Source organism: Acomys russatus, chromosome 13 (genome assembly GCF_903995435.1).
Source record: "Acomys russatus chromosome 13, mAcoRus1.1, whole genome shotgun sequence".
NCBI classification, from domain to species: Eukaryota; Metazoa; Chordata; class Mammalia; order Rodentia; family Muridae; genus Acomys; species Acomys russatus.
Genome location: NC_067149.1, coordinates 71,935,084 through 71,990,387, shown reverse-complemented (window position 1 = coordinate 71,990,387; position 55,304 = coordinate 71,935,084). Strand labels below are relative to the sequence as shown.

At 37.9% G+C, this 55,304-nt stretch overlaps 1 pseudogene; it reads left to right on the top strand.

Annotated features, from left to right (window-relative positions):
• Window positions 1-1,056: 1,056 nt before the first annotated feature.
• On the top strand, window positions 1,057-45,606 carry LOC127197759 (vomeronasal type-2 receptor 116-like; annotated as a pseudogene).
• Window positions 45,607-55,304: the final 9,698 nt, after the last annotated feature.

Here is a 55,304-nt window from a genome sequence, read left to right as displayed (position 1 = left end):
ACAGAACTTTTCACCCAAACACAAAAGAACATACTTTCTTCTTAAGACAACACAGAACTTTCTTCAAAACTAACTGCATAGTCACTCACAAAACAAATCTCTACAGATATAAGAAGATGGAAATAACTCCTTCTTTCTTGTCACACTACCATGGATTCAAGCTAGAACTCAACTACAACAACAACAACAACAGAAAGTCTACAAATTCATGTAAACTGTACAACTCCCTTTTCAGTAACCATTGAGTCAAGGATGAAATTTTAAAAAGTAAAGACTTTCTAGAATTCAAGGAAAACAAAGATGCAACATTCTGAAGCTTATGTGACACAATGAAAGCAGTACTAAGAGGAAATTTCATAGCACTAAGCAACTTCATGAAGAAATAGGAGAGATCCCATAATAAAAACTTAACCATACACGTGAAAGACCTAGAACAAAACGAAGCACATACGCAACAGAGGAGTAGATTACGGGGTTTCTTTACACTAAAGGGCTGAAATCAATAACTTAAAAACAGAGAGAACAATACAAAAAATCAATAAAAGCAAGAGCTGGTTCTCTGAGAAAATCAACATGATAGACAAACCCTTAGCCAAACTAACTAAAAGAAAGAAAGAGAGAGAGACACAGAGACAGAGACAGAGAGAGACAGAGACAGAGAGAGACAGAGAGAGACAGAGACAGAGAGATAGTAACCTCTGATGCTGTTTTCATCAGCTAAAGTTGTTGTTACATGAAAAGTTTCCTGCTTCAAATTTCTCCAAAAACAGCCTAATAGGGTAATTGATGCCTGAGCTATGCTGTTTGTCTTCTTGGCTGAAGTCATGATGCCTGTGGCTAGGGAAGAAAATTGAAAATATAGCTTCCAACTTATTATTAAGCAGAAAACATGGACTCAGATGAAGAGAGAGCCTAAGGGAAAAAAGTTTCAGAACTCTCAATGGCAGTGGTGGAAGTGTCAGAAAAAAACTGCATGCTGATTAGTGTGACAGCTGCACCCATCAACCAAGTGAGAAGCGCACATGTTCACAAACACCTGAGATCAATATATACCTGATGGACATCATTGGATATGTAACTATCAGTCTTGTGCCTGGGCAGATGTACATGTTAATAGGATGTTCTGGATTTTTATCTTTGGGCTTCTGTATATTCCCAATTTTGTGTGTGATTCATCTGACAGTCACTGCTATGCAAAAACTGATGAATATCTTTTCCCGTGAAGGAGATATGCAGATTTTTGCATTTATTCCTCTTGCTGACATCCATGAAGAAAAATACATTAAATATGAATATGTGCCAAACCACTTGGAGAACCTTAATGTGTGGTAAGTACAATTATTTATTCTCAGATTTGAAGATTCCCTGAAACTAAAAGAATGTATGGATTAAAACTTTCTTGAATTTTTCGCAATATCTCTTTTTCTATTCTCAAACCGCTTCAAACATATTTCCATGTGTACTTCTTTTCCTCTTTCAAGGAAAAGTGACAATTTTGAAGCCTGGAGTGCCTGGAAAGTCTTGACTGTGTTACATGCAGCTGATTTCAGACCAGGACTGTCACTATTGACATTAGGGAGCACTTTGTTTCTCTACACTTATCTTTGTGTATATCCTTTTTAATATTTCAATGTTTCTTTGTTAAATGTGTTTATTCTCAAACCCGTTTTATGTATTTTTATTAATTTTTTACATATATTTATATTATTACATGTATACAGTAAATTAGCTATATCAAGAAGAACCATGACACAGTCAGGAATTATATAAATGTTACATTCTTAGTGTTTTGGTTATTTGTATTTGGCACCCATATAACTCAATTATACTACAAGGTTTACTTCCAATACTTTGAAATTTCTATCGCAGGCTGTTTAAAATAAATGAGTTATACATATTTTAATGTATACCTGTTTGCCATCGGTTTCCAGTGCTTTTCCTCATTTATATGGATGTGATCACCAAGAAGATACTCTTGATGTGAGGATGGCCACATACGGCTTTTATTTTAGCTTTTAATAAATATGCAAAAAATTTATTTTTTTATTCTTGTTACATCTCAATGGTTATCCCATCCATTGTATCATCCGATTCCTCCCTCCATCCCATTTTCCCCTTATTCCCCTCCCCTATGACTGTGACTGAGGGGGATTTCCTCCCCCTGTATATGCTCATAGGGTATAAAGTCTCTTCTTGGTAGCCTGCTGTCCTTCCTCTGAGTGCCACCAGGTCTCCCCCTCCAGGGGACGTTTTCAAATATGAGGCACCAGAGTACATGTGAAAGTCATACCCCACTCTCCACTCAACTGTGGAGCATGTCCTGTCCAATGGCTAGACCTGTAGGTAGGGGTTTGAAATTTATGGCCTATATTGTCCTTGGCTGGTGCCATAGTTTTAGCAGCACTCATGGGCCCAAATCTGCCTATCATTATGTTCTTCTTGTAGGTTTCTAGGACCCTCTGGACCCTTATACTTTGCTATTCTCCAATGCTTCTCTCATCTAGGATCTCAGTAGGATGTACTCCCCTCTGTCCCAGTTTCCTGGTAAGTGAAAGCTTTCATGGGACATGCCTCTTGGGCTAGTATGCAGATATAAGTAAGTATATATCATTTGAGTCTTTCTGCTTCTGGGTTAACTCACTCATTATGATCATTTCTAGCTCAATCCATTTGTCCACAAATTTCAGGAATTCCTTGTTTTTAATAGCTTAGTAGTATTCCATACCGTAAATGAACCACAATTTCTTTATCCATTCATCTACTGAGGGACACTTAGGTTATTTTCATGTCCTGGCTATTATGAATAAGGCTGCTATGAACATGGTTGAGCAAATTTTCTTGTTGTGTGCTGGAGCATCTTCTGCGTATATTCCAAGGAGTGGAATAGCTGGGTCTTGAGGAAGCCCTATTCCCAGTTTTCTGAGATAGCACCAGATATATTTGCAAAGTGACTGTACTAGTTTGCATTCCCACCAGCAATGAAGGAGTGTTCCTCCCTCTCCACATCCTTGCCAGCATGTGATGTCACGTGAATTTTTGATCTTAGCCATCTTGATGGGTGTAATATGGAGTCTCAGAGTTGTTTTGATTTGCATTTCCCTGATGACTAAGGAGGTTGAGCATTTCTTTAGGTGTTTCTCAGCCATTTGACATTCCTCTGTTGAGAATTTTTAAGTTCCAAGCCCCATTATTCAATTAGATTATTTGGTTTTGTGGTGGTTGATTTCTGGAGTTCTTTATATACTTTGAATATTAGACCTTTGTCAGATGTAGGGTTGGTGAAGATCTTTTCCCAGTCTGTAGGCTGTCGTTTTGGTCCCTTGATGGTGTCTCCTGCCTTACAAAAGCTTCTCAGCCTCATGAGGTCCCATTTACTAATTGTTGACATTAAGGCCTAAGGAATGGTGTCAAGAGAATGTCTGATTTCTTTTAACTAATAATGAAAAATATTCAAGTGTGTCTCTTTATAAGGGAAACATATTGTGGCTATCTTATATAGACATCCAGAATCTCAATGGATAAATATAAAAAACATGAAATACAGCAATTGAGCTTGTAAAGATCGTTGAACACATAAGAAAATTGTTACAAGCACAAAGGGCAGAAATTTACAAGAAAAATATCCTTCTTGACATAAATTGTGCTCAGTGTGACAGTACAGTGTAATTCTTAACAAGATGGTGGGGTGTCAAGTAAAACTACAAGAATGATAGAGGAAGAAATATGTTCATATATAAAATTCATGGGATGTTTGGTGGTCTTGACACATTTCATTGGAAACTAACATAACAAACCTGGTCACAGGACTAAAAAATTCTATGCAGATGAAATAATTTATATCTCAATGCAGTGATTAAAGTTAGACCCAAATTCTTAAGGATCATATCTCAAATAGGATCACAGATTTGTCTGATAAACTTAGCAGACTGAGGACTTTGGATGCTGGTTGGAGCCGCTTCTACTACATCAGAACTAATGCCTCTTGTCACTCTCTTTTTCCTCTGCTCTCTCTGTTTTCAGTAGCTCAGGCACAAATGTACATCTGTATGAGTTTTTCTTTATGTCACCCTGCAACAAGCCTATATATGAAAAGAATATACTTTCAGTTATGTGAGCCATGAGTGTCTCGCTTGTCCATGATTGGTGTAGAATTGTTTCCCCAAAACATCACCTTTTTATTTTAAAGCGTTTTTTCTTATTTATGAGGTCTTTGAAATTTTCATAGATTATGCTTTGATCCTATTCATCCCCATCTCCCATCTCCTCCCAGATTCTTCCCCCTTCCTTGACCACCAAATTGTGTATCATTATTTTCTGTTCTGTTTTGTTTTTAAATGCATCTGTTGAGTCCAGTTAATACCTCCATAAAACACTCTCAATGTGTGGTCTTCCACTGAAGTGTGGTAGAACTGTCAAGGATCACACCCTTAAGGGAAACTGATTCTGTCCTTCCCATCAGTTATTATGGTCAATAGATCCTCAGCTATGTTTGGAACGTCACTACAGACCACCTGCCAACTTTCCTTCTCCTTCATGGAATTCTGTCAGGCTTGATCTTGTTCAGGTCACAACAGGTTCATATGACCAACTGCTCAGTTGTTTCTGGAAAATATTCTCTCCTTTTAGTCATTCTGCCTTCTGCTTCTTACAGCCTTTCTGATTCATCTTTTGCAATCATTCTAAGCACTGGCATGGGGGGGATATGATCCAGCAGCCCCATTTAGGGCTGAACACTCTGCAGCCATTTATTTCCCATACCTTGACCAGTCCTAGTTATTCCAGAGGCTGAGACAGGAAGATAGCTTGAGTCCAGGAGTTCAGGGATGTCTTTTCTCTCTTCTCTCTCTACACTTTTTGGATCAGGTGTACACACTAAGTTTGGCATGAATATGGTGACCTCTCAGAAGCGGAGGACCACTAGGTTGCCTAAGGGGGGTGAACAATTCCAGGTCATAAAAATCTAACTTTTTATATCATCAGAAATATATTCAAAGTAGATCATGAAAAGAAAATAGTATTTTTGTTATAAAAGATTAAGAATCTTGTCTCATAGAATGCAATTCCCAAACATATATTCTGCATACACTTAAATAAAGTTCTATTACATTTTTCCCAGAATAAAAAAAAAAAAAGATTGAATGGAGCAACTACAAGTTTTCTAGGAAAATTGCTCCAGTGTCTAAATATCATCCTGGATTGATTTCTCCATTTTTATCCTTCTGTGTACCAGCAGTGAAAATGGTTCCACTCCTAACTGCATCTTGATCCTGAGCACACTCTCCCCTCTTGCCTTGGCTTTATACTTTAGGTCTCAATTTCCATGAATTGCAGCCCTGTGGTCATTTCTTTGAGTACAGTCAGAATGGCTATTGAGTGTCCTCTAAATATTTAGTGGAGGGCTATCATGTATCTGGCCTGTAATAATTTCCTTCACTAGTACGACTTTGATGTCTGGTTTTTGTTGTTGTTGTTACTGTTGCTGTTGGTTTTTGTTTGCTTGTTTTCTTTTTGTTGTTGTTGTTGTTATTTTATTTTGTTTTCTTTTTGTTTTTGTATCAATTGATCTTCCTTCATCTCCAGGTTGTTCTTTAAGTGGAATTCTCATTGTGGTTTTTAGTTCCCCTTCTCTCAAGTCAATAACAAAGAGGAAGTAATGTGTAGAGGTGTTTTTTCAGCACAGCCAGAAACAAAAACACAAGCAGCCCATCACCTGTACACCAACCTCTCTGATGTAAAGGATTTTTGTCAGGGTCTGGCTGAGGAACGAGCAGATGGCAGTCATTGTCGGCACTGTGTGATTTGTTCTACTATTTATCAAAACACATTGAAAGTAATAGTCACGCACTCAAGCCTTTATATATTAATTTTCTGTTAAATTATTTCAATGAAAAGTATTTATTTTATGGTGTTCCAACTTTATCTACTCTAATTGAAGAAGTACATAAGTCATAAAATATTTTCTGATTTTTCAATGTAAGTTATCTGATGCTGTAACATTTAGAAGTAATACAAAAATTGTCATATTTCTGGCCCTTCCTACTAATTTGTCTGCATGTTGTTACTATCATTATCCTAATGAGAATATTGTAAATAACCATATAAGATTATTTTTAAAGAAATCATTATTTTTACTTTAAATTAGTATTATCAATTCTTAACATTTTTGTATTGTCTAAAACCTTTGAGTTTTGGTCTAATATTTCTTTCTGTGCTGAACAGTTTTATCTTAACTTGACACAAACTAGAGTCAGTGGAGAGAAGGAAAATTCAGTTGAGTAAATGTCTCAATAAGAGCAGGATATAGACAGTCCTTTGTAGTATTTACTTAATCCTTGATTTAGTGGAAAGGCCTAGCCCATTGTGGGTGGTGCCACCTATGAGCAGGTAGTCCTGGGTTCCATTTAAAAAATGAGGCTGAGGAGGCCACAGTGAGCTAGCCAATAAATGGCTTCTGGGTCAGAGCTCTTGCCTACAAGTCTTGTCCAGCATGAGTTCCTATTCTAACTTCCTCCAACAAAGGACAGTGATGATGTGTATGCCAAATGCACTGCACAGATGCATATCTACTTGAGACTTGCTAAAGCTACCTGAGAGAAAGGAATATCACTCAAGAAAGTTCTCCTATATGATTGGGTTAGAGCCAAGCCTATGGGGCATTTTCTCAATTACTGATTGATGGGGGGGGGGTGGTCCAAAATATTGTGGGTGGGGCCACTCCTTTGCTAGTAGTTTTCAGTTCTATAGGGGAGCAGGCTAAGAAATCCATTACAAACAAACCAGTAACTATAAACATTCCATGGTCTATAGATCATCTCCTGCTTCTACAATTTCACATTGTTTGAGTCCCTGACCTGATGTCTTTCAGTGATAAACTAAAATGTGGAATAAAAGCTTTCCTCTCCATCTTGCATTTGGATGTGGCGTTTCATCACAGCAATAGTTAACATAATTAAAATGCCAAATAAGTCATTTCCTCCCCCAATTTGCTTTGGGTATGGTGTTTCTTCTAACTAAAGTAACTAAAACACTCTGTGTGTGTGTGTGTGTATGTTATGTACTTCTACACTTCTTTTATTTATATTTTTCTGAAACAGGGGCTTTCTATGTCAGATAGACTGGCAGTCCTAGAATTTACTATGTTGATTAGGCTGGTCTAGAACACACAGAGATCTGCTTCCCTCTGCCTTCTGAGTTCTGGAACTAAAGGCATGCATTACCATACTCAGCTAAACACTTTTCTCTCTTCTCTCTCTTGCTTTCCTTCTCCTTCTATCTCTCCTCTGTATCTCTCCCATTTCTCTTTTTCTTCCATTCTCTTTCTACTTCCTTGCTTTCTTCCTTCATTTCTTTCTTTTCTTGAAACAGGGCTTCCCCATGTACCCTTGACTATCTTAACATCTTTATGTCCAACAAGCTGTGCAGGAGTTTTAGAATTTGCCTAAGGGAAGAGAGAGAGAGAGAGAGAGAGAGAGAGAGAGAGAGAAACATGAATCTGGATACATGGAAAGATGGATACAAAGCAAAAAAGAAGAGAAAAATCCTGTCATTATAAAGGAAAAATATTACACGTGTTCACAAATACGTAGATATTTCAAATTTATTAATCAAGACAAAGGTTTCACCAATCTATGGATTGCAGACTTCAAACTCACTGTAAGAAAAGAATGAGAAAGTATCAAATAAAGTGATGTTGAATTTTAAACAAATTTTGAATTATCATATATGAATTGTACATGTTTATTACACACAATGTGTTGTCAAACATGAATCTAAAAAAGGAAAGAGATCTTCTTTATAAAGATTCCATTTTCTTGTTGTTGCTTTGAGTTTGGATGCTTGTAGCCTCCCTTCTGCTTTATCTAGAAATATGTTGTAGAGATTGCACTTTATACTGTGGTTATAAGTCTTTGCTTACATGCATGAAATTGTCAAGACAATACATATTATTATTATTTGATATATATATATACATGTTAAAATATACCATCCATTATCAAAAACTATGCTTTTTGTTTGTTTGTTTGTTTCTCACTATTCTGAAAAATGCCCCTCCACTAGACATAATTGTATTTTATTTGGGCCTTTAATAGTATTTATTAATTCTTAATCATTTCAAACAAATTCTCTGTTTAACTCTGACCTCCATTTAAAATTGGATTATTTGGTTTGGTGGTGTTTAATTTCTTGAGTTCTTTATATATTTTGGATATTAGCTCTTTGTCAGATGTGGAGTTGGTGAAGATCTTTCCCCAGTCAGTAGTCTTTCATTGTGTTCTGCTGACATTTGCCTTTGCCTTATAGAAGCTTTTCAGTTTCAAGAGGTCTCATTTATTAATTGTTGATCTTAGACCCTGAGTTGGTGATGCTTTGTTCAAGAAGTTTTCTCCTATGCCAATGAGTTCAAGGCTCTTCCCCACATTCACTTCTAACAGTTTTGGTGTATCTGGTTTTATATTGTGGTCTTTAATCCACTTGGACTTTAGTTTTCACTGGGTGATAAATATGGATTTATTAGACTTTTTCTATAGGTAAGCAGTTAGATCAACACCATTTGTTAAAGATGCTATCTTTTTTTTTTCATTGCATGTTTTTGGCTTCTTTTTGAAAATCAAGTGTACATAGGTGCGATTGTTTAATTCTGAGGCTTCTACTTGATTCCCCTGATCTATATCTATACAAGAATACCATGCTGATATTTTTATTACTACTGCTATGTAATACAGCTTAAGACCAAGGATGGCGATACCTCCAGAAGATCTTTTACTGTACAAGATTGTTTTAGTTATTCTGTTTTTTTCATACAAAGTTGAGAATTAATTTTTCAATGTCTGTAAAAATGTATTTTGATAAAGTTTGCATTGAGTCTGTAGATTGCTTTTGGCAAGATGGCCATTTTTATTTTGTTGTTCCTCACGGTTCAGAAGCATGGGAAAATTGTCTATCTTCTGTTATCTTCTTGAAATTCTTTCTTCAGAGACTTGAAAGTATTTTTTCAAACAAGTCTTTAAATTGCTTGTTTAGAGTTACACCAAGATATTTTATGCTATTTGTGGCAATCGTGAAGGATGTACTTTCCCTAATTTCTTTCTCAGCCCTTTTCTCATTTTTTTTATACAGGAGAGCTACTCATTTTTTATTAATAATCTGGTTTCCAGACACTTTGCTGAAGATGTTTTTCAGATGTAGGAATTCTGTAGTGGAATTTTAGTGATCATTTATGTATCTTATCATGTCATCTGTGAAGAGCTATACTTTGACCTCTTCTTTTCCAATGTGGATCACCTTGATCTCCTTTTGTTATCTTATTGCTCTGTCCTGAAATTCAAGTAGTATATTGATGAGATATGGAGGGAGTGGGAATTCTTGCCTAGTTTCTGATTTTACTGGAACTTGTTTGCAATTGTCTCCATTTAATTTGATGTCGGCTATCTGGTTGCAGTGTATAACCTTTATTATGTTTAGGTATGTGCCTTGATCTCTCTGAAACATGAATGGGTGTTGGATTTTGTCCAACGCTTTCTTATTATATAAGGAGATGATCATATGGTTTCTTTTCTTTCTGTTTGTTTACGTGGAGGATTACATTGATGGACTTCTGTATATTGAATAATCCCAGCATGCCTGATATGAAGATTACTTGGTCATGGTGGATGTTATTTTTAATGTGTTCTTGGATTAAGTTGTGAATATTTTATTAAATATACTTGCATTAACTTTCATAACAAAAATTGGTCTAGAATTCTCTTTCTTTGTTGGTCCTTTGTATAGTTTAGGTATCAAGTTGACTGTGGCATCATACAATGAGTTTGGTACTGTTCCTTCCATTTCTATTTTTTGAAATAGTTTGAAGGGAATTTGTATTTGTTCTTCTTTGCAGGTATGGAAGAATTCTGTGCTGAAGCCATCTGACTCTGTTAGTTTTATGGATTGGAGGCATTGGATGATTGTTTTATTTCAACAGAAGATACAGGACTATTTAATTTGTTCACATGATCTTGGTTCAACTTCAGGAAGTGGACTCTATCAAGATTGTCCCTTTCATTTACGTTTTCAAATTTTGTGTCATTGAGGCTTTAGTTACTTTCACTAAGAGTTTGTCTATCTTGTCGATTTTCTCAAAGACCAGCTCTTGGTTCCATTAATTCTTTGAATCATTCACTTTGTTTCTAATTTTTAGATGGCTGCCCTGAATTTGATTTTTTTCCAGCTTTCTATTCCTCTTGGGTATTTATGCTTCTTTTTCTAGGTCTTCCAAATGTACCAATGTGTCATTAAGTTTCTTGTATGAGATGTTTCTCTTTATAAAGGCAATAAATGCGAGGGACTCTCCTATTAACACTGCTTTCCTTGTGTCCTCATAAGGTGTTTATGTTTTATACTCATTTTCATCGAATTTTAGGAAGTCCCTAATTTCTTGCTTTATTTCTTCCCTGGTCCTGTTGTCATTGAGTGAACAGTTGTTCAGTTTCCATCTATGTGTAGGCTTTTTTGTTATTTCTGTTGTTATTGAGGTCCAGCTTTAGGCTATGGTGGCCCAATAGGATCTAAGGTATTGTGTAAATCTTCTTGTATCTGTTGAGGCTTGTCTTATGACCTACAATATGCTCAATATTGGAGAAGGGTCTGTGAAATACTGAGAAAAATTATAATCTTTTGTGTTTGTGTAAAAAGTTCTGTAGTTTGGTCCATTTGATTAATGACATCTATTAATGTCATTTTTTTTCAGTTTATCTTCTGTTTTGTTGACCTATCCTTGTTGAGAGGGGGTAGTTGAAGTCTTCCATTATTAATGTGTAGAAATCAATGTGTGGTTTAAATTTTATTACTTTTTCTTTAACAAATGTGTGTGTGCTTGTATTTGGGGCATAGATGTTCAGAATTGTGATGTCACCTAGGTTGAGTTATCCTTAGATGAGTATGTCCTTTCTCATCTCTTTTGATTAAGTTTGGTTAAAAGTCTACTTATTAGATATCAAATTGGTTCCTCTGCTTACTTTTGTCAGATATGGTGGAAGACGTTCTTCCAGCCCATGACTCTCAGGTAATGTCTATCTTCGTGGCTGAGGTGTTTTTCTTGTATGAACCAAAATATTGGGTCCTCTTTATGCATCCATTCTGTTATTCTCTGCCTTTATTGGAGAGTAGAGACAATTGATGTTGAAAAAGATTAATGACCAGTGACTGCTAGGTTCTTTTATTTTGATAATGGTTGTGGTAGTGTATATACATGCTTATCTAATTTCTGTTAGGCTAAAGTGAAGTTATCTATGTCGAGTGTTTTTCCAGTTGTAGTTATCCTCCTTAGGCTGGAGTTTCCCTCATAGTATCTCCTGTAAGACTGACTCTGTGGATAGGTACTGTTTAAATTTGTTTTTGTTGTGGAATATATTGTTTTATACATCTATGGTTATTGAAATTTTGCTTCATATATGAGTCTGGACTCTCATATGTGTTCTCTTAGAGTTTATAAGGCATCAGGGCAGGGCCTTCTCATTTTACAGTTTCTGCTGAAAAATGTTTAACCTTCTTAATGTGACTCAGAATGTTTACTTCTAATTATATAGAATTCACCAAGACTACAGACTTCCAGTCTGGTTTTTAAGTACTTTGCATTTTTATTTTGAGTGTTATTATAATAGGTTTTAATGAAAATATTTTAATTTTGTGGTTTTCATTTCATGTTGGTAAACACAATTGAATCCTTTTGGGTTTTTGTTTGTTTTGAGACAGTGTTTCTCTGGGTAACCTTGGATGTCCTAGGCTCACTATGTAGATCAGACTAGCCTTGAACTCACAGTGATCCACCTGCCTCTACATCCCAAGTGCTGGGATTGAAGGCATGGGACACCGTGCCTGGCTACAGTTGAATCCTTAATTATTGATTTTTAATTATGATATATACTAAGTGTTTTGTTGCATTTCATTTTGTGTGAAACTTCTAGAGAAATCCATTAATTTCAAAAGAAACATACCTCATTGCATGCAATCTGTAAATCTCAGCTGCATCCTTGAAAAGGACTATAGGGAAGGGAATAAAACATATAATTTTCTTTGAGCCAGCATGTGTGTCAGATATGTAGCAGACCAGTAACAATCAAAGAGGAAGAATGGTTGAAAAACAAGAAGGGAAACCCAAGAATCAGAGATGCAATAATTTGTTGAAGCAAGCAAGCAAACAAACAAAGAACACACACTAAAAACAAGAACAATGCAAAAACCAAATGAAATAAAAACATATATATGTGACTAAATGGACAGATTTCTGCAGAAAAAAATTATATCTAGAGATGCTCTGTCTCTTTCCTTTTCAAGTATGTTTAATGAAGGTTTAACATCTTTTTCTATATATCTTTCCAAAATATAAAGATAATATTGCCTTTCTATGAAACCCTACAATATTTTAACATTCAGTATTTCTATATCCAACTGAGGAACAATGTACTAAATATAACCTTAAAGACACTATTTTGTGAACAGTACATTTTGACAGTAAAATGAATTGTCATTCCTTTGTGTGTGGGGTTTTGGCATCCTAAAATGTATAAGGTTTTTTCCTCACCATGATAGTTTTAAACAGATCAAAACTTGAGTAACAATATAAAATGCTCTAGGTGCATGTGTGAGGACCTGGGTTTATATCTCCCAGAGAGCATCCATGTACTCTTGCAATCTAATTATTATATGGAGTAGGGAGACAGGGAGAAATGACTCCCTACAAGTTTGCTGGCCAGAGTGACAGGCTTATCCACTGAAAAGAATAAAGAAAATGTGGTGTCAGTTGATGTGCTATTCTCTCGTTTTCATAGCACTGAAGAAGGGGTGGCAGAAATAATCTTAGTAATTTCAAGTCCAGATTGGTTACAGAGTGTTGACTACATGGTCAAACTCTGTCTAAACCAATCAAATGAGTCAGTCCATCAGTCAGTCTGTCGATATTTAATTTAACTGGTCAAGAGAAACTTTGTGAAATAACGTGGACAGTTTGGACTGACACTAACTGTCCTTCTCTGTCTTGCACTCTTAGTTATTGATGTTCATGGACTTGTTTATGTACATAGTCACAGAATAAATTCACACAGCTCACAAATATACACAAAGGAAAATAAATTTGGATTGAGGTTCACCTGAATTAATTAAACCAAAGAAGAATCAGAGGCAGGAATATCTCCATGAATTCAAGACCAGAACTCTCTACATATTATATTCTAGGACACAGCATAAAAAACAAATCATAGAGATGAAAACTATGCACATTTATTATTTGAGTTTACTTTGTGCTATTTTTAAATAGGAGATTGACACAGAAAACATGTGATTGGAGGATGAAAAGCTCATTATTTTTATAATTGTAGAGGCTGAAGGTCAGAGATCCAGACATCAAAGTTCTGCTGTTTTGTCATACTCTAATTTCTTATTCATGGACAGGTGGTTTTTGCCCACAAAAGATAAAGAAAGCAATTTAATAACAAATTAAAGTCCCAGAGCTCATAATTAATGAGTGCTAATACTGTAGAATCTTACTTAATCATGTTTAATTACATGTCCTTCTAATTCTAGCTATTCATGGAAAGATATTAAAAACTGGATTTTTTAAAAATATTGGCATTTTAATTATAAAAGATATTGCATTAAATAGGAAGGTTCTGTGGTCTATGACTTTATACTGTGTAATTTTGTAATTTTATGGAATTTGTGCAGGTATAATTTTAAGAACTATCAGGTGTTTCTGGCCCTGATATTTGCCATTGAGGAGGTCAACAGGAACCCCTATCTTCTACCCAACACAACTCTGGGCTTTGATCTTTATTCTATTTTACATAATGAAAGGGAGAGTTTTGATTTTGTCATGAGCTGGTTAACACAGGCCATCAATCCTATTGTTAATTACATCTGTGGAGAGAAGAAATCATCACTTGCTGCATTCACAGGAACACCAATGGCAACAGCTTCCTATATTGTTACACTGCTACAACTCTACAACATACCTCAGGTGGGTGAGATGCCAATGTCTGTCTTTGCTCTGGCAAGTCAAGGGTTGGATTTCTGGTACTGGATGCAGAATCTCCATTGACTTTATCTCAGGCAACTAATGAGGATTTAAAGAAGAATGATGGAAAATGGGAATAGGGCTTCCTCAAGACCCAGCTATTCCACTCCTTGGAATATACCCAGAAGATGCTCCAGCACACAACAAGAATATTTGCTCAACCATGTTCAGAGCAGCCTTATTCATAATAGCCAGAACATGGAAACAGCCTAAGTGTCCCTCAGTAGAAGAGTGGATAAAGAAACTGTGGTACATATACACTATGGAATACTACTCAGCTATTAAAAACAAGGAATTCCTGAAATTTGTGGATAAATGGATTGAGGTAGAAATGATCATAATGAGTGGGTTAACCCAGAAGCAGAAAGAATCAAATGGTATATACTCACTTATATCTGCATACTAGCCCAAGGGGCATGTCCCAAAAAGCCTTCACTTACCAGGAAACTGGGAGAGAGGGGAAGGCATCCTATTGGGACTCTAAATGAGAGACGCATGGGAGAACAGCAAAATAAAAGGATCCAGAGGGTCCTAGAAATCTACAAGTAGAACAATATGATAGGCAGATTTGGGCCCAGGGGTCCCGCTCAAACTAAGGCACCAGCCAAGGACAATACAGGAGGTAAACTTTAAACCCCTACCCAGATCTAGCCAATGGTCAGAATATTCTCCACAGTTGAGTGGAGAGTGTGATACGACTTTCTCACGTACTCTGGTGCCTCACATTTGACCATGTCCCCTGGAGGGGGAGACCTGGTGGCACTCAGAGGAAGGACAGCAAGTAGCCAAGAAGAGACTTGATACCCTATGAGAATATACAGGGGGACGTAATCCCCCTCAGGAACAGTCATAGGGGAGGGGAATAATGGGAAAATGGGGGGGAGGAATGGGAGGATACAAGGGATGGGATAAACATTGAGATGTAACAAGAATAAATTAATAAAAAAAATAAAAATAAAAAAAATAAAAAAGAATGATGGTAGGGAGCCCGGAGTTCCTTCTCTAGGGACTGGCTGTACTGCAGCTAAGGAGGAGAACCCAAACTGACCACAAGTTTCCTACATCTGGGGCTGTAAATGCAGATTCTAGCAATAAAACTGAGAGAGTCATTAAAGGAGGCGCTTTGCTCTATAGATAGGCTCTTTTGTGGAGATCTCGGGAAAGCTCAAGTATGACTGTTTGTACATGATGGCTGTTGGGGAACCCTGAGTCTGTTCACTCATTTCTTAATCCACAGTGAAATACTAAGAAGGAATAGAAATTAGACAACATAGACACACACACACACACACACACACACACACACACACAGACATACAGACACACACAAACACACACATATACACAGACAGACACAGACACACACACACACACACACACACATACACAGACATACAGACACACACAAACACACACATATACACAGACAGACACACACACACACACACACACACACACACATCCAAGGAAAATGTAGTTGAAGTTAAACATTTTAATTTCAATTCCATTTTTTGTTGTTCACCATCTTTTTACTTCTAAGAAAAGGAATTGCCTCACAGTAAAAAAAAAAAAGGTAATTAATGACAAAAAAACAGATAAGTTCTAAAACACAACAGGTTACACGTCTTAAAATTAAAATTTTCTTTTCTATGTGACCATTACCTAAGATCATACTGACTTCAGAATAACAAAGTTTGACAAGAATTGAAGCTTAACAGAGTCTAAGTTACAAGAATATGTGTCTTTTCCATTAGGACCGACCTGGATACACAATCTCTAGTTTTCTCTTAGTTTATAGTAAATTCAGGACAATAATTTTATCTTTCTTTCATTCCAAGAAAGAAAGTAAATTTAAAATGACAGCATATAATACCATAAGGTGACAGGTTATAAGGGAGTACAACAGAACAGTTTGTACATTCAGACATTAGGGTTTATACTTAATTTAGACATGTTCAGGTAGCTCCGTCATATTTTTGGTTTATGGAAAGGTTAAACCAACTTGCCTGTATTTATTGTGTATACCACGATACATGGTGCTATCTGGAGTGAAAGCTTATCTGAGGCCAAAAATCTGCTTCAAGGTTGTTCCCTAGTAAGGCATCTAGACGTCCTAAAAGGTATTAATTGACCCAAAATTTTGGAATATCTAAAACAATTCAACTTTTAAAATTGTTTTCATCAAATCAGGAATTTCATTATCTGGAATTAGTTCATCTGAACAGCAGTACATTTTTCAGTAAGATAAGGTACTCAGTTTGGTCAAGCACAGTTTGTCAATACCCAGGAAGAGAAAATGCAGCAGTGCACAACTAACAGAATTGTCAGACATTGGAAGCAATTCTGAGGTGCATTAAGACACAGACTTGTAGAATACCAGATCCCTTCCAGAGAGTTCTCATGCCTACTGAATGTCAACGAATGGCTCTTGACATCACATCTGAGACTGGGAGGATTTCTGGGGTACATCATGGTGGTGACCTTGGAAATTGATAGATTCTTTCCAGAAATCCCATACACCTATTTAACTCATTTAACAGAATGACTAAGACACTGGAAGCAATTCTTTGGGTGCATCATGGTACAGACCTTGTAAAATACCTGGTCACAGCCTAGAAAGCTCATTTGCCTAACTATCTCCTTTAAGAGAATGGCTTTTGCAAGTGACATGTGGGACTAGGAGGCAAGGATCCTATGTTGACGTTATAGATGTCTAAAAATGTAAAAAAGGTACACTTGAATTAATCACGTTGTTGCAGGCTCTTTGCTTACAATGTGAACCCCAAGATTGTGTACTGGAAAACCCTGTTCTTAGTGTAGTGTGGCTCACCCCTTCACATGTTCTTCAATCGAAGAGTTTTCTGGAACCAAGATTAAATAATGTCAACAACAAGTCAGGAGGCAGAAATAGCAACCAGTTGACAGGGAGTGAACATAGGAAAAAAAGCAATGAGAATGGATCAGGATAAAATATGCTCAACTCTTCCAAGGAAAAGAGGACTTAGGGAATCAGGGTACAGGGAGATGGGGGAGCAGATTTATCTAGATATTTTACAGAGACAGGTTGAGGAGGTGACAAGATAGACACAGGTGAAGATAAACGGAGCCAGAGAATTGGCATGAAGACTACAACAGATTGCTAGAGTCAGTTTGAAGCCAAGCAGAGCAATTCAGTCAGAGGACAAGAGAGAGGCTAGATTGAATCAGTCATCATGGAAAGGAGTTTGAGCCAGAACACCTGAAAGAATTCAGTAAGAGTCATAAAGAATTCAGAATGAACAAGAAAAGTGAGCTTATTCTGCAGGAAGACTCAGAGGTTGAACTCATTCTAAGCCTAATTAAGATAGTATGAAGTCTAGAGGTTTTAAGGACTAGGCCTAGAGGCCTACAATTACTTCAGGTGAACAACAAAATACTTTGATGTCAGGTACCCAAAAAAAGTATAAGAGTACTTGATATATCCACATTTCCAGTACTTGCAATTGAAAGGAAGGAGAGGTGGATGAGAACTGCCAGAGTATTTAAACTGAACACTTGTCTGCAATTTTTGTGAAAAACACAGTATTGGATTTGTATTTTAAAAATTACAATCCCATTCTCATCATGACTGTTTCCGTCTATTGATTCAAGACTGAGTATGTGTTTGATGCCAGTGTTCTTTCTCTGGTTTCCCATTGTGTTCTCTCTTCAGCTCACTTTTGGGCCTTTCGATTCTACCTTGAATGACCAAGGTCAGTTTCCTTCTCTCTATCAGATGGCTCCCAAGGACACACATCTCTCACTTGCCATAGTCTCTTTGCTGCTTCATTTCAGCTGGTCCTGGGTTGGTCTGATCCTCCAAGATGACCACAAAGGGACTCAGTTTCTTTCAGAATTGAGAGAAAATATGGACAACAGTAGCATCTGTATTGAGTTTGTGAATAGTATCCCTACCACTTCATATATAGACTCCAATAATTTGGGGGAAAATCTGGAGATCATTCTGAAATCATCAGCAAATGTGATAGTTATTTATGGGAACATTGTTTCTTCACAAGGTTTAATGTTTCACATTGCAAAACTCTTAGTGACATGGAAAGTCTGGGTCTTGAACTTTCCATGGGATGTTGACAACCATTATGATTATTTCATGGTAGGCTCACTTCATGGAAGTCTCGTATTTTCACACCACCATGAAGAGATGGTTGGATTTACCAATTTTCTTCACACACTTACTCCCTACAAATACCCAGAAGACACTTTTCTTCCTAAGTTTTGGGCTTTATTCTTCAACTGCTCACTTTATGGGTTTCACTGTCAAATTTTGGAGAACTGCCCACCAAATGCTTCTTTGGATTTACTGCCCAGACATATTTTTGACACAGCCATGAGTGAGGAGAGTTATAATATATACAATGCTGTGTATGCTGTGGCCTACAGTCTTCATGAGATGAATCGTCAACAAATACAGACACAGCAATATTCTAATGGGGAAGAGATGATATTCTTCCACTGGCAGGTAATATCCTTTCCTGTGTGTTGTGATATCAGTTAGATCTGGGTAGGGGTTGATGTTTACTGCACGTATTGTCCTTGGTTGGTGCCGTAGTATTTATTATTGCTCTTATTTAACAACCTAAAATTTTGGCCTAAAAATTTCTTCCTAAATTCTAAATAATTTAAGCTTAATTTGAAGTCTGTAACTGTCAAGTTTTCGACCCCGTCAAGGCTTGAGAACAAAATATTACCTTAGTGTGTAAGAAGTATAAGCAAGCAGTTTACATATAGAGAATTGACAGACAGCTGACTGCCTTGGTAGTCACCCAGAATTTATGTATAGTGTTGAAACACCATCTTCAGCCTTCTTGCCCAGAATATCTGACAGACATATTTCTGAAGCAAGAATTAGGAAGGACTTGCTTATTCTGTCTTGACTGGGCTTAGCAGTTGACTTTGCCTGTGTCCAAGTCCTGCCCATTGTCTGCCGATGGAGTAAGTACATATCTTTGCTTAGTTGCAACTTGCCATTTTTTAAGCAAACTCCTAAGGAGGATTCTTCAATGTTCATCATCTTCTTTCATGTCAAAGTGGGTGCTGCCAGCAACTGAGATATTTCATTATCAGAAAAGCCTTAAAATAATAAAACATTTTTAAATGCAATTTAAGGCTGGTCTCTGAGGCCTTTGAAGACCATCTGTATATTTGTACATATTTATATAGTGCTTAATAATTCTCTACCTTTCTATAGTATATCTGAATACACAAATGGCTCTTTCTAGCTACTTACTATGTGTTTAGCCTAGGATATGTATTTATGTGATAAGCTGAACTAGTATCTGACATGATCATGAATTTGATTGACTATTAACTTGCATTACCTAATTATCCTAAAGAGTTTCTAATAGCAGCTTTTAAAAGGACTGGAAGTAAACCTTCTCTTTATGAATCAATTGCATAGATCCAATATGTTATATAAAAGTTGAAACATATGTGCATATGTGTATCAAAATAACCTTAATTTTTATCAATATACAATAATCTCTACCACAGTATAAAAATTAACCATAATTCAGTATCAAGGTACAAAATTCCAGACTATTATAAACAATAATAACCTTAGTTTATATCAACATAGAAAATATTAGAGCAGTGTTAGATTATCAGTTCATAAAATGACTTTTGGTTTAAGAACAGATTCAATGATCTACCCCTTTTTTCCTATTAATCCTATATTATTCCTAATTCCTGCCCCCATTGCTTCGGAACACCTTTCCCAATACCTAACGAAAGAAAGGATAGAGAAAGGGAAAGATAAATCCATGAGTCTGTTTCTCTACTTGTTTTTTCCGTAATAAAATCATTAACAACTTGTAACTAAATCCTTTTAATGATAAGCATCCATCAGCACTAAAACACGAGTTTAAATGTTTAGTTTAGTTTTGGGGTTTGTTTTGTTTTGTATGTGTGTGTGTGTGTGTGTGTGTGTGTGTGTGTGTGTGTGTGTGTTTGAGCCGCTTGACTGAGTCAGGATTTTTTTTGGTGTCTTCCTGTGTATGAACTTGGACCCAGCTTCCTGTGCTGTGCTGTGCTTGGTCATGCACAGCTGTCCTTCTCTGACACAGAGGTCAAGCCTTAAAGGGTGAAGCCTCTTGTCATGACCTACCAGATAGGAAGGGGGTGGTCCTGCAATGTTGCGACCTGTTTGTGGGCTTCTCAGTGGGATCCCTGCTGCTCTGCTGGTTGCTCCAGATAAAGTGGACTCTGATGGCTGTGACTGGACTTCGTGGAGAGATGGCTGCACAGCTCTGACCACTACCCACTGAGCCATGTGTTCACAGACCACCTCCAATAAGATAGCAGCTTTTTAAAAATGGATAACCAGAGCTTTGTTTAAAGAGGCTGAGTTCTGCTTTACCTCTGCAATTTGCTGCTCCTTTCCAGCTTTTTAGTTAGAAAAATCTTGTTTCCAGCTGCTTTTTCTGGACCTGCTTGGTGCCACTATTTTCAGAAGCTTATTGTCTTCAGGCCACTTTTAAAAAACATAGCTTTGAACCTTTTTTTTGGGGGGGGGGGCGGTTGCGAGGGTGTGTGAAGTTTCTCTCTCTGTCCTGGACTTTTAACAAGTTAGTTTGGATTTTGTGTCCCATGAACGGTATGTCATTATGTTGTTGGGGGGCGGGGTTTCCCAGGCCAAATGCTGTAGGAATAAACACTCAGACATAAAATGTATTTACAAGTTTCTGGCCATATAGCTTGGCTCTTCTCTGACTAATTCATAACTTAAATTAATCTATTTATACTAATCTATATTCTGGCACATGTCTGCTTACCTCTGCTCAGGTATCAAGCAGCTGTCCTCACATCTTCACCTTTCAATCTTTAATACCTAGATATCCCAGAATCCTTTCTGGCTGCCAGATGTCCACCTTCAATTCTATCTTTTTCTATAGGCCATTTGTATTTTTAGTGACAGGCGTTTAATTGTACAAAACAAAAGGTATTCTTTCTACATTTAGGCCTTTTCTAAAAAACCCAGAAATAATTTTCTCAGGAAAAGACATCAAATGTGTCATAATGCAAAATGTCCTCAAAATGTAATATACAGAGGATAAAACTTGAAAAACACAGAACAACAGGGATCATAGCATTGGGTTCAGCTTTGTGAAAATGATGAATGATTAAATAAACACAATGAGATAATTGGCCAGAAAGCTATAATATAAATATAGGTGTTTTGGAAGCGTTACAGGACCAGGAAGGGAAAGAGATAGGGTAGAGAGGTGGGGAATTGGGGGGACATAGAACCAAACTTTCTCATTGATATAGTGAATCTCTGAGAGAGGGGAAGCCCTGCCCCTATGTAGAGGGATGGCCCTGCCAGCCACACCCTACAGCAGGACCTAACAATGACAAACAGCTGTGCTGCCTTCATGGCATTCACCATTTCCAGTGGATATGGTTGTGCCAACTGAGATTCTTTATATGACTTAAGAAAATGTTTTCAGTTCTCAGATTGACTTCAACATATGTCCCTGCATCTCTTCTAGCTCCTTCATTTCCTAAAGAACACCCTACGGAAAGATCGCGTGAGAGGTGACATCCTAATGGATGGGAGAAGAGACTTAGATTCAGAGTATGACATTTTCAATATTTGGAATTTCCCAAAGGGTATGGGATTAAAGGTCAAAGTAGGAACTTTTTCTCCAAATGTTCCCCAAGGTCAGCAGTTCTCTTTATCTGAGGAGATGATACAATGGCCAATGCAATTTACAAAGGTGTGTTGTGACATATCTCACTGCTTTGACCTCTCATAAAAGTAAATATAATTCTCAGGAAAATGATCCTTGGAGATTCATATCATACCAATCAATATACAGCCACCAATAATAAACAATTCACAGGATATCCAACATAGACTAGTTTCTCATTCCCTGACTCTCATTAATGGTTTTTGATCAATTTGAAAAGATTTTCCTAAATTTTTATTAATACTTACACAGTTCTTATGAATAGAATGTCTGTTAGATTTCAGTCACTGCCTCAAAAGACTGATAAAAAGTTTATTTTTCTCACCCAGATGAATAAATTTCAGTGGGGGTAAAATGGCACTTTTGTTTTGTCAGTTTTCAATAAATAGGATAGCATGTTGTGTGTATGAGTGTGTGTGTGTGTGTGTGTGTGTGTGTGTGTGTGTGTGTTATACTTGCTTTGCTGCATCAGATAGTCGACAAAATCAAGTAAAGGAAATACAGTTTTGATTTAGATGACACTGTGAGCATGTATTTCTATGTTAGTGCAGGGAGAATATTTTAGGAGTCAGAGGGGGTGATTACATCACAGTCAGAGACCAAAGAATATGGCTGCTTCCTTCTATCTCCTTTTCATTCTGTTGGTCACAGTAACCAATGAAATACTGATGACCAATTTATGGTGGCTCTTTCCACCTCAAGTAAATATCTCATAGAAATCCTCACAGAAGCATAACATTTGTTTCCATGATGAACCCAAACAATGCAAAGATGTGAATGAACTTTGCCAACCATATAGAATATAAAAGTCCCCACTAGTAACCAGTAAGTACAAAGATAGGTACACCAAAAGACATACTGCAGCCTTCTAGAACACTACTTTAACGACTTACTCTTAACAGTGGCTTCATTGTATTGGACCAAGTCTTAAGCATGTGTCCTATGCAGACTCAAAGCTGCTGCGAAAATTAAACACACCAAAATACATTACCTCCAGTTGTCAGTGTAAGCATTGGGGAAATAACTATTTGATGATACTCAGAAATTCTCTATTTCTCTAAATTTTCACAAATGTCCAGAGCATTTTCTAATAGCTGTTATTTCGCTCAGATCCCTCAGTCTGTGTGCAGTGAGAGCTGTAGGCCTGGATTCAGGAAAGCTGCCCAGGAAGGCAAGGCTGCCTGCTGCTTTGATTGCACTCCTTGTGCAGACAATGAGATTTCAAATGAGACAGGTAAATTCTGCTTTACAGAGCACTCTCAGACTTGATCACAGGAGTCTGCAGTACTTAAGCAAAAGGAGAGGGATGGAAGAGAAGTAAGAGATAAACTTTTGTTCCTTGACTATAAAATTTGAGCATTGCTGTTACTTTTCCTTCCTTTGAAGAGACACAGCCTAGACACTGAAACCATCTTGACTTACATTGTTGTTCTATTGCAGACACTGCTCCCTCAGGTGACCTATTTTGCACTAAAATTAGCAGTGTGCTTCATTTCACCAAGAACACAGTGTTTGTCACATTTCTTTATGTTTTCAAGCCATGCTCAATCACATGTAGCGTTCTATTAAAGCTTGGATTTCTGACATTCTCTTTCTGATTATTCCCTGTACAGGTTTAAATTTTTACACAGTAGGTGACTGAAGAGTTGTATTTATTTCACTATTACATATAATTTATTTCATCATGACTGTTTCATTTGTTTAACTGAAGATAGATTTCCTGTAGTATGTTCTTTTTTTAATATGTCTCCCTTTAATTAAACATACACTTTTCTCTCATACAACATAATCTGAATATATTTTCCTCTCCATACACTTCTCCCAGTTTCTTCCTATCTCCTTTTTTTTTTTAAATCAGAAAGGCACTCCTTATCTGTCTCTCATAAAACAATAGGCTTTTAAATTTTATATTATAGTTTATCCACATTACATCCTGATTGTTATGCCCTCTCTTGCATCTTCCCATTTCCATTCTCACTCCCTCTGCTCTCCTCTTCCCCTCCCGTAGACTTCTACAGAAGGAGATCCCCTTCCTCACTATATGACCATAGCCTATCTGTTCTCATCCAGATAGCTTGTTTGCCCTGCCTTTGTGTGCCTGCAGTACTTTCTCACCTAGGGGAAGTGATCAAATTGGGGGCAACAGAGTTCATCTGTGAGGCAATCCCCACTCTCCCCACAAGCATGGAGAATGAGCTGTGCATTGGCTATATCTGAAAAGGGAGTCTAAGTTCACTGTAATGCATTGTCCTTCATTGGTGCCTCAGTTTGTACAGGTTCCCCAGGTCCAGATCTGCCAGCCTTGATGATCTCTTTGTGGGATCCCTGAACCCTCTTAGTCCTTTCACCCTCCCATTCTTTAATACCACGCAGAGTCCAGAAGTGAGTCCCCGCATCTATCTTGATCCCACCACTGGATGGAGTTCCTCAGAGGACATCTATGTTGGCAAATATCCACCTATACCTAGTATATAGAAATATAAAATAATATAACAAAATAAAAGAAGTTAAAAACAAAAACATCATATTGACGTTGCAGAAGAGAAGACAACAGAAAAATAAATCCCAACTGAGTGCATAAGAATCAGACTCACTTGTGTACACATTCAGGAGTCTCATAAAGGACTAAACAGGAAGATGTAGCATATACACAGGGACCTAGTCTAGGCCAGTGTTGGTCTTGGGATTCCTGTTTTATTCTCTGTGTGTTCACAAATGAGTTGTTTAGTTGTTTTTAGACAGCCATGTTCTTCTAGTGTCCTATTTCCCCTCTATCTCCCCTACTCCTTCTGCTTCATCTTTTATTATGTTCCCTACTCCTGAGAGGAATGGATAGATAAGGACCTCTCATTTTAGCTGTGTGTTCCAAACTCTCTCTCTCTCTCTCTCTCTCTCTCTCTCTCTCTCTGTCTCTGTCTCTCTCTGTCTCTCTCTCTGTCTCTGTCTCTCTCTCTGTCTCTCTCTCTCTGTCTCTGTCCTGTTCTGGTCTGTCTGTCTGTCTGTCTGTCTTTCTCTCTCTCTCTCTCTCTCTCTCTCTCTCTCTCTCTCTCTCTCTCTCTCTCTCTCTCTCTCTCTCTCTCTCTCTCCAATATCTGGATATGGGTCTCTGCGTTTGTTAGCTTCTTCTTCAGGAGGAACGGAGGAGCCACTGTGATGATGGAATAAATAGACTCTGATTTATGAGTATGTTTGAATATGATTAAGAGTCATTTTCGTGCCCAGTAATTTCGCTTTTATTCAAGGACTCTGGGTTGTCCAGTCTCTAGTCTCATGGAGTAGACCTTGCATCAACTCAGACATTGATTGGTTACTACCTCAAGGTTTGTGCCACCTTTACCTTAGCATATTTTGCAGGCAGGACTAAATGTAGATCCAAAATTCTGTGATTGGATTGGTGTTGATGCCCATCTATTAGCAGCCCATAGAGTGCCTTTCTGTGTCACAGCAGAGGAACATGGGTTTAAGGGTAACATGTAGTACCATTTTGACCTCTCCGTGTTCAATGCATTGTGTTGTGTTGTCTTCAGCAATGGGGGCTTACTGTCCGGATTTTTTGAGCCAGAAACACCTGAAAGAATTCCGTAAGAGGTCATAAAGAATTCAGAATGAACCAAGAAAAGTGAGCTTATTTGCAGGAAGACTCAGAGGTTGAACTCATTCTAAGCCTAATTAATTAGTATGACGTCTAGAGGTTTTAAGGACTAGGCCTAAGGCTACAATTACTTCTAGGTGAACAACCAAAATACTTTGATGTCAGTACCCAAAAAAAGTATAAAGAGTACTTGTATATCACCTTTCCAGTACTTGCAATTGAAAGGAAGGAGAGGTGGATGAGAACTGCCAGAGTATTTAAACTGAACACTGTCTGCAATTTTTGTGAAAAAACACAGTATTGGATTTGTTTTTAAAATTACAATCCCATTCTCATCATGACTGTTTCCGTCTATTGATTCAAGACTGAGTATGTGTTTGTCTGCCAGTGTTCTTTCTCTGGTTTCCCATTGTGTTCTCTCTTCAGCTCACTTTTGGGCCTTTCGATTTTACCTTGAATGACCCAGGTCAGTTTCCTTCTCTCTATCCGATGGCTCCCAGGACACACATCTCTCACTTGCCATAGTCTCTTTGCTGCTTAATTTCGCTGGTCCTGGGTTGGTCTGATCCTCCAAGATGACCACAAGGGACTCAGTTTCTTTCAGAATTGAGAGAAAATATGGACAACCGTAGCATCTGTATTGAGTTTGTGAAGTATCCCTACCACTTCATATATAGACTCCAATAATTGGGGGAAAATCTGAGATCCTTCTGAATCATCAGCAATGTGATAGTTATTTATGGGAACATTGTTTCTTCACAAGGTTTAATGTTTCACTTGCAAAACTCTTAGTGACATGGAAAGTCTGGTCTTGAACTTTCCATGGGATGTTGACAACCATTATGATTATTTCATGGTAGGCTACTTCATGGAAGTCTCGTATTTTCCCACCACCATGAAGAGATGGTTGGATTTACAATTTTCTTCACAAACTTACTGCTACAATACCCAGAAGACACTTTTCTTCCTAAGTTTGGGCTTATTCTTCAACTGCTCACTTTATGGGTTTCACTGTCAAATTTGGAGAACTGCCCACCAAATGCTTCTTTGGTTTACTGCCCCCGACATATTTTTGACACAGCATGAGTGGGAGAGTTATATATATACAATGCTGTGTATGCTGTGGCTACAGTCTTCATGAGATGATCGTCACAAATACAGACACCGCAATATTCTAATGGGGAAGAGATGTATTCTTCCACTGGCAGGTAATATCTTCCTGTGTGTTGTGATATCAGTTAGATCTGGGTAGGGGTTGAGTTTACTGCACGTATTGTCCTGTTTGGTGCCGCTAGTATTTATTATTGCTCTTATTTAACAACCTAAATTTTGGCCTAAAAATTTCTTCCTAATTCTAAATATTAAGCTTAATTTGGATCTGTAACTGTCAAGTTTTCGACCCCCCGTCAAGGCTTGCGAACAAATATACCTTAGTGTGTAAGAAGTATAAGCAAGCAGTTTACATATAGAGAATTGACAGACAGCTGACTGCCTTGGTAGTCACCCAGAATTTATGTATGTGTTGAAACACCATCTTCAGCCTTCTTGCCGAATATCTGACAGACCTATTTCGGAAGCAAGAATTAGGAAGGACTTGCTTATTCTGTCTTTTGACTGGGCTTAGCAGTTGACTTTGCCTTGTCCAGTCCTGCCCATTGTTGCTGCCGTGGGTAAGTACATATCTTTGCTTAGTTGCAACTTGCCATTTTTTAAGCAAACTCCTAAGGGTTCTTCAATGTTCTCATCTTCTTTCATGTCAAAGTGGGTGCTGCCAGCAACTGAGATATTTCCTTATTCAGAAAAGCCTTAAAAATAATAAAACATTTTTAAATGCAATTTAAGGCTGGTCTCTGAGGCCTTTGAAGACCATCTGTATATTTTGCACATATTATATAGTGCTTAATAATTCTCTACCCTTTCTATAGATATATCTGAATACACAAATGGCTCTTTCTGCTACTTACTATGTGTTTAGCCTAGGTAGTATTATGTGATAACGCTGAACTAGTATCTGACATGATCATGAAATTGATTGACTATTAACTTGCATTACCTAATTATCCTAAAGAGTTTCTATAGCAGCTTTTAAAAGGACTGGAAGTAAACTTCTCTTTATGAATCAATTGCATAGATCCAATATGTTATATAAAAGTTGAAACATATGTGCATATGTGTATCAAAAAACCTTAATTTTATCAATATACAATAATCTCTACCACAGTATAAAAATTAACCATAATTCAGTATCAAGGTACAAAATTCCAGACTATTAAAACAATAATAACCTTAGTTTATATTCAACATAGAAAATATTAGAGCCGTGTTAGATTATCAGTTCATAAAATGACTTTTGGTTTAAGAACAGATTCAATGATCTACCCCTTTTTTCCTATTTAATCCTATATTATTTCCTAATTCCTGCCCCCATTGCTTCGGAACCCCTTTCCCAATACTAACGAAAGAAAGGATAGGAAAGGGAAAGATAAACCATGAGTCTGTTTCTCTACTTGTTTTTTCCATAATAAAATCATTACAACTTGTAACTAATCCTTTTAATGTAAGCATCCATCAAGCAAAACACGAGTTTAATGTTAGTTTAGTTTTGGGGTTTGTTTTGTTTTGTTTGTGTGTGTGGTGTGTGTGTGTGTTGTGTTTGTGGTGTGTGTGTTGTTTGAGCCGCTGCTGAGTCAGGATTTTTTTTGTGTCTTCCTGGTATGAACTTGGACCCAGCTTCCTGTGCTGTGCTGTGCTTGTCATGCACAAGCTGTCCTTCTTGAACAGAGGTCAAGCCTTAAAGGGTGAGTCTCTTGTCCTGACCTACCAGTAGGAAGGGGGTGGTCCTGCAATGTTTCGACCTGTTTGTGGGCTTCTCAGTGGGATCCTGCTGCTCTGCTGGTTGCTCCGATAAAGTGGCCTCTGATGGCTGTGACTGGGACTCGTGGAGAGATGGCTGCACAGCTCTGACCACTACCCACTGGCCATGTGTCACGACCACTCCAATAATATAGCAGCTTTTTAAAAATGGATAACCAGAGCTTTGTTTAAAGAGGCTGCGTTCTGCTTTTACTCTGCAATTTGCTGCTCCTTTCCAGCTTTTTCAGTTAGAAAAAATCTTGTTTCCAGCTGCTTTTTCTGGACCTGTTGGTGCCACTATTTTCAGAAGCTTATTGCTTCAGGCCACTTAAAAAACATAGCTTTGAACCTTTTTTTGGGGGGGGGCGGGGGTTGCGAGGGTGTGTGAAGTTTCTCTCTCTGTCCTGGCTTTTAACAAGTTAGTTTGGATTTGTTGTCCATGAACGGTATGTATATGTGTTGGGGCGGGCGTTTTCCAGGCCAAATGCTGTAGGAAAAACACTCAGACATTAAAATTATTTTACACGTTTTGGCCTATGCTTGGCTCTTCTCTGACTAATCTAACCTAAATTAATCTATTATACTAATCTATATTCTGGCACATGTTGCTTACCTCTGCTCAGTATCAAGCAGCTGTCCTCACATCTTCACCTCAATCTTTATACCTGATATCCAGGATCCTTTCGCTGCCAGATGTCCACCTTCAATTCTATCTTTTTATAGGCCATTTGTATTTATTAGTGACTCGTGCTTTAATATTGTCAAAACACAAAAGGTATCTTTCTACATTTACCTTTTCTAAAAAACCCAGAATAATTTTCTCAGGAAAAGACATCAAATGTGTCATAATTGCAAATGTCCTCAAAATGTAATATACAGAGGATAAAACTTGAAAAACACAGAACAACAGGGATCATAGCATTGGGTTCAGCTTTGTGAAAATGATGATGATTAAATAAACACAATGAGATAATTGGCCCAGAAAGCTATAATCTAAATATAGGTGTTTTGGAAGCGTTACAGGACCAGGAGGGAAAGAGAGGGGTGAGAGGGGAATTGGGGGGACATAGAACCAACTTTCTCATTGATATAGTGAATCTCTGAGGAGGGGAACGCCCTGCCCATAGTGAGGGATGGCCCTGCCAGCCACACCCTACAGCAGGACCTAACAAGACAACAGCTGTGCTGGCTTCATGGCATTCACCATTTCCAGTGGATATGGTTGTGCCACTGAGATTCTTTATATGACTTAAGAAAATGTTTTCAGTTCTCAGATTGACTTTCAACATATGTCCCTGCATCTTTCTAGCTCCTTCATTTCCTAAAGAACACCCTAGGAAGATCGCGTGAGAGGGTGACATCCTAATGGATGGGAGAAGAGACTTAGATTCAGAGTATGACATTTTCATATTTGGAATTTCCCAAGGTATGGGATTAAAGGTCAAAGTAGGACTTTTTCTCCAAATGTCCCCAAGGTCAGGTTCTCTTATCTGAGGAGATGATACAATGGCCAATGCAATTTACAAAGGTGTGTTGTGACAATCTCACTGCTTTGACCTCTCATAAAAGTAAATATATTCTCAGGAAAATGATCCTTGGAGATTTATTCATACATCAATATACAGCCACCATAATAAACAATTCACAGTATCCAACATAGATAGTTTCTCATTCCCTGACTCTCATTAATGGTTTTTTGATCAATTTGAAAAGATTTTCCTAAATTTTTATTAATACTTACACAGTTCTTATGAATAGAATGTCTGTTAGATTTCGTCACTGCCTCAAAAGACTGATAAAAAGTTTATTTTCTCACCCAGATGAATATTTCAGTGGGGTAAAATGCACTTTTGTTTTGTCAGTTTTCAATATAATGATAGCATGTTGTTGTTATGGTGTGTGTGTGTGTGTGTGGTGTGTGTGTGTGTTGTGTTTAACTTCTTGTGCATCAGATAGTCACAAAAATCAAGTAAAGGAAATACCGTTTTGATTTAGATGACACTGTGGCATGTATTTCTATGTTAGTGCAGGGGAGATATTTAGGAGTCAGAGGGGGTGTTACATCACAGTCAGGACCAAAGAATATGGCTGCTTCCTTCTTCTCCTTTTCATTCTGTTGGTCACAGTAACCAATGAAATACTGATGACCAATTTATGGGGGCTCTTTCCACCTCAAGTAAATATCTCATAGAAATCCTACAGAAGCATAACATTTGTTTCCATGATGAACCCAAAAACAATGCAAAGATGTGAATGAACTTTGCCAACCATATAGAATATAAAGATCCCCACTAGTAACCAGTAAGTACAGAGATAGGTTACACCAAAAACATACTGAGCCTTCTAGAACACCTACTTTAACGACTTACTCTTAACAGTGGCTTCATTGTATGGACCCAGTCTTAAGCATGTGTCCTATGCAGACTCAAAGCTGCTGCGAAAATTAAAACACCCCAAATACATTACCTCCAGTTGTCAGTGTCAGCATTGGGGAAATACCATATTTGATGTCTCAGAAATTCTCTATTCTCTACCAGGTGTTTCTGGCCCTGATATTTGCCATTGAGGAGGTCAACAGGAACCCCTGTCTTCTACCCAACACAACCCTGGGCTTTGATCTTTATTCTACTTTACATTCTGAAAAGGATAGTTTTGATTTTATCATGTTCTGGTTAACACGGCTCATCAATCCCGTGGTTAATTACATCTGTGGAGAGAAGAAAACATCACTTGCTGCATTCACAGGAACACCAATGTCAACATCTTCCCATATTGTTACACTGCTACAACTCTACAACATACCTCAGGTGGGTGAGATGCCAATGTCTGTCTTTGCTCTGGCAAGTCCTGGGTTGGATTTCTGGTACTGGATGCAGAATCTCCATTGACTTTATCTCAGGCAACTAATGAAGATTTAAAGAAGAATGATGGGAAGGGGCCCAGAGTTCCTTCTCTAGGGACTGGCTGTACTGCAGCTAAGGAGGAGAACTCAAACTGACCACAAGTTTCCTACATCTGGGGCTGTAAATGCCGATTCTAGCAAAAAAACTGAGAGGGTCATTAAAAAAGGCACTTTGCTCTATAGATAGGCTCTTTTGTGGTGATCTCTGGAAAGCTCAAGTATGACTGTTTGTACATGATGGCTGTTGGGGAACCCTGAGTCTATTCACTTATTTCTGAATGCACAGTGAAATACTAAGAGGGAAATAGGAATTAGACAGCACACACACACATACACAGACATACAGACGAAACACACACACACACACACAAACACACACATCCAAGGAAAATGTAGCTGAAGTTAAACATCTTAATTTCAATTCCATTTTTTGTTGTTCACCATATTTTTACTTCTAAGAAAAGGAATTGCCTCATAGTGAAAAAAAAAGCAATTAATGACAAAAAAACAGATAAGTTCTAAAACACAACAGGTTACGCGTCTTAAAATTAAAATTTTCTTTTCTATGTGTCCATTACCTAAGATCATAGTGAGTTCAGAATAACAAAGTTTGACAAGAAATAAAGCTTAACAGAGTCTAAGTTACAAGAATATGTGTCTTTTCCATTTGGACTGACCTGGCTACACAATCTCTAGTTTTCTCTTAGTTTATAGTAAATTCAGGACAATAATTTTATCTTTCTTTCATTCCAAGAAAGAAAGTAAATTTAAAATGACAGCATATCATACCATAAGGTGACAGGTTATAAGGGAGTACAACAGAACAGTTTGTACAATTAGACACTAGGGTTTATACTTAATTTAGACATGTTCAGGTAGCTCCGTCATATTTTTGGTTTATGGGAAGGTTAAACCAACTTGCCTGTATTTATTGTGTATACCACGATACATGGTGCTATCTGGAGTGAAAGCTTATCTGAGGCCAAAAATCTGCTTCAAAGTTGTTCCCTAGTGAGGCATCTAGACGTCCTCAAAGGTATTTATTGACCCAAAATTTTGGAATATCTAAAACAATTCAACTTTTAAAATTGTTTTCATCAAATCAGGAATTTCATTATCTGGAATTAGTTCATCTGAACAGCAGTACATCTTTCAGTAAGCTAATGTACTCAGTTTGGTCAAGCATAGTTTGTCAATACCCAGGAAGAGAAAATGCAGCAGTGCACAACTAACAGAATTGTCAGACATTGGAAGCAATTCTGAGGTGCATTAAGACACGGACTTGTAGAATACCAGATCCCTTCCAGAGAGTTCTCATGCCTACTGAATGTCAACGAATGGCTCTTGACATCACATCTGAGACTGAGAGGATTTCTGAGGTGCATCATGGTGGTGACCTTGGAAATTGACAGATTCTTTCCAGAAATCCCATACACCTATGTAACTCATTTAACAGAATGGTTAAGACGCTGGAAGCAATTCTTTGGGTGCATCATGGTACAGACCTTGAAAATACCTGGTCACGTCCTAGAAAGCTCATTTGCCTAACTATCTCCTTTAAGAGAACGGCTCTTGCAAGTAACATGTGGGATTAGGAGTCAAGGATCCTATGTTGACATTATAGATGTCTAAAAATGTAAAATAGGTACACTTGAATCAATACGTTCTTGCAGGCTCTTTGCTTACAATGTGAACCCCAAGATTGTGTACTGGAAAAACCTGTTCTTAGTGTAGTGTCGCTCACCCCTTCACATGTTCTTCAATCCAAGAGTTTTCTGGAACCAAGATTAAATAATGTCAACAACAAGTCAGGAGGCAGAGATAGCAACCAGTTGGCAGGGAGTGAACATAGAAAAAAAAGCATAGAGAATGGGTCAGGATAAAATATGCTCAACTCTTCCAAGGAAAAGAGGACTTAGGTATTCAGGGTACAGAGAGATGGGGGAGCAGATTTATCTAGATATTTTACAGAGACCGGTTGAGGAGGTGACAAGATAGACACAGGTGAAGATAAACGGAGCCAGAGAATTAGCATGAAGATTACAATACATTGCTAGTGTCAGTTTGAGGCCAAGCAGAGCAATTCAGTCAGAGGACAAGAGAGAAGCTAAATTGAATCAGTCATCATGGAAAGGAGTTTGAGCCAGAACACCTGAAAGAATTCAGAAAGAGCCAGAAAGAATTCAGAATGAACAAGAAAAGTGAGCTTATTCTGCAGGAAGACTCAGAGGTTGAAATCATTCTAAGCCTAACTAAGATAGTATGAAGTCTAGAGGTTTTATGGACTAGGCCTAGAGGCCTACAATTACTTCAGGTGAACAACAAAATACTTTGATGTCAGGTACCCAAAAAAGTATAAGAGTACTTGATATATCCACATTTCCAGTACTTGCAATTGAAAGGAAGGAGAGGTGGATGAGACCTGCCAGAGTATTTAAACTGAACACTTGTCTGCAATTTTTGTGAAAAACACAGTATTGGATTTGTATTTTAAAAATTACAATCCCATTCTCATCATGACTGTTTCCATCTATTGATTCAAGACTGAGTATGTGTTTGATGCCAGTGTTCTTTCTCTTGTTTCCCATTGTGTTTTCTCTTCAGCTCACTTTTGGGCCTTTCGATTCTACCTTGAATGACCAAGGTCAGTTTCCTTCTCTCTATCAGATGGCTCCCAAGGACACACATCTCTCACTTGCCATAGTCTCTTTGCTGCTTCATTTCAGCTGGTCCTGGGTTGGTCTGATCCTCCAAGATGACCACAAAGGGACTCAGTTTCTTTCAGAATTGAGAGAAAATATGGACAACAGTAGCATCTGTATTGAGTTTGTGAATAGTATCCCTGCCACTTCATATATAGACTCCAATAACTTGGGGGAAAATCTGGAGATCATTCTGAAATCATCAGCAAATGTGATAGTTATTTATGGAAACATTGTTTCTTCACAAGGTTTAATGTTTCACATTGCAAAACTCTTAGTGACATGGAAAGTCTGGGTCTTGAACTTTCCATGGGATGTTGACAACCATTATGATTATTTCATGGTAGGCTCACTTCATGGAAGTCTCGTATTTTCACACCACCATGAAGAGATGGTTGGATTTACCAATTTTCTTCACACACTGACTCCCTACAAATACCCAGAAGACACTTTTCTTCCTAAGTTTTGGGCTTTATTCTTCAACTGCTCATTTTATGGGTTCATTGTCAAATTTGGAGAACTGCCAACCAAATGCTTCTTTGGATTTACTGCCCAGACATATTTTTGACACATCCATGAGTGAAGAGAGTTACAATATATACAATGCTGTGTATGCTGTGGCCTACAGTCTTCATGAGATGAGTCTTCAACAAATACAGACACAGCAATATGCTAATGGAGAAGAGAAGGTATTCTTCCACTGGAGGGTAATATCCTTTCCTGTGTGTTGTGATATCAGTACTGTGACTTTTTATTATTTTTCTATGACACTCCAATTGGGCAGCATAAGTTTTAGATCATAAACATACTTTACTCCCTGTATGAAGGTCAATGAAAACTCATGTGTAAGTGTCCTTTATAAAAGGCATGGCTAAAATAGGGGAAATCAATATTAAATTCACATAACAAGTTGCCTCACAATTCTCTTCATGATCTCTTTAGTATGAAAATTTGAGATTTTCATATGTTTACAGATACCTAGGCCATACAGTTAGGCTCTTCTCTTACTAGCTCATAACTTAAAATAATCATTTTATACTAACGTACATTCTGCCACATGGCTGGTTACCTCTGCTCAGGTACCATACATCTCAGCTCCGCACATCTTCACCAAAACAATCTTTCACACCAGGAGATCTCAGAATACTTTCAGTCTAACGATGTCCCACCTTCTATTCTATACTTTCCTATAGTCCATAGTTATTTATCTACAGGTTTTCTATCCACACAAGAGACAAGATCTTCTCTCTACATTACCCTTTTATGTGCAATAAAAAGCTTTTTCTTCTGATAATCAACTATATACAATAAGAACAACCAAGAGAAAATCAGGTAAGATCATAGGGTCAAGTCCATATTTATTTGGAGAAAGTGCTCTACTAACTATTCTATCATTTTTAATTAATTTATTCATATTACATCTCAATTGTTATCCCATCCCTTGTATCCTCCCATTCCTCCCTCCCTCCTGCTTTTGCCCTGTTCTTCTCCCCTATGTCTGTGACTGGGTAGACTTCTGCCCTCAGTATATGCTCAAAGGGTATCAAGTTTCTACCTGGGAGACTGCTATCCTTCCTCTGAGTGCGACCGGGCCTCCTCATCAAGAGGACGTGGTCGAATATGGGGCACCAGAGTTCTCGTGAAAGTCAGTCCCCGCTCTCCACTCAACTGTGGAGAATGTCCTGTAAATTAGTTAGATCTGGGTAGGGGTTGATGTTTACTGCACATATTGTCCTTGGTTGGTGACATAGTATTTATTATTGCTCTTATTTAACAACCTAAAATTTTGGCCTAAAAATTTCTTCCTAAATTCTAAATAACTTAAGCTTAATTTGAAGTTTGTAACTGTCAAGTTTTCGACCCCATCAAGGCTTGAGAACAAAATATTACCTTAGTGTGTAAGAAGTATAAGCAAGCAGTTAGCAAAATAGAGAATTGACAGAAAGCTGACTGCCTTGGTAGTCACCCAGAATTTATGTATAGTGTTGAAACACCATCTTCAGCCTTCTTGCCCAGAATATCTGACAGACATATTTCTGAAGCAAGAATTAGGAAGGACTTGCTTATTCTGTCTTGACTGAGCTTAGCAGTTGACTTTGCCTGTGTCCAAGTCCTGCCCATTGTCTGCCGATGGAGTAAGTACATATCTTTGCTTAGTTGCAACTTGCCATTTTTTAAGCAAACTCCTAAGGAGGATTCTTCAATGTTCATCATCTTCTTTCATGTCAAAGTGGGTGCTCCCAGCAAGTGAGATATCTCCTTATCAGAAAAGCCTTAAAATAATAAAACATTTTTAAATGCAATTTAAGGCTGGTCTCTGAGGCCTTTGAAGACCATCTGTATATTTGTACATATTTATATAGTGCTTAATAATTCTCTACCTTTCTATAGTATATATGAATACACAAATGGCTCTTTCTAGCTACTTACTATGTGTTTAGCCTAGGATATGTATTTATGTGATAAGCTGAACTAGTATCTGACATGATCATGAATTTGATTGACTATTAACTTGCATTACCTAATTATCCTAAAGGGTTTCTAATAGCAGCTTTTAAAAGGACTGGAAGTAAACCTTCTCTTTATGAATCAATTGCATAGATCCAATATGTTATATAAAAGTTGAAACATATGTGCATATGTGTATCAAAATAACTTTAATTTTTTATCAATATACAATAATCTCTACCACAGTATGAAAAGTAACCATAATTCAGTATCAAGGTACAAAATTCCAGACTATTATAAACAATAATAACCTTAGTTTATATCAACATAGAAAATATTAGAGCAGTGTTAGATTATCAGTTCATAAAATGATTTTTGGTTTAAGAGCAGATTCGATGATCTACCCCTTTTTTCCTATTAATCCTATATTATTCCTAATTCCTGCTCCCATTGCTTCTGAACACCTTTCCCAATACCTAACGAAAGAAAGGATAGAGAAAAGAAAAGATAAATCCATGAGTCTGTTTCTCTACCTTGTCTTCTCCCTAATCAAAATCATTAACAACTTAAATCTAACTACTTTTAATGATAAGCATCCATCAGCACTAAAACACGAGTTTAAATGGTTAGTTTAGTTTTGGGTTTTTTTGTTTTGTTTTGTTTTGTTTTGAGCTGCTTGACTGAGTCAGGTTTTTTTGGTGTCTTCCTGTGTATGAACTTGGACCCAGCTTCCTGTGCTGTGCTGTGCTTGGTCATGCACAGCTGTCCTTCTCTGACACAGAGGTCAAGCCTTAAAGGGCTAAGCCTCTTGTCATGACCTACCAGATAGGAAGGGGTGGTCCTGCAATGTTGTGACCTGTTAGTGGCCTTCTCAGTGGGATCCCTGCTGCTCTGCTGGTTGCTCCAGATAATGTGGACTCTGCTGGCTGTGACTGGACTTGCTGGAGAGATGGCTCCACAGCTCTGACCACTACCCACTGAGCCATGTGTTCACAGACCACCTCCAATAAGATAGCAGCTTTTAAAAAATGGATAACCAGAGCTTTGTTTAAAGAGGCTGAGTTCTGCTTTACCTCTGCAATTTGCTGCTCCTTTCCAGCTTTTTAGTTAGAAAAATCTTGTTTCCAGCTGCTTTTTCTGGACCTGTTTGTGCCACTATTTTCAGAAGCTTATTGTCTTCAGGCCACTTTTAAAAAACATAGCTTTGAAGCTTTTTGTGCGGGGGGGGGGCAGTTGCGAGGGTGTGTGAGGTTTATCTCTCTGTCCTGGACTTTTAACAAGTTAGTTTGGATTTTATGTCCCATGAATGGTATGTCATTATGTTGTGGATGGGGGAGGGGGTTCCAGGCCAAATGCTGTGGGAATAAACACTCAGACGTAAAATGTATTTACAAGTTTCTGGCCATATAGCTTGGCTCTTCTCTGACTAATTCATAACTTTAATTAATCTATATATACTAATCTATATTCTGGCACATGTCTGCTTACCTCTGTTCAGGTATCAAGCAGCTGTCCTCACATCTTCACCTTTCAATCTTTAATACCTAGATATCCCAGAATTCTTTCTGGCTGCCAGATGTCCACCTTCAATTCTATCTTTTTCTATAGGCCATTTGTATTTTTAGCGACAGGTGTTTAATTATACAAAACAAAAGGTATTCTTTCTACATTTAGACCTTTTCTAAAAAACCCAGAAATAATTTTCTCAGGAAAAGACATCAAATGTGTCATAATGCAGAATGTCCTCAAAATGTAACATAAAGAGAATAAAACTTGAAAAACACAGAACAACAAGGATCATAGCATTGGGTTCAGCTTTGTGAAAATGGTGACTGAATAAATAAACAAAATGAGACTATTGGCCAGAAAGCTATAATATAAATACAGGTGCTTTGGAAGCGTTACAGGACCAGGAAGGGAAAGAGAGAGGGTAGAGAGGTGGGGAATTGGGGGGACATAGAACCAAACTTTCTCGTTGATATAGTGAATCTCTGAGAGGGGGGAAGCCCTGCCCCTATGTAGAGGGATGGCCCTGCCAGCCACACCCTGCAGCAGGACCTAACAATGACAAACAGCTGTGCTAGCTTCATGACTTCCACCATTTCCAGTGGATATGGTTGTGCCAACTGAGATTCTTTATATGACATAATAAAATGTTCTCAGTATCTCAGATGGACTTCAACATATGTTCCTCATCTCTTCTAGCTCCTCCATTTCCTAAAGAACATCCTACTGAAAGATCACGTGAGAGGTGACATTCTATTGCATGGGAGAAGAAACTTAGATTCAGAGTATGACATCTTCAATATTTGGAATTTTCCAAAGGGCATGGAATTGAAGGTCAAAGTAGGAACATTTTCTCTGAATGCTCCCCAGGGTCAGCAGTTATCTTTATCTGAGGAGATGATACAATGGCCAACACAATTTGCAAAGGTGTGTTGTGACATATCTCACTGCTTTGACCTTTCATAAAAGTAAATATAATTCTCAGGAAAATAATCCTTGGAGATTCATTTCATACCAATCAATATACAGCCACCAATAATAAACAATTCAAAGGATATCCAACATAGACTAGTTTCTCATTCCCTGACTCTCATCAATGGTTTTTGATCAATTTTGAAAGTATTTTCCTAAATTTTTATTAATACTTACACAGTTCTTATGAATAGAATGTCTGTTACATTTCAGTCGCTGCCTCAAGAGACTGATAAAAAGTTTATTTTTCTCGCCAAGATGAATAAATTTCAGTGGGGGTAAAATGGCATTTTTGTTTTGTCAGTTTTCAATAGGTAGGATAGCATGTTGTGTGTATGAGTGTGTGTGTGTGTGTGTGTGTATGAGTATGTGTGTGTGTGAGTGTGTGTGTGTGTGTTATATTTGGTTTGCTGCATCAGATAGTCAACAAAATCAAGTAAAGGAAATACAGTTTGGATTTAGATGACATTGTGAGCATGTATTTATATGTTAGTGCAGGGAGAATATTTTAGGAGTCAGAGAGGGTGATTACATCACAGTCAGAGACCAAAGAATATGGCTGCTTCCTTCTATCTCCTTTTCATTCTGTTGGTCACAGTAACCAATGAAATACTGATGACCATTTTGTGGTGGCTCTTTCCACCTCAAGTAAATATCTCATAGAAATCCTCACAGAAGCATAACAGTTGTTTCCATGATGAACCCAAACAATGCAAAGATGTCAATGAACTTTGCCAACAATACAGAATATAAAAGTCCCCACTAGTAACCAGTAAGTACAGAGATAGGTTCACCAAAAAACATACTGCAGCCTTCTAGAACACTACTTTAACGACCTACTCTTAACAGTGGCTTCATTGTGTTGGACCAAGTCTTAATCATGTGTCCTATGCAGACTGAAAGCTGCTGTGAAAATTAAACACACCAAAATACATTACCTCCATTTGTCAGTGTAAGCATTGGGGAAATAACTATTTGATGATATTCAGAAATTCTCTATTTCTCTAAATTTTCACAAATGTCCAGAGCATTTTCTAATAGCTGTTATTTCTCTCAGATCCCTCAGTCTGTGTGCAGTGACAGCTGTAGACCTGGATTCAGGAAAGCTGCCCAGGAAGGCAAGGCTGCCTGCTGCTTTGATTGCACTCCTTGTGAAGACAATGAGATTTCAAATGAGACAGGTAAATTCTGCTTTACAGAGCACTCTCAAACTTTATCACAGGAGTCTACAGTACTTAAGCAAAAGGAGAGGGATGGAAGAGAAGTAAGAGATAAACTTTTGTTCCTTGACTATAAAATTTGATCATTGCTGTTACTTATCCTTCCTTTGAAGAGACCAGCTTAGACATTGAAATCATCTTGACTTACATTGTTGTTCCATTGCAGACACTGTTCCCTCAGGTGACCTATTTTGCACTAAAATTAGCAGTGTGCTTCATTTCACCAAGAACACAGTGTTTGTCACATTTCTTTATGTTTTCAAGCCATGCTCAATCACATGTAGCGTTCTATTAAAGCTTGGATTTCTGACATTCTCTTTCTGATTATTCCCTGTACAGGTTTAAATTTTTACACAGTAGGTGACTGAAGAGTTGTATTTATTTCACTATTACATATAATTTATTTCATCATGACTGTTTCATTTGTTTAACTGAAGATAGATTTCCTGTAGTATGTTCTTTTTTAATCTGTCTGTCTTTTATTAAACATAGACTTTTCTCTCATACAACATATTCTGAATATATTTTCCTCTCCATACACTTCTCCCAGTTCCTTCCTATCTCCTTTTTTTTTTTAATCAGAAAGGCACTCCTTATCTGTCTCTCATAAAACAATAGGCTTTTAAATTTTCTATTATAGTTTATCCACATTTCCTGATTGTTATGCCCTCTCTTGCATCTTCCCATTTCCACTCTCACTCCCTCTGCTCTCCTCTTCCCCTCCCGTAGACTTCTACAGAAGGAGATCCCCTTCCCCACTATATGACCATAGCCTATCAGTTCTCATCCAGATAGCTTGTTTGCCCTGCCTTTGTGTGCCTGCAGTAACTTCTCACCTAGGAGAAGTGATCAAATTGGGGGCAACAGAGTTCATCTATGAGGCAATCCCCACTCTCCCCACAAGCATGGAGAATGAGCTGTGCATTGGTTATATCTGAACAGGGAGTCTAAGTTCACTGTAATGCATTGTCCTTCATTGGTGCCTCAGTTTGTACAGGTTCCCCAGGTCCAGATCTGCCAGCCTTGATGATCTCTTTGTGGGATCCCTGAACCCTCTTAGTCCTTTCACCCACCCACTCTTCCATACCACCCAGAGTCCAGAAGTGAGTCCCAGCATCTATCTTGTTCCCACCACTGGATAGAGTTTCTCAGAGGACATCTATGTTGGGCAAATATCAACCTATACCTAGTATATAGAAATATAAAATAACATAACAAAATAAAAGAAGTTAAAAACAAAAACATCATATTGACGTTGCAGAAGAGAAGACAACAGAAAAATAAATCCCAACTGAGTGCATAAGAATCAGACTCACTGTGTACACATTCAGGAGTCCCATAAAGTACTAAACAGGAAGATGTAGCATATACACAGGGACCTAGTCTAGGCCAGTGTTGGTCTTGGGATTCCTGCTTTATTCTCTGTGTGTTCACAAATGAGTTGCTTAGTTGTTTTTAGACAGCCATGTTCTTCTAGTGTCCTATTTCCCCTCTATCTCCCCTACTCCTTCTGCTTCATCTTTTATTATGTTCCCTACTCCTGAGGGGAATGGAGAGATAAGGACCTCTCATTTTAGCTGTGTGTTCCGAACTTTCTCTCTCTCTCTCTCTCTCTCTCTCTCTCTCTCTCTCTCTCTCTCTCTCTCTCTCTCTCTCTCTCTCTGTCTCTGTCTCTCTCTGTCTCTTTCTCTCTCTCTGTCTCTGTCTGTCTCTCTGTCTCTATTTCTCTCTCTCTCTCTCTCTCTCTCTCTCTCTCTCTCTCTCTCTCTCTCTCTCTCTCTCTTTCTCTGTCTCTCTGTCTCCAATATCTAGATATAGGTCTCTGTGTTTGTTACCTTCTTCTTCAGGAGGAACGGAGGAGCCACTGTGATGATGGAATAAATAGACTCTGATTTATGAGTATGTTGGAATATGATTAAGAGTCATTTTCATGCCCAGTAATTTTGCTTTTATTCAAGGACTCTGGGTTGTCTAGTCTCTAGTCTCATGGAGTAGACCTTGCATCAACTCAGACATTGATTGGTTACTACCTCAAGGTTTGTGCCACCTTTACCTTAGCATATTTTGCAGGCAGGACTAAATGTAGATCCAAAATTCTGTGATTGGATTGGTGTTGATGCCCATCTATTAGCAGCCCATAGAGTGCCTTTCTGTGTCACAGCAGAGGAACATGGGTTTGAGGGTAACATGTAGTACCATTTTGACCTCTCCGTGTTCAATGCATTCTGTTGTGTTGTCTTCAGAAATGGGGGCTTACTGTCAGTTTTTGTAGATCTGCCTATTGTCTTGGGAAAGCCCTGGGTTTTGGAGGATTTTCATAGCACCTTTTTATCCAACAAATCAAATTCATGAAAACCAATCCCAGTACTGGAAGCTTAATTTGTTAACAAGAGATGGATAATTGGGATTATCTCTCCCTCATTATATGGAGTCTTTGTTATGATCACCTTCATATATTATAGGAAGTTTCCACAGCATTAGGTTTTGACATTGCCCCTCAAATGTCCCTCATTTCTAGCTTTCTGTGTTCTCATGCCCTCCATCAATTTTATCTTATCTCCTATTTCCTATCTGTCCCTCCTATTTCATACCCTCCAGATAAAGTCCCCACATAAAAATATCCTATTTCCTCCCCCCACACATCAGGACTGTGTGTATCCTCTTCTACTGAGTCTGCACAAGGCAGCCACACCAGGCTGAAGTTGTCAAAGGCAGGCCAGATAGTCCATGTCAGAGACAGATCCTGCTCCCCTTACTAGGGGTCCCATATAAAGACTAAGCTGCCAATTGTGTACATGTGTGTAAGTGGCCTAGGTCCAGTCCAGGCATGGTCATTGATTGGGGCTTTAGTCTCTATATGACCCCGTAGACCTAGGTTATTTGACCCTGTGTATATTCTTATGGCATTCTTTTCCCTTCCAGGTCTTTTAATCCTAACCCCTACTTTTCCACAAGGCTCTCTGTGCTCAGCTTAATGTTTGTTTGTGAGTCTCAGGATCTGTTTTGACCTCCTGCTGTGTGGAACCTCTCCAAGGACAGCTGTGTTAGGCTCCCATCTGCAAGCATAGCAGAATATCATGAATAGTGTCAGGGGTAAGCCTCCCCCAGTGCAGGGGGGGGTCTCAGTGTGCTAGGCATTGGTTGGACATTGCCTCAATCTCAGCTCCAACTTTGTCACTGCATGTCCTATCGGCAGGGCAAACTTGGTGTAAAGTTTTGGTGGGTGAATTGTTGTTTCTCTCCCTCTACCAGAAGTCCTTTCTAGACAGAAGGTGGCCTCTTCAGTCTCCATGACTCCTGATACTAGGAGTCTTAGCTAGAGTCACTCCCACATCCTCTGAGAAACCTACCCTGTCATAGGACTCTAGCCTATCTCAGTGATACTCCACCACAGTTTCTCTCCTCTCTCCAAGACATCTGGCCTCCCACCCTCACTTCCCCACATCTAATCCCCATCCTCAGTTTCCACCAAAATCTGTCTTCTATCCTAATCCCTATTTTCAACCATATTTATGTTCTGTTCTTGCTATTAAGAATAAGGTTGCTATAAACACAGCTAATCAAATGCCCTTGTTGTACAGTAGGCCATCTTTTGTGTGTATGCCCAAGAGTGGTATAGCTGGGTCATGAGGTAGAACTGGTCCCAATTTTTTGATGAAGCACAAGTTTGATTTCAAAAGTGCCTGTACATGTTGCACCTCCACCAGAAATGGATGAGTGTTCTCCTTCTTCCATATCAAGGTCACCATGTGCTTTCTCTTGAGTCTTATATTATAGCCATTCTGACAGGTGTAAGATGAAACTCAGAGTAGTTTCTATAATGACTAATGATGCTAAGGACTTCCTTAATCTTTTCAGGGATTCAAGATTCTTCCGTTGAGAATTCTGTTGTAATCTGTACCCCACTTCTGATTAAGTTATTTGGCTGCTCAAGGTTCAGTTTCTTGAGTTCTTTGTACATTTTGGACATTACCGCACTGTCAGAGGTGGTATTGCTGAATATCCTTTCCAATCTGCAGCCTACCACATTATTCAACATAAAAGGATTTATGTCAAGATAAAAATCAAAATGCTTAGGCATAGAGTATTCAAAACTTTGTTTGGAATAACTAGAAATATTTAAATAGTTCTCTCTAAATATGTTAAAAATATAATGCTATAGCTAAATGTAGCAACGTATCATTAGTGAAGAATTTAAGATTAAAAATGTGAGGGTGTTTATTATTTCAAAATTATTCAGAGTATAAACTAAATTAGAGAAACAAAGGTATTTTTGAAAATAATTAAATTTGGATACCAAATTTGAAGCATTTAAAAAATATATTTAAAAAAATATTAGCCATAATGTACAAAATACATATCCAGACTTGTCATTATTTCATAATAGTATGTCATAATAAAAGGAAAATTATACAATGTAATTACAAATGCTACTTACAAATTATAAAACATATGCAAAAAAGTCACAAATTAAGGTAAAATAAACAAAAAAGGAAAAGCATTGTGTTTCTTTGATTTTGACAACATAGGCAAAGAGGGCTGGCTGTATTGATTTGAAATGATTCATAGAATATTTAAATACTCATCTCTGAAACAATAAAGGAAGCCAACTCAGGAAGCATTTCAATGATCTGAGGCTGAATAGCAGCTTAAGGGAAAAGGAACACCTGAGGATTAAGTCAAAGTAACTTTCCTTTCTGAACAGATATGGATCAGTGTGTGAAGTGTCCAGAAAGTCATTATGCTAACTCAGAGAAGAACCATTGCCTCCAGAAATCTGTGACCTTTTTGGCCCACAAACACCCCATGGGGATGGCTCTCACCACCACAGCACTGTTCTTAGCTGTACTCACAGCTATGGTACTTTTCGTCTTTGTGAAGCACAGAGACACACCCATTGTCAAGGCCAATAATCGGGCTCTCAGCTACATCCTGTTATTGACACTCATAGCCTGTTTCCTCAGTTCCCTGCTCTTCATTGGACAGCCCAACACAGCCACCTGCATCATGCAGCAGACAGCATTTGGAATTTTGTTCACTGTGGCTCTCTCCACAGTCTTAGCCAAAGCTATTACAGTGGTTATTGCATTCAAGGTCACTGTTCCAGCTAGAATGGTGAGATGGTTAATGGTATCAAGGGCCCCTAACTTCATCATTCCCATCTGCACACTGATACAAACTGTTCTCTGTGCAGTTTGGCTGTTTACCTCTCCACCCTTCATTGATCAAGATGCTCATGCTGAACATGGTCACATCATCCTTGTGTGCAACAAGGGATCAGAAGTTGCCTTCCACTGTGTCCTGGGATACCTCTGCTCCTTGGCACTTGGGACCTACACCATGGCCTTCTTGTCCAGAAATCTCCCTGACACTTTCAACGAAGCCAAGTTCCTGTCATTCAGCATGCAGGTATTCTTCTGTGTCTGGGTCACCTTCCTCCCTGTCTACCACAGCACAAAGGGGAAGGTCATGGTGGCTATGGAAGTCTTCTCTATCTTGGCTTCCAGTACAGCTCTCCTTGGCTTGATCTTTGCCCCCAAATGTTACATAATTTTGTTAAGGCCAGATAAGAACTCCTGTTGTGACATTAGACACAAAACCCATTCAGGAAAGAAAAGTCTTTTAAAATTTAGTTAAAAAATGAAATTAATCTTCGTTAGTAAATGTAACACAAGGATGGGAACTAGTGCCACACCATTACAATTTCAAGATTCAAGAGTGATAGTGTTTGATTACATGGGTACAGTCCTTCATTAATTGTACTAAAGTATCTTCATACTGGAAGCACTAGTTTTATTTTATGCTTGAGATTCATGTTATACTTTTTTAATATAATAGGAGTTTACTATGTATCCTTTGTTGTCCTGCTGCCCCATTAGTAGAAGAGTGTGGATAAACTCATGAATATTTGCCTTCCTGTGTCTACAAAATGCTGGTGGGAAAGATTTGTAACTCTTTCCAACCATGCAAAACTCATTTTGTCCTTCCATGGTAAAAGATTAAATATCATATGAATGTTTTTATTCATTTCAGACTCATGAATATTCTATTATATTCTATTGTGTAAATTGAACATTGTTATAGTTGTTTGTCCTTCAAACATTAGTTTAACAGGTTCTCATTTTCAGTGATTTTCAGATGAACATTCATGGTTTAAAATTATAGTAAAACTTTCTATTCTCATGTCTAATTGTTTTGATACATGAAGGAAAATGAATCCTCTTATTTGGGGGACCTACATAAATACCTGACTGATAACTAGTAATTGTTTAGAAGACTACAGCTCAGGAATAGGATGTGTATGACTAATCCAGTAGTCATTGGCTGTTATTAAGAGAAGGCATTGTGCAAAAATATCTTTTAATTGCCTGATGTAACTGTCTTTTTGGAGAATAACTGGCTCTGTCTCCTTACCAAGGCCCAGGCCAGGAAACTTCTAGCCTTCATACCAATTAAATAGACCTAAATTTTTTCAGTCTCTCAGACTAACTTCTGGATAAGCTCAAATTTTCTTGTTCCTTTTACACTCTTGCTGGCTGGTTCAACTCAATTGTTCTGGCTCAAAATCCACTCCAAGCTGTTTGATTCAATTTGGCTTCTCTCTGCATCTGACAAATTGCTCTGCTTGGCCTCAAACTAACTCCAGCAATCTGTTCTAATCTTATGGTTCCTTCAAATTTTCTTGCTCATTCCATCTTTACCTATGTCTAGCTTGTTTTCTCTTCAACCGGTCTCTGTAAAACTTTCCTGGTAAGATGCCTCTGAATGCCACTAACTCAATGCCCACAAACTCAAATCCACTGCACAAACAAACCATTCACTGACTCATCCAGGGTGACCTCAGTTTAGCAACAAACTTTGCTGGATAGATGGAGTAATTAAAATTTTATAGGAAATGTAACATAAAGATTGTACATGTAATTGAAAATTAAATTTGTTTCTTAGGCAACATTAACTGCCTTAGACCTGGTTCCCTATAGAGACTAGCCACATAATTGACTTAATCCAGGGTGACAAACACCTCTGCTTTCACTGTTCTTTGACACCAACAACCAATGAGCCCTTTTATTCTATCAACAACCACTTTATAATGTCTCCTTAGCCTTCTGTGATCCACACCAGCCAGTCTACATTCTTATATCCAATGCTTCTCACACAGGACTTGGAGCCTCATACCAACCTCAGCGGATCCTAGAATGGGTCCATACACCTACAGAAGGGCCATGTTGATTACTACTTGAGATTGACTCTATCCACCAAGATAAGGAAAGGAAAAGAGTGTTCCTTACAACTCATAGGCAAAGGATTTGATAAGATTATTTTATTCCTCTCCCTCCTAGACATACAATGGCTCCTGAGGAACCATGTCTCTTTCACTAACAGTCTCATCAGCTACCCAGGACAGATAGACAACCTCTATTCCAAGGACAGAGGGCAGGCAAACTTATCACTCTTTAGGTGGCTCACTCCTCATTTGCTCTCTCAATTTCCTGTGCCTTGGGCTCTTATGGATTTTACATATGGAGACAAGGAGCTACCTGCACAATGTATCGAGGACACAATGATTTTAATCTCATTTTTACCCCTCACAGATAAACTCTTCAATTCAAAGACGTGTATACCATTTTTAGGTCCTAACACACCTAAAACAATCATTAGTTCATAGTCAGATGTAGTGGATGTAAACATGTTTTTGTTTTGATCCCAAGTGTGGGATGTGAAACAAACTTCTGTGAGGATTTGTAGTATTTTCCCACTGAAAACAGACATGAGAAAACAAGTGATGTTTGTCCACAGCAAGAGGAACTGCCTCTTGCTGAGTCATGATCTTTGCCAACTGATAAACATCCTAGTATGGAGTCTGAGAGGAGACACACACACACACACACACACACACACACACACACACGCACACACATACACATATATACAGGCAGGACTTTTATGGTCTTTACTGTCCATCACTCCACTTCAAGGCACTCCTAGTGACAGCTACTCCAGTGAAGGTTTTGGAGCTCCAGGCTCCATCTGCTGCTCTGGATTCCAGCAACTATGTTTGCAGTCACCTTCTCTGAATTGCTGGTTTACTGTTTAACTGGTCTATTAGAATCCTGCCAACTATGCCACTGGTATTGCTCCAAGAAGCTGAGTCTAAAAAAGTCTCTTTCCTATTGACCTTTTTTCTCTCCTATCTAGTGAAGGTGGGTTGGAAGGGCTGTATAAGCATTAAAGAACCCCAAATAAAGTAGTATTTAAAAGGTTTAAAGCTTACATTCAGATACCACGTATACCATCAACCTACTTTCCTGTCTAGCCTGCTCCTATATCAAGCTTTAAGATAACCAACTTTCTCACCTCTTAATAAAAATCACAAAACAATTCAAGCTGTATATGGTCACATTTATCCTTCTCTCTGATGGTAATGCTTTAGCCAATAAGATTGCCACAGCTGTGGTCTTTACTCTGTCAAACCTCACTGCTGAAGACTTCAGCTAACCCATATCAACCTGAAAGAGCTACTTCTTAAATTCGCCTATAGCTCCCTCAATTACCTTAAACACATGCTTAAAACTTGTTCTTCTTATGTTTCCTTAACCAGCACTCCTGCTATACCAGTGGGCACCAATCCCAGAGGCCTTAAGGCTAAGGCAATCTGGCAGATTGATGTCACCCACAGTCCACACTTCTGTAGACAAATGTTTGTATATGGTGTCATAGACTATTTCCATTTCACTTGAGCTACAGCATAGACTATTAAAAATTCAAAACTTAAAAAAATTTAAAGAATCACATGATCTCCACTTTTACTATTCTAGGGATCCCTCTCCAACTCAAAACTAATAAAACTGGATTTCTATTTTATTTATTTATTTATTTATTTATTTATTTATTTATTGGTTTTTCGAGACAGGCTTTCTCTGTGCAGCCTTGACTGTCCTGGTCTCATTTTGTAGACCAAGCTTGCTTAGAACTCACTGCATACTGCCCCCTTCTGCCTCCCAAGTTCTGGGATTAAAGGTGTGTGCCACCACTGCCTGCCAAAACTGGCTTTCAAAGCCACCAATTACAAGATTTCTGCAAAACTTAGAAAATTATCCACCACACTGGCATCTCTAAAAATCCTCAGGACCAAGCCAATATTGAAAGATCACATCAATTCAGGCAAGGTGGCAGTGATAAGTGTCTACCTAGGCTGAGTAGATGATCATACACTACAAATCTGGAGAGTAACCTGGCCATTGACTCCAAAATGCTAAGACTGGAGAGGGACAAACAGCTCAAGCCCAGGGCCTCCCGACTTACATGATTATCTCCCAGGCCCAGGAGTAGCTCAATGTGTAGGCTTCCAATTCCCCAAGATTTCTACCTACTGCAACATGGTCCCAGTGCCAGGGAAGCTCTGCTTTCTCAAATAGAGCTTGGATTCCTCCTGCTTCTCAGGGAAGCATATTCTAGATGTGAAGGGGACAGAAGACAGCATCCCAATCTCTAAAACACAGCTCTGTTGGTTCCTCAGTAGAGACAGACATGAAAATAGGATAATACAGGAACCAGGTCCCAAGATGGCAGAACCTAGTTGAATCTGAATGCCTCTGGAAGCTCAGCAACTGCTTGTCCAGCAATGAACAGCCTTGCAGGACCCTGCGATTTCTACATACTCAAACTCGAGTCCCCAGTTCCAGACCTCAGTGTCTACTGAGCCTACAATTATCAGAGTCGCTGGATTCAGAACACAAGCTCCAGAGAGTTTCAGATCCAGCCTTCCATTCAGTTCTACCCTGAGTGTAGGGGACATCACAGGAGCTAAGGACACACACTTGCAATTGTCTCTGAACTGTCTCCAAGGTCCAGGCATGCTGAAAGGATCAAGGATGGTGGCCACTTGCTTTCTGCCTGCTCAAGCTCAGGTCCCCAATTCCAGGGCTCAGTATGTGCTTGGTCAGCAATCTTCAGAGAGGCTAGATGAAAAATAGCAATGCAGTTTTGTGTTCTTCTGGACTTTTTCCATCCAGAAGGTGACTTTGATCTCCTGCATCTTGCAGATGTAGCCTTTGAGCCTTTAGTTCAGCTCTTTCCAGGACTGGAGGGGAAATCCTGGGAACTGAGGACACACAATTACAAGTTTTCTCCCTGTAGCTGTCTCTCAGGTCCAGGTATTCCACATGATCTTAGGCTATTCTGAGTTTTCTGCCTACTTAGACAAGGATCCCCAGTTCCACTGGTACTCCACTCCTGCAATCAGGCCTCAGGTTTGTCCCCCTTCTTGAGGATCTGTCTTGAAGAGACCAGCAGGACCTCAGCAGACAACAGAGGCCTTAGAAAGAAAACAGGGTACAGAAGCTTACATTCAATGCCACAGATAACCATATGGCTAAAGGCCATTGTACCAACATAATTAACAAAAACCAGGGCAGCATAGATGCACCAAAACCCCAAAACACTGAATATGCTAATACAGCTGAAACACAAGAAAATGACCTTAAGACTGTGCTTATGAAGTTGTTATAGACATTGTAAGAAGAAATATATAAATTCCTCAAGGAAATGGAGAAAGTGCAATAAAACAGAATAACATTAATAAAAATTTTAAAGACCTGAAAATGGAGATAGAATCAATATAGAAAAAACAAACAAAAACCAATCAGAACAAATAAAACAAAACAAAAAACAAGACAAACAAACTCGAAGATGGGAAACTTTAAGAAAAGAACAAGAACTATGGAAGTAAGAATGACAGAGTTTCAGAGATGGAGAGAATCTCAGGAACAGAAGCTAGAATTGAAAAAATTGATTCACTGGTGAAAGACAATATTAAATGAAAAGGTATCCTGACATAAAACATCTACAAAATCAAGGACACCAACAAAAGGGGAAACCTAGGAATAATTGGAATAGATGAAAAAGAAGATTCCAGGCTCCAAGGACCATAAAATATTTTCAAGAAAACCATAAAAGAAAATTTCCCCAACCTGAAGAAAGAGATGCCTTTAAACACACAAGAGAACACGAAATAGATTAAACCATAAAATGAATTCCTCTTGTCACATAATAATCAAAACGCCAAACCTAAAGAACAAGAAAAAATATTGAAAGTATGAAAAGAAAAAGGACGAGTAGCATATAAAGGCATACGTGTCATAAGCACCCCTGACTTTTCAACAGAGACTATGAAAGCTAGAAGGGCCTCAGCAGATGTCATGAAGACACTAAGAAAGCATATGTGTCATCCCAGACTACTATACTCAACAAAACTTTCAATCACCAAAGAGGAAGAAAACAGGATATTCCAAGACAAAATCAAATTTAAACAATATATATGCATAAACCCAGCCCTACAGAACATATTAGGAAGATAACTTCAACCCACCTAGATAAATCAACTGTATACAAGAAGCCACAGCATATAGATAACTTCACAATAGCAAAAGCCAAAGAGGGCAAGCACACAAACTACTATCACCACTAACACCACAATAAAGGGAACTAACAATCATTGGTCATTAATATCTATCAACATCAATGGACAGAACTCTGCAATAAAAAGACACAGGCTAATAGAATGGTTCTGTAACCAGGACACAAAATTCTGCTGCATACAGGAAACACACCTAAGCAGCAAAGTTAGACCTCACCTCAAAGGAAAGGGCTGGAAAAAGGTTTTCCAAGAAAATGTACCTAAGAAGCAAGCTGCAGTATCCATCCTCATATCAAATAAAATTGACTTTAAACAAAAATTAATTGAAAGAGATAGAGTAGGATATTTCATTCTCATCAAAGAAAAATTCCACCAAGAGGACATCTCAATCCTGAATTTCTATCTTCTATGCCCCAAATATAAGGTCACTCTCATTTGGGAAAAAAACAGAAAAGTTTATATTATATATATGAATCTCCACACATTAATAGAGGGAGACTTCAACAGTCCACACTCATCAATAAATAGATCATCAAAAAAGAAACTAAATGGAAAAATAATGAAATTAACAGAGATCCTGAATCAAAAGGACCTAATAGATCACTGCAGAACTTTTCACCCAAACACAAAAGAACATACTTTCTTCTTAAGACCACAGAGAACTTTCTCCAAAACTGACCACATAGTCACTCACAAAACAAATCTCTACAGATATAAGAAGATGGAAATAACGCCTTCTTTCTTGTCACACTACCATGGATTCAAGCTGGAACTCAACAACAACACCAACAACAGAAAGTCTACAAATTCATGTAGGCTGTACAACTCCCTACTCAGTAACCACTGAGTCAAGGATAAAATTAAAATTAAAGATTTTTTTTTAGAAATCAAGGAAAACAAAGTTGCAACATTGCAAAGCTTATGTGACACAATGAAAGCAGTACTAAGAGGAAATTTCATAGCACTAAGTAACTTCATGAAGAAATCGCAGAGACCCCATATTAGCAACTTAACCACACACCTGAAAGATCTAGAACAAAAAGAAGCAAATACACAACAGAGGAGTAGGTGACAGGGTATCTTTACACTCAGGGATGAAATCAATAACTTAAAAACAAGAGACCAATAGAAAGAATCAATAAAACGAACAGCTGGTTCTCTGAGAAAACCAACATGATAGACAAACTCTTAGCCAAACTAACTAAAAGGCAGAGAGAGAGAGAGAGAGAGAGAGAGAGAGAGAGAGAGAGAGAGAGAGAGAGAAGAATACAAATTAACAAAATCAGAAATGAAATGAAAATGCAGACACAACAACAGACATTAAAGAAATCTAAAAAACTCATTAGGTTTTAGTTTGAAAGCCTGTCTTTCAAATATTGGGGGAAAAAACTAAAGAAAACGTACCATTTTCTTGATATATTTCTTGTACTAAAGTTAAACCAAGATCAGGTAAACAGCTTAGAAAGTCCTACAAACCAAAAAGAAGTAGAAGCAGTCATCAAAACACCCCTAACCACAAAATCACAGGACCATATAGCTTTAGTGCAGAATTCTACCAGACATTCAAAGAAGAACTATTACCAATTCACCACAAACTATTCCACAAAATAGAAACAGAAGGACCATTTACAAATGCATTCTATGAGACCACAAGCACCCTGACACCTAAACCACAGAAAGACACAACAAAGATAATTTCAGAACAATTTCACTCATGAACATTGATTCAAACAAACCCAATAAAATATTTACAACCCGATTCTAAGGAAACATCAATTACATCATCCACCATGATCAAGTAGGCTTCATCCCAAGGATGCAGGGATGGTTGAACATACAAAAATCCATCACTACAGTCAGAAAAAAAAATCACATGATTATTTCATTAGTTGTCAAAAAAAGCATTTGACAAAAGGCAAAACCCCTTCTTGATAAAAGCCTTGGAAATATCAGGGAAACAAGGCCTATACCTGAACATAATAAAGGCTGTACATAGCAACTGGATAACCATACCAAATTAAATGGAGATAAAATAAAAACAATTACACTAAAATCAGAGATAAGACAAGGCTGCCAACTCTGGCCGTATCTCTTCAATATACTACTTCAAGTTCTAGCTAGAGCAACAGGCAATTAAATGAGATCAAGAGAATACAAATCAGAAAGGAAGACAGCAATGTATCACTAATGGCACATGATATGATAATATACATAAGAGACCAAAAAAATTCTACCAGAGAACTCCTATGGCTGATGAACATTTTTAGCAAAGTGAACAGATACAAGATTAATTCAAAAACATCAGTAGCCCCCTGAACACAAATGACAATCAGGCTAAGAAATTAGGAAACTACACCCTTCACAACAGCCACATGGAATATAAAATATCTTGGTGTAACTGTCACCAAGGAAGTCAATACGTATATGAGAAGAACATCAAGTGTCTAAAAGGAGACATGAGATGAGATCAGAAGACAGAAAGGTGAGGGACAGCAAAACAGCATATGATTTCTTTTTTATTAAGCATAATCTGTGTTTTTATTTACTTTTTCTTCTTTTTAGTTTTTTTACTTTTACATGTACATTTATATCATTGAAGATACATATAATAAAATACAAACAGCAAGAAGGAACAAATTACAATTAGGAATTATATAAATATTACATTCATATGTTTTGGCTATTTGTACTTGATATCTTTGGAGAAAACATCTTTCCTATCCTGGAGAGTCTAAAACTCTGAATCTAAATCAATATCTATCATAGCTCATCTCTATCCGCCTACATACTGCTATCTAAACCAAAAAACATCTTAACCCCTAAACAACTAAGAGTAACTGTAAAGCTAAGCTGACTGTTCTTCAACCCCATCAGAGACTTGAGAAGGGGTCAAATTATTACCTGAGTAAACAGGAAGTGCAACTTAGCAGCTTCCAAAATGAGAAAGTGACAGAGACAGTTTGCTGCCTAGACAGTCACCCCAAACTCTCTAGAACACTGGAGGATCATCTTCAGCCTTCTGGCCCATTGTATCTGGCAGTCATATTTGTGAAGCAGGAACTATTGAGGATTTGCTTACCCTGTCTTGCCAGAGTTTGGCCATCAACTCTGTCTGCAGTCAAGCTGGCCAAGTTTTAGGCATAATTCTGTCTGTAGCAGAAACGAGGACATTTTCCCAGTGGCCTTTTTTGCCACATTTGAAACTATCTCCATAAAGAGGTTTTCTGATGCTCATCATTTTCTCTGAGGTAGGTTTGTTGTCCGACTGTCAAAGGACCCTTAAAATCATTAAAACATCTTTAAATGCCATAGTCTGTAAGTATCTGAGATTTCTGAAAACCTTATCTAACTATTTTACTTTACCAATCTATAGATTCCTATCTATCTATTAAATCTAGGGTATATATTCTTGTGATGAAAATAGACTACTAATTGACATGACCATGAGTTTATCAACTAACAACTGACTTGTCTTATTTAATTATCCTAAAGTAAATTTTGTAATATACTTGAGTTGTATGAGTACACTGTCTCCTATTAGAGTAGCAATATATTTAATGTGTATGAAGAATAATATTGAATTTGAATTCTATAACAAAGTTTGAAATTGAACTTATTTGCTTCAATATACAAAAGTCTATACCAATGAATTAAAAATAACTTTGTTTGTGAGTAGCAGTTAAGGCCTTAAGTTGAGTACAATAATCTGCTTTTTGACCTCTCTTCCCTATATATTTCTATATTCTCCCTTCTTTCTTTTACACCATTATCTCTATATCTAACAAAGAAGGATGAAGGAAAAAAGAGAACTTCTTGACTCCAACCTTGTTTTCTCTCTGAATAAAATCAATGATAACTTATAACCAATTCCCAATGAAAGTAAACATCCATAGCCCAAGAAAACAACAACATCTTATTG